The sequence below is a fragment of the Gopherus flavomarginatus genome, chromosome 2, assembly GCF_025201925.1.
Source record: "Gopherus flavomarginatus isolate rGopFla2 chromosome 2, rGopFla2.mat.asm, whole genome shotgun sequence".
NCBI classification, from domain to species: domain Eukaryota; kingdom Metazoa; phylum Chordata; order Testudines; family Testudinidae; genus Gopherus; species Gopherus flavomarginatus.
Genome location: NC_066618.1, coordinates 17,568,653 through 17,640,741, shown reverse-complemented (window position 1 = coordinate 17,640,741; position 72,089 = coordinate 17,568,653). Strand labels below are relative to the sequence as shown.

General features: G+C 43.9%; 1 protein-coding gene across 2 annotated transcripts; it reads left to right on the top strand.

Annotated features, from left to right (window-relative positions):
• Positions 1 to 33,438: 33,438 nt before the first annotated feature.
• On the top strand, positions 33,439 to 62,207 carry XRCC2 (X-ray repair cross complementing 2). Of its 2 annotated transcripts, XM_050940438.1 has the most exons (3): positions 33,439 to 33,538; positions 42,456 to 42,537; positions 60,457 to 62,207. In XM_050940438.1, exons 1-3 carry the CDS (start codon positions 33,500 to 33,502, stop codon positions 61,170 to 61,172), a joined length of 837 nt encoding a protein of 278 aa, XP_050796395.1. In that variant the 5' UTR covers positions 33,439 to 33,499; the 3' UTR covers positions 61,173 to 62,207. The 2 variants fall into 2 exon arrangements, with proteins under 2 accessions (XP_050796395.1, XP_050796396.1); XM_050940439.1 differs by lacking the exons at positions 33,439 to 33,538; positions 42,456 to 42,537 and adding an exon at positions 33,729 to 33,982.
• The last annotated feature ends 9,882 nt before the right edge of the window (positions 62,208 to 72,089 follow it).

Below are 72,089 nucleotides of genomic sequence, written 5' to 3'. Positions count from 1 at the left end.
TGCAACTAAACATATGTCAGTAAATTACCTGTATCAAAAAAAGAAAAAAAAGGCTGTCTTTGTCTAGTAAAACCAAGGATGAGTTCATAATCAGGACCAGCAAACTGCAATATGACTTCATTTTGACTTCAAGATGAAAAGATCACTTGGTTCATTTACGCAACCTATTTTCCTTTTCATCTTGTTCAGAAGGGACATTTCGTTGACATGGTTCAATCGTTATGACCAGGATATACTAAACCTGGCAGAGCAGACGATGCTGTAAGGTTGCTGGATACAGCGTATGAAAAGGAAATTGAACAGTGTGCAAAAAACATTGATAGGAAATTGGTTTACCTGAGTTTTGATGGGTGGTGCAATGTACATTATGATTCAGCAATATGTGATTGTGTGACAACAGAATATGGCATTGTCTATCTTACAGAAACAACTGATACTTCAGGAAATGCCCATACAGCAGAACACTTAAAGAAGTAGCAGTCAAAGCTACAACAAACTGAACAAAAATTCACATGTCAAGTGCATAGCTTTGTCCTGCACAATGCTGCAAATGCAACAAAAACTAGAAGAAATCTAGAAGATAATGAAGAGAATCTGACACTTCTAAAATGTGTGTACAGGGCTTATTTGATGCATCTTTCTGCCAAAAACTGAAATAACTCCCGAAATAAAGGAAAATGTTGCTGAAATTGCAAAATACTTCCATTACAAAACACTTCCTTCAGCTTCACTGAAGAGAGCAAGTGAATCGAAACTAATTCTCCTGCAAGAACTATGATGGAATTCAGTGGCTGACTGTTTTGAGCTACTTATTAAGAACTGGCCTATTCTGACAACAATTTGTAAAGAAAATTGAGAACAACATAAATGAAACTAGCACAGCCAAAGCAGTAAACATTGGACTAAACAGAAATGTAGAAGATATACTGAATATATTGAAACCTATTTCCATGGCCTTGGACAAACTGCAGAAAGATTGCTGCTGTATTGCAATGCTGTTGAAATTTGGAAACAACTTTGAAACATTGGAGAAAGAAATACCCGATAGCACAGTTAAATTGCAGGCAGTAAAAAAGCAGATGGATCTAGCACGTACTCCGCCTCATTTTCTTGTGAATATTATCAATCCAGGATAGATGCCTAACCACTGAAGAAGATGCTGCTCCTTGACATGGGCATCTAATAATCACCCATCAATAATGACAGCCATAATAAATTTCAAGGCTGGAGGTGAACCATTCAAACACTACACATTTGCTGAAGTTTAAAAGAAAGTCATATGACTCTACTGATAGATATTACTAGCAAAGCACCTGGAACCAGAGTTTTCTGAAGACTCAAACAGGCAGTAGCCTCTTCTGCGGGAACAGAAATAATATTTTCTTCATTCATTCAAAGTTGAGAAATAGAACTGGGAATTGAAAAAGCAGGAAAACTTGTCTCATTCTTCCAGTCTATGAATAAAAATGAGGAAGGAGGGGACGAGATCTAGACAAGTGAGAATTTAAGCTCCAGTCACTTTCACTTAGGCACATGTGAAAATTTTCCAGGCTGACCTGAAATAATCTGTTTAATTCACTGACTAAAGTTAATCCCTCTGTTCCTTTAGTAAATCATTTAGTTCTAAATGTGAAACATGTTTTGAAAAAAAGTGTAGTATCCAAAACATTTAAGGTTTTGTTTAATAAAAGTAAGTGTTATATGCTGGTTTGTGTGTTTAATTAAATACCATCTTCATGTAGCTTGACACAAGTCAGAAGCAAAAAGTTAATTATCTAGTAAATAAGTAACGTATCATTCACCATTTTGTAACATACTAAACATGAACAGTTCATAAGAATCTGAAATATTAAGCTATATAATTGCTTAAACAAGTGTATATAGTTAAAATGTATTCCCCCTCATATAGCAAAAAGATGTACTAAATCTAGTGTAAAGGTGCTATTTAGTTATAAATCCACATTTTTAATGGTTATATCAACTAATCAGAATGTGCCTTTCTTTAGCAAATAACTGAAATACAAATGGAAAAAGCTGATTATAATCAATTATTTAAATCAAGGCTTTCCACTTGGCAATTCAAATCACTTCATCCTACTTCTTTACCTCAATTTCCTGCATCTGTGAAATGGTGATATTTACCTACTTCATAGCAGTGACAATTAATGGATAAATTGTCTTGACAACAGAATGGAGAGTATGAAGAAATCATTACAAGTAGGTCGAGAGAGTCAGAAAAATTCCTTTTATATCCGATCAACAGAGAAGAGAAACAGAAGGCCCTGGAAATGGGTGCTCCAATGTGGAACCTAAATCTACTGCATTAGATCACTGGTTGCTATCTAGCTCTGATCAGCAGCGAGCAACAGTAGTTAACATCTGAGACTACAACTGGCTGCCTCATGCACAAGTGTCCACATTACAAAAGTAACAACAACGGGTATCCTGAAGATTGAATTGCCTTCCCCCTGCAAAGGTGCTCTCCCCTCAAGTCAGGATAAAAGCAGACGGAGAGTGTGATGCAGGTAAACTGCACTCTTTCCACACAAAGCTAGGGAGCTGCACTGTCAAGTACTGTCAATGCACAGGCACATTTAAAATCTTACACTCTCCACAGAGCCCACTACAAACAGCTCAAACACTGTTAGGCTACCCTATAATAGCAAGTGTTTTCCTCCTTACCACATAGCAGCTTAAACAATAAATGTCCCTTTATGGAGTATGTACTGTAAAAACTCATTAACCATCAGTCTGTTTAGCTTAAGAAATTAAATCAAATTAGCTGTGACCTTGCCTGTTAGATATTGCCCATTTCAAAATCTTTTCTAAGATCCAGCCCCAATTTTCAATTATACAAAAGGATCGTACTTTTATATTAACTGGTCTCTTTAAAACCTTTTCAAGGCTAACAAGATAGGGATGACATAATTTTACCTGGACATATGCTATAGCTCTAATTCTGAAGTGGATATTTACTAAGGCTTCAGAGAGCCCGACAATTTACTAAGGCTTCAGAAAGGTTTCAGTTACAGTCCCTAAATGGGCTGGTTTATGAACAAAACTGACTCTTTATGATTAGCGCCATAAGAATTCGTTTAATGTTTTATGATGAAGCCTGTAGTGAATACTCAACTAAGTGAGTGACAGAACCATGCTTCTACAGAGTATGAATAGGATCTCAAGAACTCTGATATTTAACTTTGTTTTTTGTTAAGTGGGCTTTGCTCAAATGCCTGCCGCAAGAACAAGCGAGGCTGTAATCTAAAAGATCTCTGTTTCTCTGATTTAGAATTACAGAATCACAGAATATTATGTGTGGTTGGAAGAGACCTCAGGAGGTCTTCTAGTCCAATCCCCTGCTTGAAGCAGGACCAACACCAACTAAATCATCCCAGACAGGGCTTTGTCAAGACAGGCTTTAAAAATCTCTAAGGATGCAGATTCCACCACCTCTCTAGGTAAGCCATTCCAGTGCATTACCACACTCCCAATTAAATAGTGTTTCCTGATATCCAACCTAGACCTCTCCCCCACCTTAATAGACTCATAGACTCTAGGACTGGAAGGGACCTCGAGAGGTCATCGAGTCCAGTCCCCTGCCCTCATGGCAGGACCAAATACTGTCTAGACCATCCCTGATAGACATTTATCTAACCTATTCTTAAATATCTCCAGAGATGGAGATTCCACAACTTCCCTAGGCAATCTATTCCAGTGTTTAACTACCCTGACAGTTAGAAACTTTTTCCTAATGTCCAACCTAAATCTCCCTTGCTGCAGTTTAAGCCCATTGCTTCTTGTTCTATCATTGGAGGCTAAGGTGAACAAGTTTTCTCCCTCCTCCTGATGACACCCTTTTGTCATCTATGTCATCTATGAACTTGCTGAGGGTGCAATTAATCCCATCATCCAGATTATTAATAAAGATTTTGAACAAAAACTGCCCCAGGACCGACCCTGAGGCACGCCACTTGATACCAGCTTCCAACTAGACATCGAGCCATTGATCACTACCTGCTGAGCCCGACAATCTAGCCAGCTTTCTAACCATCTTATAGTCCATTCATCCAATCCATACTTTTTTAAACTTGCTGGAAAGAATACTGTGGGAGACCGTTTCAAAAGCTTTGCTAAAGTCAAGATACATCACATCCACTGCTTTCCCCATATCCACAGTGCCAGTTGTCTCATAGAAGGCAATCAGGTTGGTCAGGCATGACTTGCCTTTGATGAATCCATGCTGACTGTTCCTGATCACCTTGCTCTCCTCTAAATGCGTCAAAATGGATTCCTTGAGGACCTGTTCCAAGATTTTGCCGGGGACTGAAGTAAGGCTGACCCGTCTGTAGTTCCCCGGATTCTCTTTCTTCCCTTTTTTAAATAGGGGCACAATATTTGCCTTTTTCTGATTGTCCGGAACCTCCCCTGATTGCCAAGAGGTTTCAAAAATAATGGCCAATGGCTCTGCAATCACATCAGCCGATTCCTTCAGCACTCTTGGATGCATTAGATCTGTACCCATGGACTTGTGCATGTCCAGCTTTTCTAAATAGTCCTTAACCTGTTCTTTCACCACTGAGGGCCGTTCACCTCCTCTCCATACTGTGTTGTCCAGTGCAGTCTGGGAGCTAACCTTGTCTGTGAAGACGCAGGCAAAAAAAGCATTGAGTACTTCAGCTTTTTCCACATCATCTGTCACTATGTTCCCTTCCCCATTCAGTAAGGGTCCCACACTTTCCCTGGCCGCCTTCTTGTTGCTAACATACCTGTAGAAACCCATGTTACCCTTCACATCCCTTGCTAGATGCAACTCCATTTAATCACAAATGGGACAGGCATCAAGTGGGAACCCCACAAATAATCTCATGGTCCTACTTCAACATACTGAGATCCAATAGTCTGACAGACTGAATGTTAAGAAAAAATATGTATACATTTCCGGAAGCTTTAAATTATTCAGGATCAGTTTCTCTAAAATAAACACTGACCCAAATTCAGAGAGTCTCTAAATTGGTGTATTTACACCTCCTTCACATTCCCAGAGTACATAATTTGGACTCCTCCATACTTACGAGACTCATCTCACTTGCCATTTTACAACTTCATATGAAAAAAAATCATGTTTCAAGAACCTCTTTGGACTGGAGTTTGAAACAGCTTTTTCCCCTAAACGATGCATCAGAGGGGGCCTGTAGGGTAACTTAGAATGCTCAACAAAAATGCACAGCTCACAATCTTGCAGGCTTACTAATGTCCTTGACTGAATTTCTCTGCTAAAAAATATCCTATGGATCTTGAGGCATAGGCTTTACCCAATGGAAAGTAGATTTCTGATTAAGATAATTATCTCAAGACAAGTATCAGAGGGGTAGCCGTGTTAGTCTGGATCTGTAAGCAGCAAAGAATCCTTTTTAATTAATTATCTCAAGACAATAACTTTGGATATTTTATTTCTTCTTCACATAGGACTGAAGACAACAAAGTCATGGTTATTTCCTCAAAACCTCAGTTCTTTTACTCTTATTTTTTCTGAATTTTCAGTTTATGCCTTGCTTTTTTTCTCCTCTATTACAAGATAGTAGAATTATGCTAATGCAATGTCCTGTGATCTGTAAATTGAGGAATAAATCCTGCGATGCTTATAATTACATCTTAATTTCACAAAAATTACAGTATTTATTGCCAATGAGATAGAAGCCTATTGGAAACTCTCTTGAGCATATATGATAGCTGAGAAACCATTTAAGAGGACCAAGATGCTTTTTTAAAAAGGCATTTAAAGGACCACTGTTATTAAAAGTTATACTTTTGCCTGAAAAGTATAACCTGTTGTGACAAGTAACCCTTAAGCTTAATAGAAAAAAAGACATTAGAAAAAGTATATTACATGCAGAGAAATAGATATCTTTTTTCAGTTGTTTAGTTTGGGTATAATCAATGTTACTGATTCTCATATAGGGTTAATCAACTTTCTTGTGTGAGTAGAGAAAAACTTTTTTAAAATAGGAAAGAGTGAATTGTAAAGATGACAGGATGACTCAGAAATGGATACAGCACCCTGAACTACTTTTAACTCATTTTTTTTAAAATGATTATATTTCCGATTCAAATTCCAACCCAGGAATTGACTTTTGGAGCATAACACCTAAAGCTATATAATCTAGAAGTATAAATGCTTAAACTCAGGTGGCTTACTTTATCCACCTCAATACATGGCTCACTGATATTGCTTCTACTTTTATAGTAGCAAAGTCAAAACTCAAAGATAAACCTTGCTATTGAAGCTCTCGAATTAACTCAGTTCTTGCTGCTTTTTGATTCAAGTCTCAGGGATACAACAGTTCTTGTAATTTTAAACAAGTTTTGGAGTCTGTGATAGTTATTAATCTGTTACTTAATGCCAAAAGCCTTCATGAATGCCTTGCTAAAGCACCTCCCACCTACGCTGCTTCAGCAAGGCATTGTAAAGCACCTAAGGCTGCAAGGTAGGGGTGACAGAGCCCACTGGTCTGAATTGTACTCTAGTATGTCACATCCCCCACTGCAGAGGAGTAAGCTAAATATCAGTGAAGGATTTCCATACAAAAGTTTGAGTTCCTTGTATTTTCTGAGACATTATGGTCAACACAGCTCACATATTCCCCAACATTTTGAGAAGTACTAAAAAACAAGAGGGAGTAGAGATCAAATAAATGGTTAAACAGGGTTAACAGAGGGAATAATATAATGTTGGTGGGTTATGGCTGTTCAAAGATTATTATGGAGTGGCAGTAGATACTTCGGTAATTAGAGGTGTATCTGAATTTCCACTTTAAGCCCAATTTTGGACTACCACTTCTTCCCCCAGAAATCCACAAACAATGGAATATCTGCCTCGAAGCTAACAGATGACATTGGGCTAAAGAAGGATATTTTTAACAAATGTGAAATGAATTAAAAAAAGGGGGTCCAGAATTATCACGCATGCAAAAAAGAGGTAAAGTTTTCTAACTTACACACCCACACACACTTTGTAGCAAAACTGTATGATACAGATTAAAAAAAAACAAAAAACACACACGCACACAATTTACAGGGTCTATCTAGTAGCAATCTAATACAAATGACTAAAGATTAGGCAATAAAACTAGTTTTGAAAGCTGACAACAATTTAAATAGTGTCAGAAAGGCAATCAGCTCTAATGGTCTTAAAATAGATAGACCTTTTCCATGTGGAGATTGATGTGAACATGTAAACTGATCACTAAGTAAAATCATCCATGGAGAAAGGATGATTTAGTCCACCAAAATGAAGTTAGTCAGACAAGCTGTTTGCAAACTAAGATATTTTAAAAAGCAGTGGTCACCCCAGATAGAAAATACTTCCTATCACATCTTTGTTTGCAAATGAAGATCAATGGAGAAATAATTCAAATTGTTTTTTAGATTCATCTTTCTGACAAGGGAGATATGCATCCCCGTTCAGCTGCCATGATAAGTTCCCAGCTAGCCCACTATACCCACTTCCTGCACCCCTATAATTCCAAATGTCCACCAGTTAAGCAACTCTCCGAGACACTATGTGTTTCCTATGTACAAACCACCTAGTAGACCTACTTACATGAGAAGAACAAAGGTTAATGAATGGACAAAGCATCAGACTTCAGTGTCAGAGAGATATATGTAGGAGAAAATACAAAATCAATCTGTGTAGTGCACATTTTCAGGATTCAAGATGCAAAAAAGGAAAGCATCTCTCCAGACCAGAATAAAGGTAGTTTGGCTAATTTAATTATGAATGTCCATACCTCTAAATATTTCAGGTTCTTCTAACTTTAACCTTCACTCTGAGTTCCCCAGAGAAGGTTTGGAGGATTGGGGGAAGGGATCGTTTTTAATGTTAATCAACTGTTTTGTTCTAGTAAGGACTTTTATCCTTCAGTTATTGTTATGCACTCCCAAACATCTGCATTTTAAAGTTTTTCCTTGGTAATTTGAATCAAGTATCTGAAGCTTGTATGGGAAATGTATCAAGTTAAATAGCATATCCCAAGGGTGACCAACATGTGGCTCTTTTACCATTAAAGTGCAGCTCATGGAGCCCCCTACTCCTCTGTCCATACTCCATCTACCAGACTGGGGGGGGGGGCAGAGCTTGGGACCTCTGCCTTGCAGCAGAGTGGCGGGATAGGGGCTTCTGCCCAGCAGGGAGGAGGGTCATGGGGCTTTAGAATGAGTGGGGCTGAAGCCCCGAGCCCAGTCAGGCACCTCCCATGAGGCTGAAGCCCCAAGCCCCAGCAGATGTGCCCTGGCTCTCGAACTTCTGAAGATTGTTGTATACTGCTTGGAGGGTCAGTAAGTTTCGCCATCTCTGGCATATCTCTTTGCAATTGGACTAGAACCAGGGGAAGCCCCAGGGCTTTACTATACAGCCCCAGTGCCTTAGCTGAAAGTATCGGCAAATTTGAGAGATACCTATCTCAGAACTGGAAGGGACCCAGAAAGGTCACTGAGTCCAGCCCCCTGCCTTCACTAGCAGGACCAAGTACTGATTTTGCCTCAGATCCCTAAGTGGCCCCCTCAAGGATTGAACTCACAACCTGGGTTTAGCAGGCTAATGCTCAAACCACTCCCCATTGGCCTGGAGCTCACCTATCAGTGTCTCTAGACTAAACAAAAAAAAAAGTCTTAGCTTTTATGATTGAGAACATAATTTTCCAAAAGTTAAACAAACACAACCAACGCAGTGTTGTCTTCCTGACTCTGTTGGGAGACTGATCTCAGAGCACAGCTCGAGTTGCCAAGGTGTTTGCTGAATAGTTCTTTGGGGGACAAGATCTCCTCCCCTCCTCAGAGCACTCTGGCACTGAAGCTACTATATGTTTGCTACTCCAGCCTCAGGTTAAAGTAGTTTCTGTGCCTTCCACTCATGACACAACAGGAATGGTCAATAAATTCTGTGGCCAAAAACAAGTGGTAGGATCTGTTCCTCAGAGAGGCAACCTGCCTCCTTTCACATCTATGGGCTGTGAGCGCTGAAGCTGTTGTGTTCATGTTACTCTCCAATGAAGTGCTTATCTAGAACTTTCCCAAAGTTTCATTCATCTCCCACTCATCATCACAGGCAGCAAGCAAGATAAAGTCCCAGAATGATCTGGAAAAACTGGGAGAAGATGCCCAATACCCAGAAAATGTTTAAATAAAAATGATACAAAGAGTTCAAAGCGTCAGTTGTTGGTCATTGGGGGCAACATACAGAGTATAGGGGGACGCTGGTATGTGGGAATTGGTTAGCACATAACATATACAGTCTGCAAGGTACCCCAATGCGGGGTGTATGGTGGGTGGGATCAAGAAGCAGTAAGGAAGCAGTGAGGGTACATCGCTCATACAGTGGGTTACACGCAGTCATGGGTATAAGTAAGCAGGCCAGGTAATGGGGACAGGATGACCCTCGCATGGTGGGATCTAGTTCGGTGGCTTTAGGGCTTAGGGGATATGGTTCAGTAGGGGGGGTTTATAGGCCTCCTCCCCCCGTGAGTGCATAGAGCCACGTCGGCTCACTCCTGGTATTGGCGGTGGCCGGTGATGTGCTCTATGTAAATGACTATCAGCATAAAAGAGCCAGCTTCCCAACTGTTATCCCTTTGCTAACTTAGCAGCAAAGAGGCCTGTGGCACCGTATAGACTAACAGACGTCAGTTAGTCTCTAAGGTGCCACAGGACTCTTTGCTGCTTTTACAGATCTAGACTAACACAGCTACCACTCTGATATTTTGCTAACTTAGTCATTTGGAGTAATTAATTCACATATTAACCATGATCCATTAAAGATTTTTAACACAAATTAATGAAAGGGTCCTGGTGCCATGGAGATCATCTGCAGGGGGAGGGAGGGAGGGTGTGTGAGAGTCTCCAGACTATGAGACAGGGAGCTAGAAGTGATTTCCCAGGTGAGGGAGGGAGGATGCCTCCCGAGGGTTAGGGGTCGGCTCCCAGCAAGGAAGGGAAGCAGAGGGAGGTGGTTCCCTGGCAGAACGGGCAGGACAGTAGTGGAGATTCCTCAGGGGCAGAGAGAAGATGGTGCCCCTGTGGGGGAATGAGGGGCTGGCTCCCAAAGGGTACAGGGGGGCGAGGCCGGGTTGGGGTGTCATGGGGAGCCTGTTCCCAGGGAAGAGGGGGCTGCGGGGAGGGCCGGGGAAGCCCGTTCCCTGGGCAGGCGAGCTCCGGACAGGCCGGGGGTGCTGCAGGGCAGGCCGGGGGAAGGAGGGAGCTGCGGGGCAGGCTGGGGGAGCCCATTCCCAGGGAGGGGGAGGAAGAGGGGACCTGCGGGGCAGGCCAGGGGAGCCCGTTCCCGGGGGGGGAGGAAGAGGGGAGCTGCGGGGCGGGCTGGGGGAGCCCATTCCCGGGGGAAGGGGGAAACTGCGGGGCGGGCTGGGGGAGCCCATTCCCGGGGGGGGAGAGGAAGAGGGGAGCTGTGGGGCAGGCCGGGGGAGCCCGTTCCCGGGCGGGAGAGGAAGAGGGGAGCTGCGGGGCAGGCCGGGGGAGCCCATTCCTGGGGGGGAGGAAGAGGGGAGCTGCGGGGCAGGCCAGGGGAGCCCATTCCTGGGGGGGAGGAAGAGGGGAGCTGCGGGGCAGGCCAGGGGAGCCCGTTCCCAGGGGAAGGAAGAGGGGAGCTGCGGGGCGGGCCGGGCTGGGGGAGCCCGTTCCCGGGGGCGGGGGAAGAGGGGAGCTGCGGGGCAGGCCGGGGGAGCCCATTCCCGGGGGTGGGGAGGAAGAGGGGAGCCGCGGGGCGGCCTGGGGGAGCCCGTTCCCGGGGGAAGGGGGGAGCTGCGGGGCAGGCCGGAGGAGCCCATTCCCGGGGGTGGGGAGGAAGAGGGGAGCCGCGGGGCGGCCTGGAGGAGCCCGTTCCCGGGGGAAGGGGGGAGCTGCGAGGCGGGCCGGGGGAGCCCGTTCCCGGGGCGGGGGAGCTGCGAGGCGGCCTGGGGGAGCCCGTTCCCGGGGGAAGGGGGGAGCTGCGAGGCGGGCCGGGGGAGCCCGTTCCCGGGGGAAGGGGGGAGCTGCGGGGCGGGCCGGGGGAGCCCGTTCCCGGGGGAAGGGGGGAGCTGCGGGGCGGGCCGGGGGAGCCCGTTCCCGGGGGAAGGGGGGAGCTGCGAGGCGGGCCAGGGGAGCCCGTTCCCGGGGGAAGGGGGGAGCTGCGGGGCGGCCAGGCTGGGGGAGCCCGTTCCCGGGGGAAGGGGGGAGCTGCGGGGCGGCCAGGCTGGGGGAGCCCGTTCCCGGGGGAAGGGGGGAGCTGCGGGGCGGCCAGGCTGGGGGAGCCCGTTCCCGGGGGAAGGGGGGAGCTGCGGGGCGGCCAGGCTGGGGGAGCCCGTTCCCGGGGAAGGGGGGAGCTGCGGGGCGGCCAGGCTGGGGGAGCCCGTTCCCGGGGGAAGGGGGGAGCTGCGGGGCGGCCAGGCTGGGGGAGCCCGTTCCCGGGGGAAGGGGGGAGCTGCGGGGCGGCCAGGCTGGGGGAGCCCGTTCCCGGGGGAAGGGGGGAGCTGCGAGGCGGGGGGAGGGGAGGCCGATCCCGGGAGGAGGAAGGGGGAGCCCGTTCCCGGGGGAAGGGGGAGCTGCGAGGCGGGCGGAGGGGAGCCCGTTCCCGGGGGAAGGGGGAGCTGCGAGGCGGGCCGGTCCTGCCCGCACTTACCCGGTGCCTCCGTCTATCACGCACGGGGGCAGGACGCTCGCCATGCTCGGGAGGCGGCACCACGGACCCTACACAACCATCCAGGCCGCCGGGGCTGAGCCTGCCCCGGCCGCTGCCTGCCACCGCCGGCTCGCCCGGCCCTCACTGCCTCGGCGCGGGCAACCCGCGCACCATGCAGCCGGCTGACAGCAAGGGCTTCAGGACGCATGCGCCGCGCACGCCACGTGACCCGGCTCCCTTTGGGGGTCCTGCCCGCTGGGAGGGCCCGGTCCCTACAGTCCCCGGGAGCGGTCTCACGCGCCAGCCCCGCCCAGTGCCCCGATCCCAGCGGTCTAGGCAGCGCCCTCTGCACCCCAGCGCCGGAAACGCCAGGGAGGGAAAGTCAGAGCCCCCCGCTGCTCTGCACTTTACAGGACGGGAGCCTAGTGCCCGGCCTGCCACCCTACACAGGCCATGTCTCGCACGGACCAAGCTGCAGCTGATCCGATCAAAAACATCTGTTTCAAGCAGTTAGCTCTGCAAAGGATGCAACAGAGATGCGGAGGTTCCTGTGACTGTAACGTTCTGGGTGCCGACCCATTTCGAAATAAACTCTGCCGCCTTTTGCACGTGTCAGTCAATAGGAGGTTTCATAATCAATTTCTGGCGTAGGCACTAACCCTCTATTAAATCATAAAAATCTTGTCCTGTGTTTCTTTAGGTGTAGGTAGGTACCTTACAGTACAACACTCTCCAATTGAACCCACAGTATTTTAATCACGTAGGTGACCAGATGTCCTGATTTTGTAGGGACAGTCCCAATTTTTGGGTCCTTTTCTTATATAGGTTCCTATTACTCCACCACCCTATCCCAATTTTTCACATTTGCTGTCTGATCACCCTAATCACAGGTGGTATTTGGCACACTAAGAAAAGTATAACACTTTCCAAAGCAGTCTCATCTTCCATGCAAAGATCTCAAGCTTGAAACAAAAATGATGAATTAAGTTTCAACACCCTGGTCAGCTAAGGGGTTATTAGCCACCACTTCACAAATGGGGAAATGTCTTCTACCCATGATCATATTGCAAGTCTGGTAGAGCTAGAACCCACATTTTTCTGACTCCTACTCTCAATGCTTAACCACAAGAATCATAGAATATCAGGGATGGAAGGGACCTTGGGAGGTCATCTAGTCCAAATTCAAAACAGGGCTAATCCCCAGACAAATTTTTACCCCAGTTCCCTCAATGATTGAGCTCACAACCCTGGCTTTAGAAGGCCAATGCTCAAACCATTGAGCTATCCTGCCCCACCTTCCTTCTGCTAAGAGTATGTATTTCTATTACTCTTCAACCTCCAACTCTATGCAAAGGCTCACATATTAAGAGGATTGGGATTTATATTAAAAAAAACAAAAAATTGCTCTCCATGTTGTAGGAATTCCATATGTTCAGGCTGATAAAAAATACGCTATGCGTGTGGCTTATTCAGTCACTTAACACAGACTGAGTGTATGTCTACACATAAACAACTGTAGCACTTTGGTTAAGACGCTACCTATATTAACAGAAGGGGTTCTCCCACTAGCATATCCATCTCCCTGACAGGCAGTAGGTACACTGATGGGAGAACTCTCCCATCGACTTAGCACTGTCTATACCAGGGTTTAGGTTGGTTTAACTGCATTGCTCAGGGATGTGGATTTTTCACACCTCAGATGATATAGTTATACCAACCTAATTTCCTCATGAAGACCAGACCTGAGAGTATGCACTTGGTATGCTTGCTCATGACATTTTTCTCACAAATGTTGGAAGATATGCTCATACACCATGACATGATGGAAGCCAGCCAAATTTAGTTTGCTGGGAGGGCTGTCTTAGCAATTTAAGCAGTCAGTATAAAATATCTATACTCCAGAACTACAGATTCAAAGCCTGATCGGGATCACCCAGCCTCCTTTGAAAGTAGTCCAAGGCATTGATTAAAGATCAAATAATATGAGAATAGGGATTTGTCCTACTTCATTGACTAAAATTTTCTCTTCCTCACACTGTTGTGCAATATATAGCGCAGGGCTGAGAAAAAGCGGTTATGCACCCATATGGGCACCTCTGTAGAGATACTATCCTTTTCTCTAGAATCTCAGCATTCTTAGGTTTTTTTAAGACTCTGTTACGGTTGTGGAGAAAAACTTCAAAAATGTGAACCAAATATAACTGATATAGCAATGAGTCAGCAGAAAGTCTGGAACAACTGTGTCATTGATCTGTGACAATTTAAACCTGCTGAGGATCTGCCCCATGAGCTCTGAGCGGTATGAGCTGCCTCATTCATCTCAATGAGGTATTACCCAGTGACAACAATTTAAATGCCAACATTGTTAACTATTTAATTCCTCATGGAAGAATGGAGGGGGAATATCTCTGGTCTGGTCAATTTACTGTAAGTTAAGTCTTCTTTTGGTGTCCCAAGTGGTTGGGATTTGGGAGATACCACTGCTTCCCCTTCGTATCAAAGAGCCAAAACCAAGGCCCTGTAGAGCCCAGGGGCATATGCATAGATACACAGATTTTAAGGCCAGAAGGGACCATTTTGATCATCTAGTCTGACCTCTTGCATAACACAGGACATAAAATTTTACCTAATATTCAAACGGCATCAAGGAGGAGCCAGATTTAAAAGAGTAACCAAGCAGCACAGATGATCATATTTTGAATATCTTCAAATCAACTGTGTGTTGTCTCATGTTTGCAACTCACAGGATGGAGCTATTCTAAATAGGTTCTTATACAATCCTCATCACTGTAGTATCTGAGTGTCTTCCAACAGAGTATTAAATCACATGACTAACATTTCTCATGTATTGTTTCTTCTTTCTTTTATCCTCTTCTCAGAAGAAGAATTGTGTGTGTAGAGTTTTGTACACACTGGTCTGTGTTTATATTAGAGAAGGGCAGGATGAAGAAGTGCGCCTTGCACTTGGAGCAGAAAGTTATGAGGTTACTGATGATCTTTAGTTCCTGTGGGCATTTGTTTCACAATTTTAGACCAGCCCTCAACAAAGCTTTGTCTCCTACACAAACAAGGTTTATCCTTATAGTAGAAAGTTCCACTGTACCTGAGGAGGGAAGTTATCAACAACAATCTTCATCCTGGAGCTTTAGGCAATCTTTTAGAGATGCTGGGACCAGGCCATTTAATACTTTGAAGAGAAGGACCAAAACCTTGAATTTGACTCAATATTCTGTAGGAAGCCAGCGAACAGAACAGGTCTGATGTGTTGCTGAGGCCATGCATTACAGCATTATGTACCAGCTGGAGTCTCCAAAGGGCTGATGGTTTCCTGTCCAGGTATATTGCTGTAACGAGGCAAGACTCACCCCTGCGGTGCCTCCTGCTGGTTGTCTCAGGGAATTAGCATTTTGCAGCTCCAGAGCACCTTCTGCAGGCCAGTATCCCACTTGCCGCTGGCCCCATGTCCCTCCAGGACTCCTGCTGCCCCTTGTCTTTGGGGCATTGCCTGGCAATAGCCCCACAGTCTCAGGGTCTCCCCACCCAGGGGAACCCCCAACTTTCTATCCCCACCTTGCCTCAATCATGGGCTACTGCCAGTCACCATCTAGCCCCCGTTCACTGGGGCAGACTGCAGTGTAAAAGCCACTCATCATAGGCAAGGCGGGTTTGGACCTGTTGTCTCTGCCTACCAGTGGGCTGCCCCCTACAACTCCAGTACCTAATTGGCCTTACCCTAGGCCTGCAGCTTGGAAGGATTCCAGATCAGAGCTCCCCAGCTCCTCTGGCCTTCCCCCAGCCCTGCTCCAATGTCAGTACCCTGCTCAGCTCCCAGCAGCCAGGTAGGTCAGTCGGTCGGTCGGTCAGTCAGTCAGTCAGTCAGTTGGTCAGTCGGTCCGTCCGTCCGCCTCAGAAGGCAAGAGAGAGTCTCTACCAGCTTCTGGCTCACTGGCCTTTTTATACAGGCCAGCTGTGGCCTGATTGGGATGTGGCTACAGCTGTGGTTGTTTCCTCAATCAGCCGAGGCTTGCCGCTTTCCTAGCAGCAGCCGTCTCGCAGTCTCAGCCCTCTCGCAGGGCTGATATCCAGTGCTTCAGGGCAGGAGTGGGTGACCACCCCACTACAATTACATAGCTGTAATCCCATAACGAGGTGATGAAGGCTTTTACAACTGAGGCCAGGTCACCATATGCCAGGAAGAGATGGAGCCTCCTAGCCACTAGAGATGGTAGAAAGCGTTACTTAGGAATGCTGTTATGTGAGAGCTTAGCAGCACCCAATCCAAGAGTACTCCTAAACTAAAGATGGAATGGACTAGTTGTGGGTGTGTACTTTCAAATAAAGAGGACTGTACAGTAGCTGCAAACTCAATGTTTTCCTCTGCCCACAAATACAACCTCTGTCTTGCTTGGGTTCATGCAGCTGTTCTTCATCCATGAGCTGATCTTATCCAAGCATTATGCTATTTTGGTCACAGTGGTGTGGTCAGATGTGGTTAAGGATAGCTCAAATTGTGTGTCATGTCACCTGACCAGTTTAGCTGCATGGAGATGTTGAATAGGACCAGGAAGAGAATTGATCCTTGCGGGACTCCACAAGCAAGGGATCTAGTGGCAAAGGTGCAATTTCCCATCAGAGCTGTTTGGGTGCATCCCTCTAGAAAGGAGTCAAACCACTTTAGTGCATTCCAGTGGACCCCAGACTCCACTCAGGTGGGACAGCAGAATCTGGATGTGATAGGCTGGAAGAGTACCACCACATATCCCTGAGGCTGTGTGCTGGCAGACTGCCACTCTCCAAAAAAACAATTAAAGCAGAGTACTATGAAAAACAGAGAGAAAACTATAATAAAAAAAATCTGGACAAAAGGCATCTTGGCATTGATTATTTACACTTTGTTCTAGTGAGTACAGGGTGACAATCCAATTCTGGTAGACATTATCAGATCCATTACTTTCAAGTCATTTACACCATACCCTCCATTTTCACTGATCTGACCAGCAAAGGACCATATTCTTTTCCTTAGTCACAAAGATTTGATTGCAGCTTTAGCTGGTCCAGACTTTTTGTTTTCTTGGTAGCAAAAAATAAAGATAACAGACAATAAATTCAAGAAGTACATATACAATAGACAAAGTTATTTTCTTGATCAGCTGAAATATGACATGAGTTTGGAGACGTAATTGCAGATATTGTGCAGCTGTCATCATACAATTATTAGGAAAGGTTGTCAATGGTACGGTGTACCACTCTTGCAGGTATGCAGCAGATTCTGGTATTTTCCAGTCAGTGGAAATGCAATTGCTGGGAAAACTGATCTTTCCTCCGAGTTGCTGATTGAAAAAGCAGCAAGACAGCATAAGTAGCAATGCAAGTAGACACCTGTAGAGTACAGATCAAGTTGTTGGAGATTTTCTTTCTTCGTATCTATCCATCTACATATAAATTGCCATAGTGGAGTAGACCAATGCTCCATGTTGTCCATATCCTCTCTCAGACAGTGGCCAGTGTGACGGGTTGTCACACCCAGGGTGCAGTCTGGGAGCTGTGGGAACTGCTGTGGGCTCTCACTTCCCAGATGGGCAGGCCTCTCTCACACTGCTTTGCTGGAGATTCAGCCAACCTCACCAGGCCCTGTTATCACCCAACATGGCAGCAGGTGGCACCACACACCCAGTTGAGTTACCTGAGTGCTTTACCTACGCCACTCAAGGACATAAAGCGAATTTCCCAGCTTCTCAGCCTTGCACTCCTGCTGAAGTATAAACCCAGAATTATACCATTTTACACTTCACAGGGATTTGTACAATGTAAGCTCATTAAAAAAGTTTGCTTTCCCCTCAATGTGTGAAAGATATGCACAACAAACTGGTGTTACCCAAGCTGAGATTTTCCCCAGACATTTCACTTAAAGGCACTCTGGTTTAGATAGAACATAAAACAAGTTTATTAACTACAAAAGATAGATTTTAAATGATTATAAGTGATAGCAAACAGATCAAAGCAGATTACCTAGCAAATAAAAATGCAAACTAAGTCTAACATACTAGATTGATAGGATTTGAATTAGCAATTTTTCACCCTGACTAATGATACAAGCAGTTCACCAAGTTTCCATACACAGGTTAGAAATCCCTTTAGCCTGGGACCAGCACTTACCGCAGTTCAGTCTTTGTTCCTGAGGTGTTTCCAGGATTTCTGTGTGGACAGTGAGGCCCAGTGATGTCACACCCCAATTTATATAGCTTTTCCATATGGTGGGAATCCTTTGTTCCAAGCTCAGTTCCCCAGTTCAGTTTGTGGAAAAGTACAGGTACAAAAATGGAGTTCAGTGTCATGTAGTCTGGTCACATCCCCTTTCATGGCTTGCTAAGTCATAGCACCCATTATCCATAGACTATCTGGACTGAATGGCTCACCAGGAGGGGGATAAGCTTCTCCTAAGGCCTACTGTTTCCCCTAATGGCCCATTACCTTGAATAGGCCCTTCATTACCAGCTGTCTAGACTGGATGCATTTTGCCTAGTGGGTGTCACCCAGGTGTAACCACATTTGAAGTACAGATATATAGTCAATATTTATAACTTCAGATACAAAAATGATACATGCACACAAATAGGATCATCATTTTCAACAAATTATAACTTTTTCAATGACACTTCATAAGACATATCTTGTACCAGATGCATCATAATTATGTTATACTCATATCATAATAATATCACTATGACGAATAAGGCGTGTAGTGTCTCAGCTAGGACTTAGATGCTTAGAGGAAGATCTATAAATCTTCTAAACAGGCAGTTATGGAATAACCAGCCAATATGAGAAGTTTCTTCCTAACTCTATAACTTTGTAGTTCACTTATGCCGTGAATCAAGAAGGGTTACATCCCTTATACTATTTTATGCTATTTAATATAACTGTCTTGTTTTCATTATCCTTATAAATGTCTAATACCTTGCTTCAGTAAGGAACTTATATTGTTTCAATCTTACTTAGCTCTTGGAGTCAGTGTCTTATGGTAGCAAATTCTACAGGTTAAAGATCTATTGTGTAATTGTGTAAAAAAGTACTTCCTTTATCACTTTTAAATGTGTTGCCTTTCAATTGCACTGGATAGTCTTGTGTTATGAGACAGGGTAATAAAAGCACCTAATTTATTTTTTGTATGTCTTTCATGATTTTATATACCACTGTCATTACTCATATTTGTCTCATCAGGAATTCAGGACCCCATTGTGCTAGACACTAGCAAACACTTATTAAAATGACAGAACTACCCCAAAGAACTTTCAGTCTATCTTCATGGACATCTTTCAATGCCTCTACTAATTTTCATTGCCCATTTCTGGATCCCTTCTATTTTTTGAGCTAGAGGCGTAGGTGCTGGAACTAGAGGTGCTGGGGGTGCTGGCACACCCCCCTGGCTTGAAGTGGTTTCCGTTATATACAGGGCTGACAGTTTGGTTCAAGGGTTCTCAGTACCTCACCCCTCTCATAAAAATTGTTCCCGCACCCCTGGCTAGGGGTGACTAAAACTGAATCCTGTATTTTAGGTGGTGGCAGAACATCAATATATATAATAGCATTATAATATTCTTAGAACTATTTCCTATCCCATTCACTGTACAGTCTATCATTTTTGTTTGCTTTTCTGACCACTGCTTGCACATTTAGCAGATGTTTTCCTTGAGCTGTCCACAATGACTTCTCAGTTCTCTTTCCTGAGTGGTTACTGTTAATGTAGAATCCAGCAATGTGTTTGAGTAGTTCTAGCTAATCTATGTTCTATTTATATCACACTCATCACCATGGTAGCTGAACACATTATAATTTTTTAAAAAATGGGAGGGGGACTGACGCGGTTTATATCTTAAGTTGCTTGCATTCCCTCCTACTAAAGAGGCTTTATTTCTTTGCTTTTGGTTTATTATGGGAAAGCTAAGTCAAAACAGTGAATTTTGGAGCTGAGCATCAGCTGGTATAAATTATCATAGGCCCATTGACTTCAGCTCACACCAGCTGAAGAGCTGCCCCTGTGTATGTTGCCCTGAACACCATGAGAACTAAAGGCAGTCTAATGTGATCTAGGAGTTAGTTCCACAGTTGAGAACCATCCGCCAAGGAAGCTCTGGCCCTTTCACTCATGAATCTCATTCATGTAAGTGGCACTCTCCTTGTTCTAGCTGAGGATAGCTGTCATCAACATTTATGGTCATGTAGAGAGGCAATTCCTCATGTAACCTGGGCCAGTCCAGCAGAAAGCTATGAATATGCCTCCCATGCTCACCCTTCCATCTTTTAGCTGTGTAACGCAGAAATGTTTTAACAGCTATGCAAATGTCAGATGCATCTGACATTACTGCATTACAGAAATAAAAGAATGGAGCAAGCAATTTTGGACCATATACTCAGGGCGCAGTGTACTCCATGATTCTGCATCCAAAGAATTTACCACAAAATTAACCTCTTGCTGCTGAATAGTGCTCCACAATCTAATCCCTCATGTTTGTGAAGGAAACCTTGGCAACAAGTGTAAGAAAACCTTGAAAACAGTGTTGTCTTCCTGAATCTGCAGAGAGCCTAAACAATAACTCTAAAGGAGGTGTGAATCGCTCCATTCACCCCCACCTTTCCTTTGATAACATCTGAGCTGTAGTTATGTTTTGTCCATACAAATATTGGCCCATATTGAAAATGGGAAAAACGGGCGTAACATAAAATAAATTGAATTTAATATCAAAATAAATAACAAATGTCTATCTATTTTTGGTACTTATATGGATCCCATTACCACAGTATCTGAGTGCCTCATGATCTTTAGTATATTTATCCTTACAGCACTCCTGTGTGCTAAAAAAGTAGCATTATCCCCATTTTACAGAGGGCAATTGAGGTACAGAGAGGCTAAGGCCTAAATCCACATAATGGATTCAGCATCACAATGCCTAACTTTTAGGTGCATAGAAAATCATAGGAACAACACTACCATCCACAACACCCAAGTCGGGTACTAGAATCCCTATACAGTGAATGGGGAGAAATAGGCACCTTAGAACGGGATTCACATAGCCAGCATGGTAGGCGAGGAGCTGCCTAAACTAGCCCATTGAAGATGCCAACTCGCTCTGGACTCCTGGGGCCTCCACATCCAGAGGGAGCAATGCAATCCTGATCTGTAGACTGCAGTGACTGAGTCACCGTAAAACAGAAGGGTTTATTGAACTTCTGAACGCAGCCTAGGAGGTTCTCAAGGCCCTCGAGCCTAAAAAGTCTCAACACTATCCATCTAGGTCTTTCCCAGTCCAGGTGGCTCAGGCTGCCCTTTGTCCACACTCCAGCATCCCCCTCCTTTCAGCCGATCATCCTATATCACTTTCCCAAAAGCCCCTCCCCCATCCTTTGTCTTCGGTCCTAGACAAAAAGGTTACCTGGGCCCTCTCTCTTCCATCCTTTGTTCCCCCACTGGTTGGAACTGGCTGGTCAGGTCACTGGGGTCCTCTCTCCTCAGCCCTTTGTCCTCCCACCGTCCAGAACTGACTGACTTCCAAGATGGGTTGGGCCTCCAGGTCACCAGTTGCTACAGTATCCAATTTCCAGGCCATTGTCTGGGGTCCAGTGTGGTAAGCAAGGTCACACCTGGTCCTCTGCAACAACAAACACCCTGTCCCACCACCTCATTAAATACACAGCACACAGGGGAAACTGAGACACAAATAGTATTCACACAAAACACTAAGAAAATCCCCCACTTTGTCACAGTGGGTAACCTCCTGTAATGGTGAGCAAGCAATACACTAAACATTTTCCAGCAAGCTCATCTCCTGCTAACAGAATAGGGGGTTTCAGGCAAACACTGCCAGCCTGCTACTACAGTATATTTCCCTTTGGGTCTTTGTGTGTGTCTGATTTTGTCTCCTGGCATTAGACAGATTCTCACTTAAAGCAATATTGCAGTCAGGCATGTCATAGAATACAGATTTCACACAGCCTACAGCACAATCACAGAACCTGAGAACAACTCAGATATATTTAGAATCTACATTGTCATTACTTTCATCCTACAAAAAAAAAAGATTATAAACTTGCAGCTGGAGAATATTAGCAATCTTCTCAATGCAGGCTAGGCCTGATTCACCTGTTGTTTGTTTAACTGGAAGGGATTGGATAACCTATGCGGAAAAAATCAAAGAAATCTATTTTTTGTACTGTGGTCACCATGTGGTTGTTACTGTGAAGGCAGTGTTATAATAATCACCCAGCAAGGGCTTTCTGGGCCAAGTCACTGATGCCATCGAGAGTCCAACATGCCAGTGGGAAAGTGCATCCTACCACAGGAATGAAGTAAAATAATGCTTATAAAGAGGGAAGAATGTAGCAGCCACCTGCCTTGAAGAACACCCACATGCAGAGTGCAGCATGCAAACCTCACTATACAAAGAAGAGAGGCATGTCATCAAATAATGGAGGGGTTGTCACAGCAAGGGGCACATCGATCTTTGCAAAGGCCAAGGCACACACACCCAAGAGTGAATTCTTGAAATCAATGGCTTAGATCAAATTGTTGGCTGAATGACTTAGATTGTGCAATATGAAATCCTATGGTTCATCTTCAGTACTACATGCTGCCAAGAGAGAGTGAGAGAAGAAAATACTGAAGATTCAGATAAATAATCAACAAAAATTTACCTTGAAGGAACACTGTCAATGTTTACTGATTCAAAATTGTTACCATTTCATCCAGTCTGACAGCCTTTTTAAAGACATATGCAGCACTACTTACAATGAAATCAAGCTGCCCTGTTTGTGTTCCTCTGTCCCCTTGTCTGTTTGTCCTTAGAGTATGAGCTCCTCAGAGCAGGGACCAATCCATCTGGAAAGCATTTTAGCACTTTGTAGCCACTCCTGTAAATAAATAAGAAGAAGAAAAATCCTCCAGATTATAAAGCTTGAGTTTTGTGCTATGTTTAAAACTTAAAACTCCTTTCTGGATAATTTTTTTTAAAATAGCTCCTATTTTTGAAGGAGCTAAATAACTCAGAGCTAAATTCTGTAGTCCTTAATTAAGCAAAACTTCCACTGACTTCAGTTGTATGCAGTATTGTTGTTGCCATGTTGATCCAAGGATATTAGAGAGACAAGGTGGGTGAGATAATTAATATATTTTACTGAACCAACTTCTATTGATGAAAGAGACAAGTCCTCAAGCTTAAACGGAGCTCTTCTTCAGGTACACAGGGTGCCACAGCTAAATGCAATGTGGAACAGATTGTTTTAGCATAAGGAGTTAACGTGTTGTAAGAGACAATTCAAGGTGAAGTGGGTAGTGAACACCTCTGCAGTTGTAGGACAAAGGAGGGTTAGTAGGTTATATATTTAAGGCTATGTCTACACTACACAGCTTATAGTGACATGGCTGTGTCGCTACAGCTGTGCCACTAACAGTCACGCAGTGTAGCCCGCTGTTTGTCGGCCCTCCTGCCTACAAAGAACTTCCACCCCCAATGAGCTGGGTTAGCTTTGTCAGCAGGAGAACTCTCCTAGAGTGCTGCTCAGACCGGCATTTGTTCTGGGCAAAACTTGTCCTTCAGGGGGGTGTTTTTTTAACACCTCTGAAAGACAAAAGTTTTATCATTCAGTTACCAGTGTAGACAATGCCATGGTAATGAGCCATAAATCCAGTGTCTTTACTGAATCAATTATTTTAATGCCTAACGAAGTTATGAATTTGAGCTTCCAGGCACACCTTTTGAAGGTGGTGTGCTGGTTTCCTGTGAGGACAAGGACTGGGTGATCAGATATGAAATGATTGTTTTGTAAAAAACGTTCACACACAGATGATATGGTGTTTTTGTCTTTTATCATTTTTCTATGTGAGTTCATCTGAGAGCATAATGATTGTCTCTTTTCACCCACATAGTTGTTATTAGGGCATTTAGTACACTGGATGAGCTGGACCGCACGTTGTAATAGGCATATGTAGGACCCATGGATCTTGAAAGATGTGTTGTGGAGGATGTTGATCATCACAGCAGTAGAGGTATGTCTGCAGCATTTGCATCTTTTGTTATGGCAAGGTCTGGTGCTGCTTTGAGTTGCTGGGTCCTGGTCTGCAGGGAGCTTGCTTCTGATGATGAGCATTGCAAGGTTGGGGGGTTGTTTAAAGGGCAGAAGAGGAAGTTCAGGAATGATTTATTTCACAATGTGGTCCCCTTCGAGTATGGATTGTAATTGTTTAACGCTACTTCATATGAATTCCAATGCAAGGTGGGTAGGTGACAACAAGGAGTGTGACATCAGAGGGCTTTTTGTGCGTGTGTGTATTGAAGCAGGTTCTCTCAGGGGTATTATGGCCCATTCCATGATGCTATCTACTCTGGTGGAGGGTCCTTGTTTGACATAGCCAAGACTTTGTTAAGGCATGTATCAAATGCTTCAGTACAGGCTGATGTATTCTGCCAATCTCATTTCTGGTGCAGCTCCATTGACTTCAATGGACTTACATCAAGGATGAGTTTGCCCACATACCTCCTGCATTTCCTTCATACATTATGGGGCTGAAACTGCCCCAGGTGAAATAATGGTAAAATTCTCAACAATGATCAGAGTAGGAGCAGGCTCAGGCTACGGATTGTAACTATTGAATGGGCATGTCAGATTTATTAATACCTTTCTTCCAGTAGAACTAACCTCTTTTTTAGCACAAATAACTCTTTATTGTTGTTAGGTGAACTTTAAAAGATTAACCAGACTAAATTGACTTTTGTTTCACTGCAGGATACGCAAACATAGAGTCAGATCATAAAGCCTGGTCTACACTAAAAGGTTAGGTTGACTCAGCTACATCTCTCAGGGGTGATGTTGTTAAGCCGACCTAAGCCCCAGCGTAGACAGTGCTAGTTCAAGAATAGAATTCTTCCATTGAGCTGGCTATCACCTCTCAGTAGGTGATTACCTAGACTGACAAGAGAACCTCTTCCATTGGTGTAGGTAGGGTCTACATAGAAGCACTGCAGTAGTGCTGCTGTAGCTTTTCAAGCATAGACAATCCCTAAGAAGGCTGTTTTGTGCTGCTCTACCTTAATAGAATTCTTGGAGAGCTACACCATCTCTTTGCTAAAGTAGGGCAGGAAACAATCTTCCTATCTGTAATGGAGCCCTTGGAGGGCCAGGTGGTCTAGTGGATAATGCACTCAGTAATGTCTCTCAGCGGGAGGCCCTTTCAGTCCAGTTCCTCAGCCAAGGATGGGCTTAGCTTCACCCCAGTAGGCTCTGAGTCGGGGCTCTGTGAGGGTTAACAATGTCTGGTACCTTCGGGTGCCCTCCAAGTTACGTTCCCTGGGTCACTTCCTACCATCTCTCTCTCCCCATGGCTTCAAGTCCAATAAAAGGTAACAAAAGAAAAATAAAACACAACTAAACCTTCAGCCCAAACTAGGATCAGCATGTAGTTCTGTTCCTCACACAAGAAGACTTCTTTGGCACCTGTGTTCAGGAGCCCTCAGGGTAGGTCTGCCTTCCTCCCAAGCCCCATCTTCTGAGCTGAGTTGCTCCCTTTTAAGTTTTCTCTCCAGTTGGAGCATGCACTGCAGGTCTGGAGGCGTGGGGCTATCAACCCAATACTGTCCTTTAACCCCTTCGGTACCAGTGTGGGGTCTGTAAATTCTGTCACACCATCCAAGCTTTACCAGCCTAAAGCAGAGGAAAAGTCAAAATCTCAACAAATTTTTGCAAATTGACAGCACAAATAAGAAATTGGTTTGCATGTTAGAAACCATTAAAAAAGGGATAGAGAATAAGATGGAGAATATTTTATTGCCCTTATATAAATCCATGGTACGCCCAAATCTTGAACACTGCGTACAGATGTGGTTTCCTCATCTCAAAAAAGATATACTGTACTGGCATTAGAAAAGGTTCAGAGAAGAGCAACTAAAATGATTAGGGGTTTGGAATGGGTCCCATATGAGGAGAGATTAAAGAGGCTGGGACTTTTCAGCTTGGAAAAGAGGAGACTATGCGGAGATATGACAGAGGTATATAAAATCATGAGTGGTTTGGGGAAAGTGAATAAGGAGAAGTTATTTACTTGTTCCCATAAGAACTAGGGGCCACCAAATGAAATTAATGGGAAGCAGGTTTAAAACAAATAAAAGGAAGTTCTTCTTCACACAGTGCACAATCAACCTGTGGAACTCCTTGCCTGAGGAGATTGTGAAGGCTAGGACTATAACAGGGTTTAAAAGAAAACTAGATAAATTAATGCAATCCAGAGCGCTATCGCTGGGTTGAAAGTGTGGTCTAGCTTGAATAAAAGTTAATATCCCTCTATAGAAATAGACCTTTTCCTATTTTTACTGGTAGTAGATCTGACAGCTATTATCCTTCTATTATATTTCATGCCTCTTAATTCTAACGTATGGTGACACTTCACTTCCCAATATCCAATTGACATTCTTTTGATGTATCTTTTGGGCTGCTGCCTAAGTACATTTGCAAATAGTTTAGTACTCAGTTTAAGCTGAATATATTCCCAGAATTCCTTCGGCAATCAATTATTTATTACTTACAAATGTTAAGATCAAAAAGAAAAGAAATAGATGTATATTTTATTCTGACAGGAGGTCTATGGGGATTACAAAAAACAGAAACTTTAATGCTAAATTTGTGTAAAAAAGGTAAAAATGGGGATTCCCTAGTCAGTTTCTTCCCTTTAAGGGAGCAAATGGCCTGGATTAATCAGTTCTTCTTGTTTTTATTCAGTGGTTAGATATGAACATTGGACATTATTTCTCAGTATTATCTGACTGTATTTCTCAGTATTTTCAAAGGACAATCAGGGGCAAATTCTGTTCTGCTACATCTATGTAACACCATTAGGCCCAAATCTCACCCTCAGCTACATGGATGCATCTCTGATTATCCTCCTTGTGGAACAATTAAATGTAAATCTGCAGGAGAGCTTGTGCCAATTGCTTGGGAAGATCATGCTGGATGATTAGCTCTTTTGTTACATTTACAAAAGTTGCTTTTTATAAGGGGCCTCGGCTATGACTATGTAGCATACATTCCAGTAGGGTTGTGGGGGGCACAACAGGTGGACTTTAGGAAGATCATTTCTACTTCACTCAATAGCTGGGCAGCCATAGCAGAGGACTGAGGAACACTTTCAGAAGTGCCTTTAATTAAGGCATGATCCTGTGCCATTGACTTTAATGGGTGCAGAATCAGGCCCTTCATGAGTATCCGAACAGCTATGGAGGGATACAGGCCTGCCAGTGGATTCAAAGGGATTTGGATCAGGCCCAAAATGTCCAAAATGAAATTTGACAGAGACCCATCACTGGCTATTAAGCGTTTTTGATAAAGCATTCACTCACTCTTGACCACTGAGAATCTTAAGGATTCTAAATTAAATCCATGAAACCAGATTATGTCCCAAATAAAGGCAACTTCTGTAGAAGTAATGAAAACCATTCTCCCAACATAACCTCATGTAATGTACACAAAACCAGTATGACTCATACTAGTTAATCACTGTGGCAAGGAGCACCTATCTGTTCCACCATGAGGTGGGACAGAGCTGCTCTAAAGGAGGAGAGAAGAGGAGTAAAGGATACAGCCTGGCATGAACAACAAAAAGATCATTCCAATTCAATAATGCAAAATGGTGAAAAGTGTCCTTTAGGAACAGGAAATATTTTCAAGGTATGAATTGGCACATAGGCCTGATTCACCCTAATGTAACTCCATGATCTGCAATATTAAGAATATTATTAGCAAAGAAATAGAACAGTGTAAAGTGTCCAACTATGAATCTTTCACATAGTAAATGACAGAACTCAGTCAAGGCCACAGATCCATTTCACTAGAAGTGGCAAGGCTATCAATGCGCTAAATTTTCTTCTCAGTTGATATTTTCCATTTTATGCAGCGAACTCATCATACTATTGCTAAAATCCATGAGGTTGCACCAATGTAATTCAGTCTGTCATGAATGGAAAAATGTCGGTCTCCTCACAGGTGAAAAGTGTCAGGAAAGATCCTGCTCAGGAAAGATCTAATGAAACCTACTGACAGATCATGTCAGTGATCAACATAATTTTTGGAACACTAGGGCAGAGAATTGCCACATGAGATTGGAAACAGAAGAGGTGCACCAAAAAATGAGTAATAGTTCCCTGTTTGGTCTGCCACAGGTAGATTCAGTGTCTGCCTGAAGGCTTCCTTTTTTATTCATTCGTATTGCATCTTACTTACAGCTCTGAGATAGGTTTTAATTGAAAAGCCTGGTGTTTTCTGATAGATGGGTAGATTACACACACAGAGGAAATTAAACTTTTTTATTGTCTCTCTCAGGGTAGTTCTGCTGCCTAATGAATTTGGGGCTTGTCATGTTTGGAGTAAATGTATTTAATAATCTAGAGGTTAATTAGAAAAATAGCAACTGACTTTATTAAAAGAGTTTAATTCAACAATATAAATGGAGAGAGAATCTTCTCCAAGCAGGAGAATTCAAGCCCAAACCAGTGCCAAACGAATGTCACCCATACAGTTCCATCAAGTGAACATTAAGTGACAATATACATAACAAAACTCCTGTTGGAAGAAACTCATTGGCAGAATGAACATTGAAGACAGGAAGCTCTTACTTAGCTCACTTTAATTCCAGTTTCTAACTCAGCTGTTACCTAACTTCTGAGGGTTGATGTCTTTTATAGACTGAGCCTTTCACAGATGTCTTTATGACATATTATTAGATTCTAGTGTGTTTTTGCTTCCTTAATGCTTTTGTTTCTTGCTTTTAAATACTCAGACTATATCTTTGTTCAAGGAATTTATAGGCAAATGTAAAATTTGGAATAGAACGGTAATAATTCTTCAATGACGAATTGTTGATATAAAATTAAGCTTTATTTTAAGAAAAGAACTTTTGCTGTACTGAAGATTAAATTCTGATGTCTCTAGAGCACTCAGAGAGCTGTGCTGGCTTTTTCCTCCCCAGGATCCATACTAACCACATGACCCACACTAACTAGCCTCCTTCTGTTGGATTAAACTAGTTGTGACTGACATATCATCTTCAGTAGGAAAAGAGCAGAAACCAGCAAACTCATTTTGCCTAGGGCTGCAATTCAACTTTAAACACTTTCTTCTCAAGCACTGATCTAGCACAGTGAGTATCTTAAACATGTGCAATGGGAAACACAGAAACTCACCATGCAGGATGCTCACTCTGTTTTCCAAACCTGTAAAATCCGCATTGAGTGGGAGGGAGATACTCTAACAGACAAGTTCAGAAAGAAAGAGATGCATGCCCATAGCATCTGCTCTCCCTGCAGAAAAGCTATTGCTCTGGCATCTTTCGCAGCTGTAACTGCTATGCAAGCAGTGCTGATGCTGTTACATAGACAGTGCTGATGGCTCAAGGGGCACCCTCAGGCTGCTCACATGCCAAGCAGAAGCAGCCTAATTTCCTACCTCTATTAATGGAACTGCTGGTGCGCAAGGTCCCTGGACACTATATTCTACTGTCTGGCCCTGCTTCACTAAAGGAGGATTCTATTTTGTAAAAAAGAGAGAGCAATGGAAGTGTGAATTACCTCCTGCACTCATGCAGTATACTATCTCTCTGGGCTACTACTTCAGAAATGTGGAGGAATGCAAATAAAACTAAAGAAAAGAGGCAAAGATTGAGGGTGAAACCTTGGCTCCATTGAAGTCAATGTGAGTTCTGCTATTTATTTCGCAGGGCACAAGATTTCACCCTGAGGGAGCAAAGAGAGTTGGCAGAGATGTACTGTACAAGCAGATTTAAGATCAAAGAGGTGAGTCAGTGGATGAAGTCAATGGAGAGCTTTGAAAAACAGCAGAGTGTTGAATTGGATAAGGTTTGACACTTGCATGATGGTCACATCTACAACCAAAGAAAAGATAATGATATTGATAATTAAATGAAAAAAGCATGAATGAGGTTAGAAGCAATGTCAAGGTAACAATGAATTTTGCTAACTGTATAGTACCAAGCACATTGTCTTCCCTACAGAATAAAAAATAACAGCATGCTACGGATGATGAAAGACAGACTGACTTTAAAAAAAAATTATGTGTGTGTGAGAGTGATGGAGTTTACCAATCCCACACTATACCAGACCAAGGCATGGAGCAATACTGGGTTAGGGAAGCTCTGCACCTCAGCAGGTGTGATACAGGCTCCAGGTGGAGGGACAATTTAAAATGGCACTGGCAACCCAAGGGAGATACGGGCTGCCCTAGGAAGTGAAGCTGAGGCCCAGAGCTGTGGGCAGAGGGATCAGGGCCCCGGTAAGACCACTCCAGAAACGGCAATTTGCATTCCCTTCCCCCTTCGATGGCGGGAATCCACAAGAGACCCTGAAGAGCAGGATGTTGCATCCCCCAGGCGGACTAAACAGCTACTACTAAGACAGTGACCATGCCCCAAAAGGAGGAGCTCCAGCCTGGTAGGAAGAGACCCAGGGGCAGTATAACTTGGAGTAGACCAACGGGTGCTCTGGACACTATAGCACCCCTTTAGGGCCCTGGGTTGAGCATTCCCCCCACCCTGTTGTGACAGAGCCCCAAGAGGAAAATAGGAAACACACAGGAGGGGCTGAAGCTTGCTGTATACAACCCGGCAATGCTCCCCCACCCCCTGGACCTCCAGACCAGAGAGACTGAACAGAATTGTGGAGCTACGGCCTGACTACTAGGCCAGCTGGCTTTCAGACTGACCCGCTACAAAAATTCATGGAGAATGCAGACAACAACTTAGTAACCAAAGGGAGCCTGTGTAAGAACCCATGGGCCTAGAACCAGGGTATGAGGGGGGCACTGCTTCCTCATCACCCCTAGGGGTCCAGGCAGAGTTGCCACCAAGACATACTGAGAGGCTGAGGCCTGCAGGAAGTCTCACCCTAAAGGGCATAAGCGATAGCCATCCACAGTTCCCTAGTTAGCTGGCACTCCCCATATAAACCATGAAGCCATTTCTAGGAGCTTGCTGAGGAATACAGACCTCTAGTGGGCTCTTGCCTTGGATCCTGCCTCACTGCAACTTGTCCTCATCTCAGACTGCTGACCCTGATCCTGGTTTACTGTCTTCGGCTTAAGACCATTGCTGCCCTGGTGAAAGATCCTGCTCTGGCACAATCCCAGTTCTTGTTGGTTGCTCTCAATTTGGTAATGGACTCTGACTTTGTTATTTTGACCTGGCTTGGCCCTGATTGATCTCTGACTGTTGATTCTGCTACTGAGCAGCTCGCTCTGTGCCCACGAGTCACCCATGACATGGTTTTGATGGCCTGAGGTGTATTTTTTTTAAAAGAGGGGGGAGGGGAGCCCTGGAGATGGATCTTGACAAATTGCTAAAATGCATTTTGGAGAATCAACAACAGACCCAGTTGCTGTAGCAATTGGCAAAAGAACAACTGCAACAGGTTCTGCAGCAGCAGCAACTTATTAGGCCACTCAACACAGGGAGCAACAGCTGGTGCAACAGGTGGTGCCACTGGTACAGCCCCAAAATATGCCATCTAACTCATTGGTGGGAGCAGTTAACCCCAACTTAGCCTCAAACCTCCCCTTGAAACTGACAAAAAAAGGAACCAGATGATGAGCTTGAAGCATTCCTAGTCACATTTGAGAGGGTCGCCATGGCAGCCTTTTGGCCATTTGATTGCTGGGCCATCCTGGTCACCCCATACCTGACAGGGATGGCCCAGGCCATATACCGAAGCCTCCACATGACAGCTGTGTGGGACTATTCCCTACTCAAAGTAGTTATCTGAGACACTTTGGGCATTTAAAACAAGACCCACCACCAGAGGGTCAGCAAAAGAGATTTTCAGCTGCACTTTGATCTAGGCCGGTAGCCCAGACTCTAAAGGACCACTGCTAACAGTGGCTCCAACCCCAAGAAAGAACAAGAGTATGGGTGGTGGAAAATACTGTGTTGGAGCAGTTCCTCCAAATTCTCCCACTCAGAGTATAGGAGAGGATAGTACAACATCAACTACAGATGTAAAAGGTTAACCAGTTAGCATTAGGCTTACCGGTTAACCAACCATAATCGTTAACCCCAGCAGCCCTGTGCCAGCGGGATGGACCCCAGCCCCAGCCGTACCGTGCCAGTGGGGGGGACCCCAGTTGCATAGAGCAGCCCCAGCCACATCGGGCTGGCCAGCCAGAGGGACCCCTGCCCCAGCTGCAGCAGCTGGACCCCAACCCCAGCCAGGCCAGAGTGGGCCCCAGTCCCGGCCAGCCAGAGCGGGCCCTAGCCCCAGCTACACTATGCTGGCCGTCCAGAGCAACCTCATCCCCAGCCATGCCAGGCCTGCCTGAGCTACTTTGGTTAACGGTTAACCAGTTAAACAATATAATTTTAATCGTTTAACCGGTTAACTTTTTAAACCAATATTTACATCCCTAACACCGACTGGAGTCTCTGTCAGAAATGGGGACGCTGACCTACATGCTGTCCAAAAAACACAAAGGTGAGACCCAGTCCAGTCCTGACCAACTGAGACAACCAGAGGATGGGCGAGGAGGGGAGGTGCGAGAGGAACCTTGCTACCCAACCCAGAGGTGAGGTTGTCAGCCAAGCGGAGGCCACCATCCGGAATTTCTCCTCATGTAGAGATGGGACAACGGGGCCACTTTGGTGGGACTGCCCATCCGTGGTCTGAAATTATGAGTGTGTCTGATGATGGAATCCAGAGCCTGCAAGAAGGCACCAGAAAAACTGGTGGTCCCCGTGCAGGTTAATAATGTCAGAGTCTAAGGCTTAATAGACTAAGGATGTAGTCAGACAATTGTCAGAAAATGTTTGGCAAGGGCCAAGGGAGAGCCCTCAAGTACCATATTTCTACAATGCATCCTGAGGGTGTTCACCCCAACCCCATGAGATGATTGCAGTTAACTAGAAAGTACTATGTGGACACAGCCTGCATGGGGTTAGCCACAAACCTGGCCTATCCCATGTTTATGCCCTAAGGCATGAGTATACCCTATTTTAGCCTACATAATTCCAATAAAATATTATGGCTTGTAAAAATTTCCAGACTCTTTTCAAAATCAGCTATAGAAATTGAATCTGACTTGTTGCGGGAGTGAATTCCACAGGCGAAAGCTGTATGCTGCATGGAGAACTATTTCCTTTGTCATTCAGTGTATGCCATTAATTTTATTAGACAATGCCCCTGTTTCTCAGAATTCACCTGTAATGATAGTCATACTTTTCCAAGATGTTGTCAGGATTAAGACAGTAATGTTTGCAAAGTGCTTTGAGCCCTGCAGATGGAACATGCCAGATAAGTATGGTGTTAGAGTCCCACATTTTAAAATGTTATCCTAAATTCCTGCCTGATGTAATTACCTTCAGTGAGAGTTGCATGCACTTTGAAAGGGCTGATTTTGGCCCAGTGTTTCTATTTCACTCTGGCCACCAGATAATAAACTCAAATCTCATCCCTTAACATTGTTGGCCTCTGACGACCACAGAACATAATTTAAATAGAGCGATGACCATGCAAGGTGCCTAATCAACCCGTCCCCATAACAACCTTAACCCCACCCTGAAGCTCGCGCATGCTGAGCTGCCCAGGGAACCAACTCAGTCACGTAACGCGCAACCGCAAAAGAACAAAATACTGCGACACTGCGCATGTGCAGCATCAGCTCCCCAAGGAGGGCTGGTCGTGCCAGTCTAGGGTGGTGAAGTACGCACGCGCCCTAGGGACGTGCTACACTGCGCATGTGCGACCAGGGGGTGGTGGGGTGGGAGGTGCTGCTGGGCCCGGTCGCCTCGTCAGCGCTATGAGTGACGCGTTCCGGAAGGCGGAGTCGGGCACTCAGGTGAGGCAGCGCCGCGGGCCTGGCCGCTCCTTCAGGGCCGCACGGCCCCCCGGACTGGGGGGCCTCCCCCGCCCCGCACCGCCCCCAGGCGGGGCTCGGAGTAGCGCAGCACGGGCCGGGCGGGGTGGTGTCGCGCCGCCCCTCGCAGCACCCAGGCAGGCGGGGAGGGGTTCCCCTTTGGCGGGGCAGGGAGGACGCGGACACGTTGAAAGCCCCGCCTAGGATGTGGGCGCTGCCCGCGCTGGGGCGGGACCCCAGGAGCTGCCGGCCGCGGTCTCTGCCCGCTGGCACGTCCGCTTCTCCTCGCTGCCGACGGCATCCTGCCCGGACACGGCGGGGCTGCGTCCCGAGGGCCCGTCCAGGAGATGTGCGCCCCTGGCCCGCCCCAGCCACGTCTGGAAGTACAGGATGTGCTTAATTCCCCTGGAAGAAAATGGGACTTAAGTACGTGCCTAGACTTAAGCAACTGTTTAAATAGTTTGCTGAATAGAGTGAACTGCTGAGTCAGGGTCTGTATCCACACACACGCAGGTGCACACGGATACTGAGCATGCATGGGACTTGTCTACACTTGTAGAAGTTCAGTGTAGACAACACTACCTATCCTGCCAAGAGGGGTTCTCCCCTCAGTGTAGGAATCCATCTCCCCTAAAGGTGGTAGGTTGACAGAAAAATTCTTCCATCAACCTAGCACTGTCTACGGCGTGGGGCGGGGAGGTGGGGTTGGCTGTCTTAACTGCATTGCTCAGGGTGTTGGATCATTCACACCTCTGAGTGAGGTAGTTAAACAGACCTATTTTTATAGCGTAGACAAGGCCTCACAATAAACCTTGAGAGACTGTTGTTCACCTTAATGTACGTGAAGGTAGAGATGAATTGTAGTCACTTAAGCACTTTTTAAAAAACTGGGAAGATTTTAAAATTGCCCTGTGAAGTTTTGCTCATAGCAATAAGGCTTATGTTTCTTCATCCAGTTTTTCTCTGCCCTCCCACCACCCACCCTTTTTCTCTGACCTTTTGATCCTGACTGATGCTCTGAAAGTCTTTAAATCTTGCAGCAACACTTCCTTGTAGAATGTTGTGTAACTCATAAGTAAAAAAAAAAAAATTGTGCCAAATAAATAATTCTTCAAAAATCTCATAAAATGAGCTTTGTAAAAACAGTGACAATGGAAGTTGTAAGAGGTGAAGGTAGTAAAAGAGAGTAAGTGAATTTTGATTAAGCAAATAGCTTGTGAAGGGTAAAAATGTCTCGCTTTCATTTTTTTGACCAGTGGGCCTCTTAACACTTTTTTAATATATTGCTTAGAAAATATTGCATATTATTGAATGGCACCCAAAAATGTGCTAAGTACCTCCCAAAAGACATAGAAAAAACTCTTTTTAAGTTCTATTGAAGCACCATTAATTTTCAATTGGACTGAGGCTCCTAAGTGATTTTGACATGTTTTTGAAAATTTTTCCCACTGTCCCTTCCTCAGCAAACTTACCATTTAAGGGCCCTGTCCTGAAACTTATTCAACATGGGCAGATGTCTTTTGTCCACAGGAACCCCTATTTTCTACACACTAATAATCACGTAAAAAGATCCACTGGGATACAATGTAAAGTGCAATTATTCAGAAATGTGTTGAAAACACATCTAGGCTACTCTCTTACTAAGGTAGATACAGAGAAGCACTGGAAGGTAATCATTTTGTGGAAAAAAGATAAAAGTTATGTGAAGGAAGAAGCAGGCACCCATAATTAAATTATGGCATGCTGATCTCAGTAGTGACCAGATGTTGCTGTATCTTTTTCAATTTTTCTGTTCAGTTACTTTCTTTAGCAGTGCTATGTTAACTGGTTATTTAAACCATTCACAACAGCAGGTAGAAACAAGTGATTTCTGTTTTTGCAGACTGATCCTTTGATCACTACAAATATTTTACCCTATACCAGGTATTTTACTCAAACACACGGTGCCCGCGGGGCTATTTCCTGTGGCCCACCAAGCGGCCTTCGCCCACCCCGTGGCCTACCTCCAGGCCAGGGGTGGGCAAACTACAGCTGCAGGATTGCCCCCCTCGAGCACTGCACCGCTCCCTGAAGCGGCTTAGGTCCCTGCAGTCGGGGGTGGGAACAGGGAACTGCGGCCAATGGGAGCTTCGGGGGAGGTACCTGGAGGTGCGGCAAGCAGCATGCGGGCCCTGCATCCCTCTCCCCCAGGGGCCGCAGGACATGGTTCCAGCTACTTCCCAAAGTGGGGCCAGGGCCAGCAGCCTGCCCTGGCCCCGGTATGCACCGCTGCCACCCCAGAGCCCGAAGCCCTCCTGCACCCTGCCCCCCAGCTCCCTGCCCTGAGCCCCCTGCTTGCACCTCAACTCTCTGCCCTGAGCCCCTTGCTGCACCCCACCCCCGTGCCCTGAGCTCCCTGCTCATCCCATGCCCCTTCTGCACCCCAATCCCCTGCCCTGACACCCTGCCTGCATCCCAACCCCCTGCTGCACCCAACTCCCTGCCAAGCCCCCTGCCTGCACCTCAACCCCATGCCCTGAGCCCCCAGTTGCATCCCACATCCCTGCCTGCACCCCAGTCCCCTGCCCTGAGCCCCCTGCCTGCACTCCAACTCTCTGCCCTGAGTGTCCTGCCTGAACCCCAACCCCCTGCTGCACCCCAACCCCCTGCCCTAAGTCCCCTGCCTGAACCTCAACCCCCTGCTGCACCCCAACCCCCTACCCTGAGCCCCCTGCCACATCCCATACCCCTCCTGCACCCCAACTCCATGCCCTGAGCCCCCTGCTGCCCCCCACACGCCTGCCCTGAGCCCCCAGCTGCATCCCACACCCCTTCTGCACCCTGAGCCCCCTGCCTGCACCCCAGCCCCCTGCTGCACTTCAGCTCACTGCCCTGAGCCCCAACCACACCCCTCATGCACCCTCTGGGGGCAGGGAGGGGGTGGAGTTGGGGTGGGGACTTCAGGAATGGGGGCTGGGAAGAGGCGGGGCCTCATGGAATGGGTGGAATGAGGCAGCGCCGGGGGCAGCAAGAGGGGGTGTCAGTGATGCGGCCCTCATTTGAGTTTGAGACCCCTGCCTTATACAGTAGAAATGTTAAGAAGGTAACATGAAATTGCCTATGCCAGAATATGGCCAAGAGGTTAGTTAGTCCCAGCTCTCATGAAAAGTTCAATATATCTTTAACAACCACAAGTGGTAAGGTCTCCTCTCTTGTCCGAACATAGTTTTGCTTCAGTCTCATTAGATGTAGTATGGACAGACCTTTCACAGAGTTTGTTGCAAAGTTGTGTTTTGATCCTGCCAGGAAGTCCCTCGGTGCACAGCAGGATACCAGGAAAGCAAGTGTCTGTGGAGATTCTGCTTCAAAACTAGGAAGAAAACACAAGTTTCATAGAAACACAGGTGTATTATCATCAATAAATTTTGAATAATCTGTTCAGTGCTCAAGATAAGCACCTGTCGTTATTTTCATGGCAATATGTAAATGTTCAGTTCAGATAACTGCAAGTTCATATTTAAGCCATAATGATCAATGTACCAGATATTTTCTGACGACTAATGACTTGATGAAAGGAGCTGGAACAATCAAGAACTACTAACTAATCCCCAGGAAATGCCCTATACAGAAAGTATTTTCTATTCTAAAATGAAAATTGGGGAGGGGAAGAGTATGGATTTAAAAAAAAAAAAAAGTGATGCACATTAGCTGGAACTGAAATGGCACTTCTTTAAAATGAACACTGCATCCAGTAGTCAGACTGCTTATATTACCTTAGCATTCAGCAACTAACTAACTGTGAACAACTGCATGTACACATTTGCAGAGCCTTGTAAAATGGTAGGAACCTGCAAAGCAGAGGGCCGGTTTCCAGCACACTTCATATTCTCTTGAGATTCCAAGGAGCCATTAGTTCTAAGACATGCTTGTTTTTATAGTTTTCATAACGTACGGAGACTTAAAAAAAAATTATGTGATTTCAATTCAAATTAATACAAACTAGGAAATGCATATTAAGGTAATCTTTGATGCAATGATATGGCAGATTTTGAAGTGGCGCCTAGGTTCAGCCATCATAGCAGGGTACCTTATATTTGTAGAGCAGTACAAAGGACTTAGCCTCACATCTTCCATTCCTTTTAAGATGTATGGCTAAATCCTGCACTGGTCTGAAAATCTCAATCATAGTTTCTAAATTGAATTTTCTTGTCCATGCAAAACTGCTGAGTTAGTTGAATGTAATTTTGTCTTAATTTAAATCAGGAGAGTTGTTGAACCATTCGTACTACTAACTTTTCCAATAAAGTGTGTTCTATTTAAAAAGTAGGGAATAATTTCAGTTTTAACACCACCAAATGTCATAGATCATCCTTTTTTAAAAAGAAAGAAAAACTTGAATGCTATACCAGCTAAACATTAAGATTGAGTTATACCCTTTTAATGTTTAGGGGCATTCTAGTAGAAGGAATTTCAGAATCGTGGATGAGCAGTGCTGTGATAAATCATGCAGTATTGCCAACCTCAGAAGATCAAAAATCATGTCAGACTCCAAAAAAATTTTTTTGTAAAAGATATTATAGTGGGTTTTGGTCTGTCTTGGGTTTTTGTTTTTGTTTTCTAACTCCCCTTACCCATCCACAGTGTGTGTGTGTGAGATTTTGTTTCTCACTCTTCCAAAATTATTGGGTAAGAGATTTTGACCTTCTCAGCAGGAGCTCTCATGCCCACATCTGCACATCATTTCCCCAGTAATTAATTCTGCACCCCACTATCCAAATCTATCTTGTCTTGTCTGTCCCTGCATCAGTTCTTCCCCCACATCAGTTCAACTCATCCCTCCACACCTCATCAGTTCAGCCCCCACAGCCTCATCTCTGCTCCTCCTAGACTCTTTACCCCCATCTTCCAGGCCTGGGGAGAGAGGAGCTATAACAGCATCTTCCCAGGCTGGGTGTGAGGGGGGAGGAGCATAGAAACTTTCCCCTTTGCTCAAAAGAGTGGAAGAATAGGGAGCAGAGCGGCTGGGCTCCATCAATCCCCTGTGCTCTCCCCCTGAAAATGGCTTCAGGTTGCTGAAGGGAGGGAGAGAGAGAGAGTGCTCTAGCTATAGCAGCTCTGACTGATTACTTTGCCCTAAAAGGCTGGCCAGTGAGGCATGCAGCAAATCAGAGGGGACTTCCCCAGGCAGGGCTCAAATTTGCATAAAGGGTGGAGCTTCTTGCATCATCTCAGGACAGGCACCAAACCCAGCCAAAATCCTGTCATTCACACACACAAAAAAAATCATGAGATGGCAACACTGTAATGTAATGCAATAATTAATTATATCGTTGTTGTGCTGAGGATGCTGTGGGAGCCCTAAACACACTTTATGTTGTGGATTTAAATGAGTCTTAAACTTTTAATAATGTTTTAATAAACATTAATACAGAAACACATCTATTTGCTGCTCCCTCTTTATGCCTTTTTTTAGGTTGAAGGAGAGTAGCACAATTGGAACTTCGCCTTCAAAGACCATAATTAGCTGAAATCTAATAATTTATCATCCTAGAGGAAAGGCTGTTTGTTCAAAAGTCTTAAATATATTCTTGGTGTCTCAGCTTGACAGCCTGTGTCTCTTGACGGCTGAAGTCTTCTTAAGCATCAAAGTAAAGCATTCCATGATCTTGCAAGGCTTGGATCTCTAAAACAGATATTCATATAATATTACTGTTCCCTGCCACACTGTTATGTAAGATTTTTAGTAAACTTTATTTGACTTGCAGAACAAAGTAGACTGAGTGTTTTGTCTAGTAAGTAGCAGCAAAATAATGTAAGGAGAAAGAGGCTAGATAGTAGGATAACAATCTAAGCTTTTCAATGACTAATGGACATGTGTTATCTTCTGGACATATAAAATGAATAACATTTGTAAATATGAACCATTTGCTATGAAAATGTCTCACAGCTAAGTAAAATGTGTTAAAACACTCTTCAGAGTTCTTGCATATCATGATATTCTGGTAAATTTCACTTGGCTGCCATCATATTAAACACAGTGGAGCAGTAAAAGTCACGGTTCAGAGAAGGTAAGTAAACAAAGACAGAAGGGAACAGGAGACTCACAAAGGGGAAAGAAAGATGCAGTGCAGGATGATGAGAGTGGAGAGAACATAAACGTAGGAGGGAGAATATCAGAGGTGTAGCCGTGTTAGTCTGGATCTGTAAAAGCAGCAGAGAGTCCTGTGGCACCTTATAGACTAACAGACGTTTTGGAGCATGAGCGTCGCATGATGCATCCAACGAAGTAGGTATTCACCCATGAAAGCTTATGCTCCAAAACATCTGTTAGTCTATAAGGTGCCACAGGACTCTTTGCTGCTTTTATAGGAGGGAGAGACTCCATAAGCACAAGGGAACAGCAGCAGCACAATATAACAGAGCAAGTTATATTCAGTCTCTTCCCTGATCCTCATAGACTCATAGACTCTAGGACTGGAAGGGACCTCGAGAGGTCATCGAGTCCAGTCCCCTGCCCTCATGGCAGGACCAAATACTGTCTAGACCATCCCTGATAGACATTTATCTAACCTACTCTTAAATATCTCCAGAGATGGAGCTTCCACAACTTCCCTCGGCAATCTATTCCAGTGTTTAACTACCCTGACAGTTAGGAACTTTTTCCTAATGTCCAACCTAAATCTCCCTTGCTGCAGTTTAAGCCCATTGCTTCTTGTTCTATCATTGGAGGCTAAGGTGAACAAGTTTTCTCCCTCCTCCTGATGACACCCTTTTAGATACCTGAAAACTGCTATCATGTCCCCTCTCAGTCTTCTCTTTTCCAAACTAAACAAACCCAATTCCTTCAGCCTTCCTTCATAGGTCATGTTCTCAAGACCTTTAATCATTCTTGTTGCTCTTCTCTGGACCCTCTCCAATTTCTCCACATCTTTCTTGAAATGCGGTGCCCAGAACTGGACACAATACTCCAGTTGGGGCCTAACCAGCGCAGAGTAAAGCGGAAGAATGACTTCTCGTGTCTTGTTTACAACACACCTGTTAATGCATCCCAGAATCACGTTTGCTTTTTTTGCAACAGTATCACACTGTTGACTCATATTAAGCTTGTGGTCCACTATGACCCCTAGATCTCTTTCTGCCATACTCCTTCCTAGACAGTCGCTTCCCATTCTGTATGTGTGAAACTGATTGTTCCTTCCTAAGTGGAGCACTTTGCATTTATCTTTATTGAACTTCATCCTGTTTACCTCAGACCATTTCTCCAACTTGTCCAGATCATTTTGAATTTTGACCCTGTCCTCCAAAGCAGTTGCAATCCCTCCCAGTTTGGTATCATCTGCAAACTTAATAAGCGTACTTTCTATGCCAACATCTAAATCGTTGATGAAGATATTGAACATCCTGTTTATATGGAATACTACATTTATTGAACATCCTGTTTATATGGAATACTACATTTATATGGAATACTACATGGATATCCTGTTTATATGGAATACTACATTTTTTTTCAGTGAGCATTGGTAACAAGTTGCAGTGTCAAAACTGTAACCATGGATCTAACGTGTATTATACAAGTATTTCATGCATTGAACAAATGCATGAATCATGGATCCAGTATAATGTCTATTAAAGTGTTTTTATTCTACTTTTAATGAGCATCTCACGAGACTCTTATCAACACACCTGAACAGAACAGTTACAAAGGCAAACACATTGACATTTTATTAATGGAAATGAATGGTACAATGTCTGTGAAAGTGTCTTACTTGGACTCACATCATAACCTCTTGAAGCAAATTTAGTGTCATTTAGAGTTTTTATAATACCATTAAAAGAAAACACAGAAAATTGGTTTTTAAATAATTTAAATTGACAATAGCAAGGAGATTTGGAAGAAAAGTTGTCCATCAAATATAGTTTGGAGGAGGGGGAAATACGTGCTGGGAAGTTATGTTTAGAGTTATGTGCTGAGTGCCCAAAGGATATGGCTAGGAGAGAGATTTGATACACTTGTACAGAATTTATTTTATTCTAAAAATCATTACTTTAGAGCTTATGGATGGTTCATGGAAACTGAAGTGCTCTGTCTTCAGGACATATACTCTGGCAGCAGTGCAAGCTTTTTTGCCTGTGTGCTTTAATCCATGTATGGAAGGACGTTTCTAGCAGTGGGTGAAGTATTCATTTCTTGAATTGTTGGCCTCTTTGTTGAGACCGCCAACTATAGTACATTTATGTGGACACCTGTCCATTTAAGAACTGGCCCAAGAACACCCACTTGCCTTACAAAGGCTGTTGAACAGTCATCGTGTAATGACTTTTGATAACTACCTGCTTGTGTTGTATTTGAACAAGTGACGGTGAGGTGATAGGATCTGTAGCCCATCGGAGTTCCACATCTAATGTAAGTTGAAATACGTAAGACGCTTTTACTTATAAATGAGCTGAGGGACTGGATGACTCAGGAGACTGATAATGGGGAATACAGCCTTTCACTTCCAGATCATTACTTTGAAGTCACTATCTGACGGCTGTTACAAAAGGACCTTCTTTCCTTTCATCCTATAAAATGGCAACATTTCCATATTTCAAAGACATCCATTCTTGCAGCAGTTTTATCTACCAGTAGCTCATTCTTGTGTTTTTGTAAATACAGGTTCTTACATGGCACTTATCGCCATGGAATCCTGGTGCTCGTTGCTAGGAGAGATAGAAAGTCAGGGTCTGTTACTGTACTGTCCAATCTCTGAGCTTGCCACATGTCTGCAGAAAGGCATTTTAAAATCAAATTAATCTCTTGACAGAGCTATCATTGAAAACACACTAAGTTCTGTGGTTCTGTTGTGTCTTATAAACTTGATTTCCATGACCTATTTTTTTAGTTAACACAACATCTTTTTATCTTTTGTTTTTAAAGCTACTTGCACGACTTGAGGGCAGAAGTTCTCTGAAAAATCTTGAACCTTGTCTGTTTGCAGATGAAGGATTTCCCATTCATGGTAAAAAAAATTATATATTTTATATAGGTGTGTGTGTGTGTGTGTGTGATATCTTACAAAACTGTACAGTATCAAAGTAAATTTATGTCTGTCAGGTTACCTCGAGCATGCAAATAGGTATAAAATCCTGAATTCAGGGAGAGACTAAATGTTGACATAATAGACTTCTGTAAGGCATTTAACTTGTTATCGGTACTGTAAAACATTTTGATTATGAGTCTGGAATAGTACATCAACATGACATACATTTAATGGATTGAAAACTAGCTAAGTGATAGGTCTGAAAATATAATTGTAAAAGGGGAATCATCTTTGACTGCCTATGCTACTAGTGGGTCCTGCGAGGATCAGTCCTTGGCCTTGTGCAATTTAGCATTTTTATCAGTGACATGAAGGAAAATATAAAATTATAGATGACACAAAGAATGGGGGAATGGCTAATAATGAAGAGGACAGGTCACTGATACAGAGCAATCTGGATCGCTTAGTAAACCAGGTGCAAGTGTAACCCACCCACCTCCTTGGGGTGGTGTTCTATCACATCTAGTGGCACCAAGACCGCTCAGAGAGAGAGAGATTAATGAGTCTGCTCTACAGCCTTAGCTAACAGCCAGTTGGCTTTTAGCTTATGCACTAGAGGCTCATACACTAAGCTCCAGAGGTCCCCGTTTCAGTCCCGCCCGCTGATGACCAGGGTCTGTCGGTGTTACACAAGTAAATAATATACTTCTTGATATGGCCAAATGTAAAGTTATTCATGTAAGATCAAAGGCCATGCTATCCTGGGAAGCAGTGACTCTGAAGAAGACTTAGGGATAACAATGAATAAGCAACTGAACATGAGTTCCAAGGGCGGTGTCAAGGTTCCTTCCCCACTCTGAACTTTAGGGTACAGTTGTAGGGACCTGCATGGACACTTCTAAGCTTAATTACCAGCTTAGATCTGGTATCGCTGCCACCATTTACAAGCACTCCCTTCCTTGGGTAGCCTTGAGAAACTTCCCCAATTCCCTGGTGAACACAGATCCAAACCCCTTGGATCTTAAAACAAGAAGAAATTAACCATCCCTATTCCTTTCTCACACCAACTCCTGGTGGATCCAGATCCAACCCCCTTGGATCTAAAAATAAGGAAAAAATCAATCAGGTATTTAAAAAGAAGGCTTTTAATTAAAGAAAAGAAAGGTAAAAGAAAATCCTCTGGGAAAGATTAGCATGCTAGCTACACTCACAAACAGATTCAAAACACAGAGGATGTTCCCCTGGACAAAAACTTTAATACACACAAGAATACCCAAATTTGATAATTCCCTTAATGGTACCAAGACAAGTTACAAAGAAAATAAACATAAACCTATTTATCCCTTTCTAAAACTTGCTACTCTGATAAGAGGCTGGTTCCTTGATCTTTTTCACCCCAGCTGAAACTGAGACTCTCAACAAAGGAAAACTTCCCTCCTTCCTTTTGAAACATCTTGTTCCCCCATTGGTTCCTCTGGTCAGGTGTCAGCTAGGCTAGGTGAACTTCTTAACCCTTTACAGGTAAAAGAGGCATTAACCCTTAACTATCTGTTTATGACATGCCCCCAAAATCTCAGACAGTGTTGAACCACACTGGCGGTGATTTCTTCCTAGAACTCTAGAATAAACAGATTAATAAAACACATGCACCTTTACATATACTACTAATTATGTAAAACTACAAGATTTTTCACATTTTAAGGACAATTTAACCAGTTAACTCTGGGAAACTTTCATGGGAGAGTGCATCAGCTACTTTGTTAGAAGCTCCTGAAATGTGTTGAATTTCAAAATCAAAATCTTGGAGAGCTAAACTCCATCAAAGAAGTATTTTTGTTGTTTCTCTTGGCAGTATGAAGCCACTTCAGCGCAGCATGGTTGGTTTGTAGCTGGAAACGCCGTCCCCAAACGTATGGGCATAGCTTTTCCAGGGCATATACAATGGTGTAACATTCTTTTTCACTGATTGACCAGTGGCTTTCCCTGTCAGATAGTTTCTTGCTGAGAAACACAACAGGATGGAAGTCCTGATCCGGTCCTTCCTGCATTAAAACTGCTCCGACACAACACTCAGATGCATCTGTGGTTACTAGGAATGGTTTGTCAAAGTCTGGGGCCCTTAGCACAGGATCAGACATGAGTGTCACCTTAAGCTGGTTAAAGGCCTTCTGACACTCATCAGTCCACTTAACTGCATTTGGCTGTGTCTTTCTGGTCAGGTCTGTTAGTGGGACAGCGATTTGGCTGTAGTGTGGTACAAATTGCCTGTAATATCCAGCCAAGCCTAAGAAGGATTGGACCTGTTTCTTTGACTTTGGGACAGGCCGCTTTTGGATAGCATCCACCTTGGCCTGTAGGGGATTTATCATTCCTTAACCCACCTGGTGTCAAAGGTAAGTCACTCTGTTTTGGCCTGTTTGACACTTTTTAGCCTTAACAGTTAGTCCTGCCTGCCTGATGCACTCAAAGACTTTTTCCAGGTGCTCCAGGTGTTCTGTCTATGAATCAGAAAAAATGGCCACATCATCAAGGTAGGCAACTGCAGATTCTCCCAGTCATGCTAGGAGACCATCTACAAGTCGTTAGAAGGTGGCGGGTGCATTTCGCAGCCCAAAAGGAAGCACATTAAATTCATACACCCTTGCATGGGTGATGAAGGCTGACCTTTCCTTGGCGGGTTCATCTAGTGGTACTTGCCAGTACCCCTTGTTTAAGTCTAATGTAGAGATGACCTGGGCATGTTCCAATTTCTCATCCATGCGTGGCATTGGATAGTTGTCGGGACGAGTTACAGCATTTAGCTTACAGTAGTCCACGCAAAAGCGTATTTCTCCATCTGGTTTGGGAACTAGAACCACTGGAGATGCCTATGCACTGTTAGAGGGGCGGATTGTACCCATCTGTAGCATGCTTTGGATCTCCCATTCTATAGCAGCTTGGGCATGAGGAGACACCTGGTAGGGTGGGGTTCTAATTGGGCGAGCATTACCTGTGTCAATGGAGTGGTATGCCCATTCAGTCCGTCCTGGGATGGCTGAGAACATTGGCGCAAAGCTAGTGCACAGCTCCTTGATCTGCTGTCGCTGCAGACGTCCAAGGGTCGCAGAGAGATTCACCTCTTCTACGCCACCGTCACTTTTTCCGTCGTAGTAGACACCTTCAGGCCACTCCACGTCATCTCCGCCCTGGGCTGTAAACTGACAAACCTTTAATTCTCTGGAATAAAAGGGCTTTAGAGAATTAACATGGTACACTTTAGACTTTAGGGTTGAGGTGGGGAATGCTATGAGATAGTTAACAGCTCCTAGGCGCTCTTGGACCGTGAATGGCCCTTCCCATGACGCTTCCATCTTATGGGCCTGTAGCGCCTTTAAGACCATAACCTGGTCCCCTATTTTGAAGGAACGCTCTCTGGTATGTTTATCATACCAGGCCTTTTGCTCTTCCTGAGCATCCTTTAGGTTTTCTTTAGCAAGGGCTAAAGAGTGTCAGAGGGTGCTTTGTAGGTTGCTTACAAAGTCTAGAGTGTTCGTTCCTGGAGAAGGCGTAAACCCCTCCCATTGCTGCTTCACCAACTGTAATGGCCTCTTAACCTCGTGGCCATGCACAAGTTTGAATGATGAAAACCCTAAACTGGGATGTGGTACAGCCCTGTAGGCAAAAAGCAACTGCTGCAACACTAAGTCCCAATCATTGGAGTGTTTATTTACGAATTTATGTATCATGGCCCCCAAAGTTCCATTAAACTTCTCCACCAGGCCATTGGTTTGATGGTGGTAAGGGGTGGCAACCAAGTGATTCACCCCGTGAGCTTCCCACAGGTTTTTCCTGGTCCCTGCCAGGAAATTAGTTCCCGAATCTGTAAGGATGTCAGAGGGCCAACCTACCCTGGCAAAAATGTCTGCCAAGGCCTGGCACACAGTTTTAGCCCTGGTGTTGCTTAGAGCTACTGCTTCCAGCCATCGGATAGCAAAATCCATGAAAGTCAGTATGTACTGCTTTCCTCTGGGTATCTTATTTGGGAAAGGATCCAGAATATCCACAGCTACTCACTGAAATAGGACCTCAATTATGGGGAGTGGCTGGAGAGGGGCTTTGACCTGGTCTTGGGGCTTTCCCACTCGTTGGCACACCTCACAAGACCAGACATAATTAGCAACGTCCTTGCCCATTTCCTCCCAGTGGAAGGACTTCCCCAACCCGTCTCTGGTTCTGTTCACCCCAGAATGGCCACTGGGATGTTCATGGGCTAAGCTTAAGAGCTTTACCTGGTACTTAGTTGGACGCCAGTCTTCCTGGTGTCCACCAGAAAGAGTCTCCTTGTATAAAAGTCCTTGTTCTACAACAAACCAGGATCGGTTAGAAGAGCTGAGAGGCGGTGGGGTGCTCCGTGCCGCCACCCAAGCTTTGTGAAGGCTGTCATCTGCCTCCTGCTCAGCCTGGAACTGTTCCCTTGATGCTGGAGACATCAGTTCCTCCTTAGACTGTAGACTTGGGTTTGGTCCGTCTGGAAGCGATGTAGGTGATGGGATAGTTTTCGTTGATTGTGAACCACTCTCCACTGGTGCACTATGTGATATTTCAGGCTCTGGCTGAGCCTCTTGGTTAGGGTTGTTTGCTGCTTCTGCCAGTTCAGGCCCGCTGGTGCCCTCTGGCGTTGGAGTTGTAGATGGGTTTGCAAGCGCTGGAGTCAGTGCTGGCAATGGATCTGGTGCTGGTTGCTTTGCCAGTTCCGGTTTTGGGACTGGATTCACTACATCTGTAGAATTCATGGGTAGAAGATCTGGTTCCACCACCTCTGTCTGGGTCTCTGGTAACACAGACGGGGTCCTGATGGATGGCTCAGGAACAGGGATGGGTGTGGAAGCTTACTTGACCTGGCTGCGTGTGACCATTCCCACCCTCTTGGCCAGCTTCACATGGTTGGCCAAGTCTTCCCCTAGTAGCATGGGGATGGGATAATTGTCATAGACTGCAAAAGTCCACATTCCTGACCAGCCTTTGTACTGGACAGGCAACTCAGCTGTAGGCATGTTTAAAGATTTTGACATGAATGGATGAATTGTCACTTGGGCCTCTGGGTTGATGAATTGGGGATCCACTAAGGATTGATGGATAGCTGACGCTTGTGCCCCAGTGTCTCTCCACGTGATAACCTTCTTTCTGCCCACTCTCAAGGTTTCCCTTCGCTCCGAGGGTATTTGAGAGGCATCTGGGCCTGGGGATCTTTGGTGTGATTGTGGTGTAATGAGCTGTAATCGGTTGGGGTTCTTGGGGCAGTTGGCCTTTATATGACCCAGTTCATTACATTTAAAGCATCGCCCAGCTGACTGGTCACTGGGCTGAGGTGGGTCGCTGGAGACTGGTGAGGTGGGACAATAAGGTGTCTGGGGCTTTCCTGGGGTTGTAGGTGGGGCCTTGGATTGCCCCCGGTGATAGGGTTTAGTTTCGGGTAGCCCTCTCTGATATTTGCTCCAACTGCTAGTAGTTTTTTTCTTTTCTGCCACTTCCACACATTTGGCTCCAATCTCCCCCGCCTCGGTTACAGTTTTGGGCTTCCCATCTAGGATGTACCTTTCTGTTTCCTCAGGAGCACCCTCTAAGAACTGCTCCATTTGCATTAGGAAGGAGAGAGCTTCCACAGATTCAGCACTTGCTCCTGATATCCAGGCATCCCAATTCTTTCCAATGTGGTGGGCGTGTTGGGTAAATGATACATCTGGTTTCCACCTTAGGGCTCTGAACCGCCGACGGGCATGCTCAGGTGTTAGCCCCATTTTGATTCTGGCTTTAGTTTGAAAAAGTTTATAATCGTTCATGCGTTCCTTAGGCGTTTCAGCCGCCACCTCTGCTAAGGGTCCACTGACCTGTGGTCTCAGCTCTATCATGTACTGGTCTGTAGAGATGCTGTACCCAAGGCAGGCCCTTTTGAAATTTTCTAAGAAGGCCTCAGTATCATCATTTGCCTTGTAGGTGGGGAATTTTCTGGGATGGGAAACAGTACCTGGAGAAGGGTTGTTAGGGTTGGCTGGTACATCCTGCTTAGCCCTTGCTAATTCAAGTTCATGCTTTCTCTCTCTTTCCCTCTCCTCTGTCTCTTTTTCTCTCGCCTTCATCTCTTTTTGTTTCTCCTCCATAGCTCTTTTGTGGGCAGCCTCTTTGGCTTTCTCTTCTCTCTGGTGGGCAGCCTCATTTCTGGCCATCTATCTGTCATGTTCCTTTTGGCTCTCCTCAGTCTGGAGTTTGGCTAATTCCAGCTCCTGTTGTATGGGTTTTTTTTTCCTTGCTTGACATGTTTCCCTGCTCTGCCTGAGCTATCTTGGTTTGCGAGGTAAAAAAAACCAAACCCACAGCTTTTAACTGGACTTCTCAGAATGAAAAGAGACCAGAAAAACTGCTTTGTAATTTGTCTTTTGCAAACTGGTTATTACCCTCCAGCTAAGCCCAGCTGGAATCCTTTCTAACAAAGCCTTGTTAGAAAAACCTTTATCTGTTTGCCTTCAGGGTATCTCTCCTTCACTGCTTCCCCAGCATCTCAAAGGAGGAAAAAAAAATCTGGCTTTTGGTTCCTAAAAAATCCCTCACCGCAGCTCACCATGACAAGGGTCCTTCCCCACTCTGAACTTTAGGGTACAGATCTAGGGACCTGCATGGACACTTCTAAGCTTAATTACCAGCTTAGATCTGGTATCGCTGCCACCATTCACAAGCACTCCCTTCCTTGGGTAGCCTTGAAAAACTTCCCCAATTCCCTGGTGAACACAGATCCAAACCCCTTGGATCTTAAAACAAGGAGAAATTAATCATCCCTCTTCCTTTCTCACACCAACTCCTGGTGGATCCAGATCCAACCCCCTTGGATTTAAAAACAAGGAAAAAATCAATCAGGTATTTAAAAAGAAGGCTTTTAATTAAAGAAAAGAAAGGTAAAAGAAAACCCTCTGGGAGAGATTAGCATACCAGCTACTCTCTCAGACAACAGATTCAAAACACAGAGGATGTTCCCCTGGACAAAAACTTCAATACACACAAGAATACCCAAATTTGATAATTCCCTTAATGGTACCAAGACAAGTTACAAAGAAAATAAACACAAACCTATTTATCCCTTTCTAAAACTTGCTACTCTGATAAGAGGCTGGTTCCTTGATCTTTTTCACTCCAGCTGAAACTGAGACTCTCAACAAAGGAAAACTTCCCTCCTTCCTTTTAAAACATCTTGTTCCCCCATTGGTTCCTCTGGTCAGGTGTTAGCTAGGCTAGGTGAACTTCTTAACCCTTTGCAGGTAAAAGAGGCATTAACCCTTAACTATCTGTTTATGACAGGCGGTATTGTGGCCAAAAGGGCTAATGCAATCTTTAGGTGCAGGACCAAGGGAATCTCTAGTAGGAGTAGGGAACTTATATTGCCTCCATATTTGGCACTGGTGTAACTGCTGCTGAACTGTTGTGTTCTGCTTCAGTGTCCAGTTCAGGAATGATGATAAACTGGAGAGCCACAAGAACAGTGAAAGGACTGAAAGATATGCCTTATGTTGAAAGACTCAGAGCTCAATCTGTTTAGTTTTACAAAAAAGGATTAAGGGGTGACTCAATCACAGTCTGTAAGCATGGGATACAGAAATTTGATGATACAAGGCTATTCAATCTAGCAGACAAAAATATAACAAGATCAAATGGCCGAAAGTTGGCGCTAGACAAACTGAGTCTCAAAATAAGGCACAAACTTTTAACAGTGGGGGTAATTAACCAGTGGAACTGCTTACCTAGGGCTGTAGTGCAATCTCTTATCACTGGCGATTTTTAAATCCAGATTGGAAATTCTTCTAAAAGATATGCTGTAGTTCAAACAGGAATTAATTCAGGGTTTTATGGCCTGAGTTGTACAGAAGGTCAGACTAGATGATCACAATGGTCCTTTCTGACCTTAAAGAATCTATGAAATCTATGAAAATAAACAGCATACATATCTATTTGGGGACCACCATCTGGAAAGCAGCAACTATGATAAACTAAAAGGACCTTGCAGTGAGATGCCAATGCTTTTATGTTTGTCTGAGGGAATTTAATGTAAAATTAGAGAGGCAGTAATGCCACTCTGCGTGACCCTGGTGCAACTGCCTCTGACTCATTGTGTATACGTCTGATTCCTCCAAATCACTATGAGTATAGGAAGAATTAGAACAAATAACAGAATGGCAATAAAAAAGATCATGATGACTGAGAAAAAGGAAGCGTGTACAGTCTTAAAAAAAGATTAATTGTGGAGCATTTGTGTATTTATAGCATTTAGACTACATGTCTAACAATAAATGATCCATGCCCCAAGGTACTTTCAAACTCAATGGAACAAAGGTGGTGGCTAGTTGGGAGAACAAGGCAACATCGGTAAGACTATATGAAGGGTAGAGCACAATATGATGACATGAGAAGATTTTTGTTATTGGTTTTTAAAGATGGAAAAAATAACTAGATGATTTAGATGACTAATTTCTTTTAGTCTTTGCAGAAGAACTGGGAGATCAACAGGAGGGATTTGAATGAGGAAGAGGGTATTGGCCTGGAGTATCAGCTCAGGAAGACTGTTCCATGATAGTGGGTAGCATGAAAGAAAGCATAAACCCAGCTGTAGGAAAAACAGGCCAGTATGATCTTACAGCAGTTGTTGCAGCCATATTGCATGTGTATTTTAAGGCTATCAGACACATGGAGTGGCTGGATCATAATTGGGGAGATATGGCAGCTTAAAATTGAATGAGAGAATTCATGGAAAGCTTTTGAACCAACTGTATTTCAAAAGGTCCTTCTTTGCGGGTAGTGAGGGCACAGATTCTCTCTCTGTATCCGTGGGTCCCCCTCACCTAGATCAGTATTCAGTGTATGAATTCATAATCTAAATTAAAATTTATCCAATGGCTTTTGCAACTCCTATTTGTACTCTATCAGTGTATGGACTTTTACTGAGATATTCATCTTCTCAACATTTACTTTTGTTGAAAGATAGATGCAATTTAATATTTGTTTTAAGAATTTCATTTTGCAGTTGTCATTTTCCAGTGGGAAAGCATTAAACAGATTCACTGTAACAGCTGCTTTTTTGGGTGCCTGTTCCAGCTTCCTGCACCAGGAAACTGTCATACACGTAATACCTTTGGATTCAGAGAAGTTTGAACACTTTCATGATAAGGCTAATTCACATTAGTGAAGTTTTCTCAGCTCAGGACTGCTTTCCCACTCCATAATAGTAATAAAAACCAACTAGTGAAATTGGTAAGTACTCTAAATAATGCTCTGTAGGATTTGCAGAAAGGATAACTTCTCTCTTTTTAAAACAAACACAAAAAAACCCAAAGACTTTTCAGTCTGTTCTTTACTTCTTGGGTGCAAAGTCCCAAAGAGAAATTTAGCTGGGACTTTTTCTTGATGCCCTTCTCTTTTCTCTGGATGCAAACCAAAATAATACCAATCTTAAATTTTAGGTAGGGCCAAATAAAGCCTTCACAGAAGTGGAATTGTACGGGATGTAAACTAGTACAGATTTTGACCTGTATTAATTAATTTTTGTTATGCAGACACTTAATATTACAAGTTAATTTAAAAGAGCCTTGCAAGTCATTTTTACTTACCTGAGCCCATATACTTGTTGTTTTTATCTTTTTTCCTAGCTTTGTTGGTTTTAACTCCTGATGAAAATCTAATTTTCTATTCGTCCTCTCACCTTAATTAGTTTCATTTTTGTTTGTCTTGGCCATGTTACCATACCTTATATGTGAATTATTTTATATACATCTTCACAGAAAATTTTGTTTATTTTTTAGCATTTTATTAAATTAGCTATGCTTTTTCCTGTTTTCATTGAAACAGAACAATATGTACTGTAATGTTTAAATAAATTATACATGATTCCATTATAGGCAACCAAGTATTCATAATGTGTAGTCAGAGCATCATAAAATAGAAGCAACGAACGTTTGGAGCTATAGTGATATTCCAGCCACTGTTCCTAATCATGAGGGAATTGTGCCTTTAAGGATACATCAGCACATTACATGATACTTTACTGTATTCCTAAATAGTGGAAATGGCATGAGCTTTAAAAATAATCTTCCGCTGCTGCCAGTCAAGTCTGTCTCTACCACCTTTGAATATCAAGCTTAGGTGTGGGTGTAAATTTTTAGCTGATTTTCAGCTTTAATATGACACCCAAAATTAATTTGAAGTAAACATTTCCTCCCCCTACCTTCACTTGCAAAAAGTAGAGAATAGTGACAGCCTCTGCCCAATTTCCTAAATGACTAACCTATCATTGTCACAAAGCATCTGATAGTGTGAAAGCTGCAACAGCCTGTAGTTAAGACTGCGATTTAGTCACAAGTATTTTAGTAAAAGTCATGGACAGGTCACAGGCAAGAAAGAAAAAGTCACAGACCCTGACCTCTCCATGGCTTGTACTAAAAATACTCCTAACTAAATCTTAGGTGCTGGAGTGGGGGGCGGGAGCGCTCCAGCGAGCGCTGAGGCTGCTCTGGGAGGGGACGGCCCGGGGCCCTGCCACTGCTGCTCCAGGCAGGGGACAGTCCAGGGCCCCATTGCTGCTGCTCTGGGTGGGAGGTGTCCCAGGGCATCACTTCTCGGGGGCAGCGCCGGGACCAGCTGGTGGCCCCAGGCTGCCTAAGCAGCCGATGCAGCGGGCCCTGGGGTCAGCTGCATTGGCCGCTGCAGAAGTCACAGAGATCCCAGAAAGTCATGGAATCTGTGACGTCCGTGAAAGACTTGTAGCCCTAACTGTAGAATAATACACATCACCACCACTGCCACGGAGTGTGATAATAGCCTGACTTGAATTGTCTACTGGGCTGCAATGCAATGAAATAGTTCTACAAGCATTTGCTTCTGCTATGTGCTTTCTGAGATAGGATGGCTAGAACTAAGCACAGTATTCTAGGTGAGGACATACCATCTATTTATATAATAGCATTTGAGGGTATGTCTATACAGCAGTGTAAGCCCGGGCTTGAGCCTGGGCTCAGCCTAACTTCCTTTGCATGCACACACCAATTGTGCTACGCTAGGACTTAGATCTAGGCTCCCAGGACCCTGCAGGTCCCAGAAGTCCTTTGGATGTATCCCAGAGTTCCCAGCAGCAGAAGAGCAGCGTTGCTGGCCAGTGCAGTGGCCAGAAGAACCATTACTGCCTTCCTGTTCCAGCTCCTCCTTGCTGCTGCGTGGAGCTTGCACGGAGCAGGGAGCAAAGCTGACAGGCAGGAGGTAACTTCTGGCCACCAAGATGTTGGGAGTCATCCCTCTCCCAGCTCTAAAGCTCCCCTTCCCTACAGGGCACCTCTTGGTCCCACTCCGGTCTCTAGCCCTTGCTCCTGGGCTTTTCCCCTGTATGATTACAGCTAAATAGAACCATTTTGTTTGGGAATAGTCCAAGGTATTCTTTACAGTGTGCATCAACTTGAATTCAACAGTACTGAATTTCATGACACCAGGCTGCTCCTTCACCTACCTCTAATAGGGCCTCAGTCTCTAGTCTTGATTAATTTAATTAGCTTTGTGTAATCTGTAAACTTTGCCATGCCATCAGCACATTTTTTCATGTTGCTGTTCATCTACTTTGCAACTATTAGTAAATATTAGGCATTACTAGTCCTAATATGGAAACCTTCCGTTAACCTCCTTCCATATTAAACTAGCCATTTATTCCTGCTCTGTATCTTAGTCTATGACAGTACAGTACTTCTTATCCCATAGTTATTTCCCCTCTTTTAGAGCACTTTGAGATCTACTGACAAAAATATAACAGATGGTATTAGGTAGTGTTAATATTTATTACTTTGTTTCCTTAACAGCCTCTTGTGAGAGACTTTGTCAAAGATTTTTTGAAAGTCCAGTTGTCAGCCAGTTCTCCTTCCTCTGTTGTGTCATGGTTTGCTTGCTCTGATCCGCAAGGGTGAACTTCTTCCTCTTATCTTACGGTAGCAGCCCAGTCACTAACTTCGTGAAAATCTAAATTTATAAATTATGCTATAAAGGGCTCTCATTACATAGTGGTTCTTATTGCGGGCAGCCTCTTTGATAATCACAAAGGCACAGAAGTTCCCTGCTACTTCAAGTTTTTTTTACAGTCCAAAGCGCACTTCTTTTGAGAGAATGAGTGTTAACTTCAAAGTTCAATTCAGACATAAGTCACACCTAACTGTATTCAACAAACTTCAGAGGGAGTTTAAATAAGGTGTCTTGTCCTTAGATTAAATCTAGTAAACCCTCGGAGAAACTTTTAGAATAGATTTTCATGTCATTTACCATTTTTTACGTAATTAAACTTTCTGGAAGCATTTATCATGTCATAATGATCCCCAATGCTTGATGAGAACTCTTCCCCCAGAGACGGTAACTTTATGTGAGTACACACACAAACTCCCAAAGGAAAACATCTTTTAAACTGACAAAACCAAATATTTACTTCATAGAATAACTTACAATTTTCTTAAACTCACCACTGAAAACAGTGAAACAATGCTATCCCCTACTTCACCTAAACCATTGTGTAACATTGTTGTGTGCTTTTTGAACAAGCTGTATTTCATTTCAGAGATGGATGAAACAGCTCTTAATGTTTAATTGACAAATCCAGTAACTGAGCGACATTCAGAATTGCCATTGAAGGCAATGGAAGTCTTGTGCAGAAGCCAATGGCAGGACTGAGCCTATATTTTGTAAAGCACTTTTCAGGAAAAGACAAATTAATTCTAAAATGTTTCAAAGGCTGAGAAGGAGCTGGAGGAAATGACACCACCCAGCATATTTGAGAGGACTTCTTCATGCCAGATTCATATTGTAACAGGGTTCTGTGATTGTTGTCATGTCCTCAGCACAGTATGTGACACAACAGAATAACAGATGCCTGAAAGTAGCAGTGTTAAATATTGCGAACTCTGAATAGGAGAGGAAAGTGAGGATTTATTTAATATACAGAATAGTCCTTGCCCTTAATCTAGCAAGGGGTATTCAGCACAAACAAACCAACCCTGATTGCCTCCCAGGCCCTTCCATGTAATTTTGGACACATCAAAAATTGAGAAAAATTGAACTCCAGTTTGAAAAGACACTGCTGAATTTCACATACTTTGTATTATGGAGAGAGAGTTTACAGGTACGGCTGAAGTGGATAGAACTGTCACATCATGTGTAAATTACCTCTAACACTTCCAGTATGTGAAGCAAAGAGTCTCAATTCACTGCTTCTTCCCTTGTCTCAACTTCTCCATGATAGTCTGTGTACTTGTGAGCAATAACAGCCTATGGAAGTTGAGTAATGACTTGAAAAACCCTATTAACTCAGACAGGCACAAACATATTGGAGCAAAGCTGCAATTAATTCTCTGCTCTTGCATTCCTCTGGAAAGCTCTTACCCCATTTACACTTGCCTTGGTCATGGAAATGCAAAGCTTGCTGCAGTTACAGTTGTGCAATTCTAATTCTGCCAGAGTAGAGCAGTTAAATGTCCAGTTTACTGCACATGCTTTTACCATAATGTATGAAGCCCTACATGGAATTAGCGTACACCATAAAAAGAGAATAGTAGCTTTCTAAAACGAAAAAGAGCAATTAATAAATAGTTAACTTTTATCTTCTTCTGATGTAAGCCTGACTTTTTAGGTGTCCTGCATGTGTATCTGACAAAAGAACCACCTCCCTACTAATGGGTTCTGCTTTCTAGTTTGTCTTTTTAACACTTCCTTGCATTCGGTAGTGTGTTTTTAATTATTATTTCAACTGTGGATGAAGCAGAATTTCCACGTAGGTTGCATCCGCCTGCAAAGAGAAAAATCACCACCTCAGATGGCAGAAGAGTAGCTTCCTAGCTCCCATGCAATCTGCAATTCCATCTTCCCAAAAGATGCAGTTTCATATTGTAAGCACTGTCTGAGAAAATACATAATAAATCATAGAATCATAGACATGAAGGAGTGGAAGGGACCTTGTTAACTTACCTAGTCCAGTTCCCTGCACTGAGGCAAGGTAATCTGCTGACTTTCCCTTTGTCAGTCACAGGTACACATCACTAGCTAGTGAAGGGGAACAAGCACATTCCATATCTGAAACACTACAGGCCTGTCGATGCTACAAAAATAGACATCTAAACATGACAAGTACATCTAACATGTTTTTCCTTCCCTGTGTTATCTCTATTTTTATTTTTTCTTTGTATATTTATCAGAAATAAAAGTACAGTCTTAGTCTATTATGTAGCAGCCTCTTCTTCAAGCCCTAGCCACCTGTAATGACAGAGTTGCTGCTAGTCAGTATCGTCCAGTTGCCAATCTTGCATCAATAGTAATTTCTTTAACACTAAGTCCTTGTCTACATGGGGGGGCACGGTTTAGCTTGCTCACCAACTAGTACGCCATACTAATAGCACGCACTCAGGATAGCTGTATCTTTTTTCAGTTTGCATCACTGTATATACATGATGGGTTTGGTGCATAGAATATCAGGATTGGAAGGGATCTTAAGAGGTCATCTAGTCCAACCCCCCCCCCCCATACTAAGCATATGGCAGTCTAGGATGGTATCCCATGGTCCTTTGCTTCGTTGCTGACCTATGTGCATTCTGGGATTTTTCTCGCTGCACATTGTGGGATGAATAGAGGAAGCCAGTGGAATATTAGGACTTGGGGTGAAATTCAAAGTATCCCATGATTCTGCTGTCGCCACCTCATGCTTCCTCTCTGTCTGGGCAAGCTAGCACCATTTTAAATTGCTGTCTGTTGGTCCGGACGGACCAACAATGCATCTTGCAGGTTTGGTGGCAACCCCAAATATGCAGAGGCTGTTTGGGCTTTTTTTGAGCTGTTGAAGCTGCGGAGCTTTGGCTTTGGACTTCACCCACTGCACCACTGAGCAGATGATGCGTCGGCAGTAGCAGCTCCTCCAGTAGCAACAGCAGTGTTGGCGGAAGGTGGAGGATGAGGAAGATGACAACGATCAGCTACAAGTACATGAGCTTTTTCTGGAGCAGCTTCACGTGGTACAGCATCATTTCTAGACTCAGAAATCCAGTGTTGATTGGTGGGAAAGGATAATTGGTGGGAAAGGATTCATTTTTGACTGGGAATCAGGCTCACTTTCTACACAGCTGCTCTCATGGTCTGGAGTACCAAAGAAATCCTGGCTTCTGTGGACAGCTCTCCACTGCCCTCCTCATTGTTACCCGGGGTTCTTTCAACCCAAAGCTCTTGGTAACTTTTACTCTGTGCGAGGAGGTGTCAGGAAATAAATCAGGGGAGACGCGGCCGTCCGACCAATAGATGGCTGGCATAAACAGGACAACACAAGAGTGCTTTCACTTAAAGCTGAACTTTACTAGTCTCAAGCACTTACACACGTCCACAACAAGATTAGTAAAACACCCCTAACCCTTGATAATTACCAAAGCTGAGTGTGGCTCTCGAGTGACACAGCGGCAGGCTTCTGGTGGCCAAATCTTCCATCGGCCGGTGGGGACCACAAGATGTATCCAGAGGGAGAGTCCAAGAGAGTTCAAAAGAGTCTCCAAATAAGTCCAACTATCTCAAGGTTTTTCCCCTTATTTATACATTAGTAATAGAATGACGTGTCCCTTAAAGAAACCTTGTTAAGTATGCATCCGACGAAGTGGGTATTCACCCATGAAAGCTCATGCTCCAATACATCTGTTAGTCTATAAAGTGCCGCAGGACTCTTTGCTGCTTGTTAAGTAAGCATTTCAATGATCAACAAGAAGTTCCTTCTGATTGATTAACCAGGTGTGAGTTTTTCCAGTGTCTGCAGCCTTGAGACCCCGATAGACATTCCTGGGGCACATCCTGCTCTTCTAAAAAGTATCAGCAACTTCAACACAATTCTTATCAGGAAGGACGCGGGGTCAAGCTGCCCTTGCTGTGGCACCGAAAACCCCCTTCCCTCCTGCCTTTGTCAAGCTGAGATTACTGAATGGCCAATTTACAGCTTGTTGACTAGGCCGCCTTTAACAATAAGCCCTAGTGGTTTTAGGCACTTCACTGGTTTGCCAAAGTCTCCCCATACACTCATGTCCCTCATCTAGTGACTCTTGCTGCTTGTCCTTGGGGGAGAGGTGCAGGGTCCACAACCTCCTTGGGTTCAGTAGTGGTGTAATCACATAATATCTTGTCCAGCTTCTTAAAAAATAGATTATATTTCCATGGCTGGACTGCTTCTTGGCATCCTGCTTTTAAAGTAAGCTTTCTTGAGCTGTTTGATCTTTATCTGGCACTGCTCAGTGTCCCAGTTGTGACCTGTGGATATCTGACTAGCAGTGTCCACAAACATGTCTTTATTGCAGAGGCTGGCCTCAAGAGCTTATTGCCCCAGTTCTGCTCCCCAGATGGCAGTGAGCCTCAGCACAGCTCGAAGCAGATGCTTGAGGCATGTTGTAAAGGCTGTGGGAGTAATATTGGTATAATGCCAATAATATTGGAATCCAGGAGCAAATGGGGCAATCCTGGCACTGTGCCAGCTTTTAAACTGGAATTGGGACATCTGGTCAACTTCACCTCATAGCAGTGGAAAGCACACAGGGGTACAGACAGGTCAGTAATGGGCACTGCAGAGCAATGTGGGATAGCATTTGTATGACTGCCAAAGTAATGTGCAGCAACATTGCATCCACATGAACAATAGATCACACTAATTTGCATCAATCTTAATACACTTTGAAAGAGGACTCCAGAGTTTGTGATAAATACAGAGTTAGTGCACTCTAAGGAATTGCGTCATGTACGAAGGCATTTTCGGGCCACACCAACTTGAGTTAGTGTAGACTAAACTCCTTTGTATAGACAAGCTTTAATTAACAGCAGGTGAAACTTAATTGTGTGTTTGCGGTGGGAGGGGGAATAGAAAAAGGAAATTACTTGTTCGTGTGCAGTCATCAGTAGCATATAGTTGTTAAACTATTAGCCACAAAATGGATTTTTCATGTGAAATGAGACTTTAGTTTCTATTTTATCACTTATTGCATTAACCAGTGTAGTAATCATTGTAGAACATACTGATAAAGCAGCATGAAGAATTGTATTTTGCAGGGTTTAATTAGACACCAAAATTAGGCAAAATAATGCAAATGTACTGGTGGGGATTTGGGGGTAAAAAGTCAAAACTCGGTTCTCTTTAATATCTTTTAGGAGCTCTCTTTATTTTATGTTTTAGTACTGAATACCATTGACATGCATCATCAGTTGCATCTGTGATGTATGTTCCCTGCTTCTTTCAGGGGCCTGACTGGGACAGGAATGGGAAAAAGGGTGTTCTACATTTGTTCTACTTGTCAAAACAACAAGAAGCCACAGAACTCGCTGGGCCAAAAGGAAGAATTGGCTTCTTTTCAGGAGTTCTGATAAGGATGTAGCAATCTGGTTTAACAGTAACAAGTACAGTGATTCTCAAACTTTTTTTTTGCTTCACATAGCAAGCCTCTGAGTGCGACACCCCCCCACCCACCTTATAAATTAAAAACACATTTTTATATATTTAACGCCATTATAAATGCTGGCGGCAAAGTGGGGTTTGGGATAGAGGCCGACCGCTCACAACCCCCCCATGTAGTAGCCTTATGACCCCTTCAGGGGTCCCAACCCCTAGTTTGAGAACCACTGAACTAGTAGATGTAGATCAGGGGGCCCAAAATACTCTTCTGGCCTGATCTTTCTGAAGCAATGAGCATTTGCAGCTGTCAGTGCATACTGGTAGCTCTGAATGAAGTAAATGATTTGTGAGTGCTTGGTGACTTTGAAAAATCAGGTCAGTAAACCTTGAAAATGGAGCACACATTGCTTACAAACTGTCTCATGTGCTTGGTTTTTTAATTTTGTTTTCTTTTTTATTCTCAGGAGATGTCATTGAATTCCATGGTCCAGAAGGAACAGGAAAAACAGAAATGCTTTATCACCTGATAGCCCGCTGTGTCCTTCCAAAATCGGGAGGAGGACTGGAAGTAGAAATCATGTTCATTGATACTGACTACCATTTTGACATGCTTCGCCTAGTTACCATTCTTGAACACAGACTGTCCCAAAGCACAGAAGAAATGATCAAACAGTGCCTTGGAAGGCTTTTCCTGGTTAATTGCAATAGCAGCACCCAGTTGCTTCTCACTCTTTACTCTCTAGAAAACAAGTTTTTTGCTCATCCTTCTCTGTGCATTGTGATTTTAGATAGTATATCAGCTTTTTATTGGATAGATAGAAGCAATGGAGGCGAGAGCTTTAACATTCAGGAGATGAATCTGAAGAGATGTGCTGAATTTCTTGAGAAGCTTGTAAGAGAGCATCATTTGGCCCTGTTTGCAACAACACAAACGATAATGCAGAAACCTTCAAACTCCACTGAAAGCTCCATTCCTTTAAAACTTCACTGTGAAGCTGATGTAGAATATAGGCCTTATCTTTGTAAATCATGGCAACAAATGGTAACACACAGAATATTTTTCTCTAAGCAATGTAATTTTAGCAGTAGCAAAACTTTTTCAATTGTTTCTTGTCACACCAAAAAAAACCATGTCATAAAATGTTCATTCAGTGTTGCAGAATGTGGAGTTCAGTTTTAACTTCAGTCTGTCTCTAAAACTGTAGTAAATCTTGGCACATTACAGTCTAATTAACTTTAAGTAGTTTTAAAAAAATTTTTTAACCTATTTTATTATCTCAGATTGTTAATTAATTTTGTCTCCCACATTTAAACGTCTTAAACTCAGTAAAGGGCAGAGGAGTATAAAGCTTTGAATTTCTGCAGAAGGTCAACTTAAAATAGAGGAGAATGTTGAAACTGCTTGTGTGTGGTTGATGCATAAAGAGATTAAATCAAGAAGACTAAAAGTTTAGGGTATCTTTAACTCCCAATATACTTATGTAATGTAACATAGAGGATATACAGCACTGACTTCAGCTCTGTCATAACCATCTTCCAGCAAATTATGTTAGTGATTGTGTTTAGGCAAATGTTAGCTCTTTGTAAATATTGGTCTTAATTCACTCCTATTAGTGTGGGGCTGTACACTGTGCATACATCCTGTGTCAGCAGGCACTGTTACCTTTCCCTGGAGGAGATGAATCCCTCCCCTTGGGTGTATGTAGTGTTGGTTAATGGTGGTCCTAGCCAGCACTGCCCATTTGTGGAGTGTCACATGCTTGGGGGAATAGAGATTATGGCTGTCACTGTTCTGCCAGCAGTCTTCAAGCATCAGCAGCTCTCCCAAAGTTAAGGGACACAGGTCCATAGTTGACTGATCCTAGGAGGTAGCCCGACCCTGTAAGTTAGTGACAGACCTAGCAAGTAGTTAACATTTGAAAGGAAAGGGGCTAGAAACTTAATTTTTTTTAAATAAAATTTCTATTTGTCCTCCTCCCCCAAATCTGCAATGCCATGTCTCTGGGTTTTATGGGCCAAAAGGCTGTGATTGCTCACAACCACAAGCAACGTGGTTTATGTTACAAGTTTTAGATCCTCAATTATTCTTATCCCAGCCACTGTTTGGAAAATAAGTCTAGCCACAGAAATGCTCACCCAATTGTGTAAATACATAACTTAGGGATCTCTTGCTTTCAAATGTTTATCAGTCCACTACCCTATGTCTCCCTTTAGATGTATCTAAAAGGGAGACATAGGGCTCTACAAAGCCAAGGATTGCATGGACCACCGTAATGCTAAAGTGTATTCTCAAAAACTTCCTCTACATTTCATTTTCTTTGATCTAGGTTTTATATCATGTCCTCTAGTATTTGAGCATTCTTTGTACATGCTATCTCCTGCACGCTGTATTTTAATAAATAAAGACACACAAGTCTAAATCATTTGATTTGAAAAAGGCAGAGGAGAAGACTCCTGGCTAAACAGCATATATTTCTTGGTGCACTTTATGTTCAAAGCCATGTGCATCAGTTAGTTTAGCAATCATACAGTAAGTTCCTTATTGCATAATCTTTTAGAGGTATTGTTAAATGTTACTACCCCTTTACAACTGTTTCGCCTCTGTGAAATGAATTTTCATCCAAATATAATTCCTAGCACTAAGGTGTTACAATTACTAGTCTCAAAAGCCCAGAATTCTAAATAAAAAGCGACTGATGCATTTTCACTCCTAAAGAGGAAGATTGATGATACGGAAAGCTTGCACACCTGCCCCAATGGTGGATAGAGAATGCTTTAGTTTCAATGGCTGTTAATATTGGTTCCTTTCACAGACACTAAAGACTGATTTACAGTGGTGAATGTAATGTACTACCACCACCATCTTATGTTTGTATCTGTTTAAGGGAGAAGGGAGGCACCCTGACACAACTTACTTATTATAAAATTGTGATTTGAAAGGCAGATCAAAGTAAACATAATGAGGAGTGGATGAACAAAAAGATGTATATGCACTGCTACCATGGTAAGAAACAAGGAGTATATGGAGAGGATAAGGAATCCAGAAACACTTCCTAGTAAAATGAAGATCATGTATACAGGAAAAACAAGCAACATAGTATATACACCTCTACCCCAATATAATGCTGTCCTCGGGAGCCAAAAAAATCTTACCATATTATAGGTGAAACCGCGTTATATCGAACTTGCTTTGACCCCCCTCGGAGCACTGCTTTACTGCGTTATATCCGAATTTGTGTTATATCAGGGTAGAGGTGTATATGAAAACTCAAATATGTCCTATAAAATGATCAAAATAACTGAAGAAACAAACTTGAGCTTGCTCCTTCCATGTTTAGTCAGAAACACTAAATATTCAATCCAGTAAATTTACTTCCTCTTTACGATTGTATTTGAGGAGATTGTAACCACTTCTGTATGCATTGGCCTGATGTGCTAGAGCTCTACTCCTTCCAAGAAGCTGTGCCTCTGAATTCAGGTTCCTTTGGAACAGTCCTATCAGAACCCTTCTCACATGGAAAGCAAATAGCTTTTCTACTGTGCCTGATCTCCCTATCCATTTAACCCCTCCCCTCCACACAAAAAAAAAACACAACCTCTGAATAATGATAGGTTCCTGTGTCAATTCTGAAATGTGTGTTTGATAGGTCTGTGAAATTCATTCTGATCATATCGTGCTCAAAAAGTCTAAACTGAAGCTGTTTTAGTGTGCTAATACAGAGGAATTGGCCATCCCGGGAATCACCCATCCTTTACATTGGACAGTCCAGAATTCCACCCTTTATCTGAATTTTGCAAAGCAATGTGATTTCTCACACATGCTGTCTTTGCATTTCTCCAGTGAGTTGGAGCATACCCTCTTGGCTGAATGCCAAATCCCAGCCTGGTTGGGATGCCCTCCTGACTCCAGGCCAAATTTCCATCTGAACCTTTATCCAAGTGAAAAATGCCTCCAATAGTGGCTCTGATAGTTTCCAGAGTGATGTTACCTCCTCTGAGTTCCCCAACACATGGCTAGCAGTAAGAATTCTCCATCACCTAATCTATTTGCTTTCCTCTATGTTTACCCTTTTATTTGGCAGTGTCTTGGTGTAGTCTGGATTTACACATTTTAGCCTTTGGCTTGAGCTGAGATTTCAAATGCTGCAAGATCCTACATGTAACTGCAGAACAATTAAAGCAGCTAGAGGAAGCTCTTCCTGAATGAAGCTAAAGTAGAACACGTGTGTGCAGGATTTGGCGTGTTGCAGGTCTGGCAAACAAGCTCCAGACCATATGGGAAATTCAGTGCAGTTCTGGCAAGGAACAACGTAACATTTATTAATCTAGAGTGCCATTTGAAAGGAGCTTTATAGGAAAAATACTATACATTATTTAATGCAAAAAACATACAGTTGCAAATTGAAACCACTCAAATCAAGATGACAGAATATGGTTCTTGCAGCAATGTTAGTTCAGCCATGTTGCACAACATATGTGTTCACAGTTTAGCACACATCAGTATAATAAACTGCATATTTAAACAAACACCTTATATAATTTGTGCAAGATAAGAGAGAAAATATTGCAGTGAGCATCTTAACATTTTCATCTGACTTCTGAGAACAAAGTTTTCAAATTGGGGTGTATAAAATTAGGCACCTAAATAATTGACTATTTTTTTTACAGGTGTTGAGTACCCATGTCTCACTCACAGCTGTTCTCCATGTACTGCCCTATCACCCCTGTTGTTACTTAAACCAGCCATGAAATCATGCCTGGAAACAAATATGTGGACAACAGTGGTATATCCCAAAACCCTATAAACCTCCATTTTCTAACTTGAGTGGCTCAAAGCCATCAAGAATTATGTCTAGGCATTAGAGCTAGATAGAAAAAAACTTCAGTTGAACCATTGTCCGTCAGCGAACACAGTTCTAGCCAAAGCAAAATGCTTTGCAAATTCATGTCAGTTTTGCAGAAATTTTGTTTTAGAGAAAAACCTTGGGAAAAAGCTCAGTGTTGAAACATACCGTTTTGACATTTTTGGAATGAAACGTTTTTATTTTTAAAATATATTTTAATTGTAAATACTTTATTATAAGAAATCATAGTCTACATGAAATATTTTGATTTTTCAAAACAAAATGTTTCAATTGATCTGAAACAAATTTTTTTTTAGAATTTTAACATTTGGGGAGTTTGTGCCTAACAAACAAAGACAAATTTCAAAATCTCTCAATCCTCCATGAAATGGAATTTCTATCTTCTGTATAGCTCTACTAGGCACCAAACAAAGTGGCCTGGGTTTCAGAGATGCTGAGCACCTGGAGCTCCCTTTGGCATCTATGGGTGCTGCAGCCAATAAGTGATCTGGAAATGCATTAACCTCTGTTAGGAAGATGTCAGCTGGAAGAATGAACCTTAAGCATCCATGAAAGATGCAGTGGTACTGAGACTGGGAGAAATTAATTTGCTTCATACTCTAAATAAATTGTGGGAGACATTCTCACCTGCAGGCTGTTTTGGCAGCTAAGTGAATTGCACTAATGAACTGACAGAGCAACTCCGTCCCTCATAGATTCATGGATCTCTGCGCTCCTTCATGTGATCAAATATGAAGATTCTCCAACATACTAACCAAATGGATATTTACGATTATGACTGGGAGTCATTTCTAGAACTATATTACAAGTCAATATGGGAGGTAAGCCCATGACTGCTACATAAACCTACTTGGATGATACAGAGTTGGAAATGGGTAACAAGCTAATGTAAGGAAGAGAGAGTTCTCTTATTTCTCTGCGTCCTCTTAAGATTTGTTTCTGTGATAAGTAGTCTGAATGTACCAGTCATAGATGATCACACATACTCTTTATTTAGTGCTAATGGTTCTAATGTACAATAGAAGTCATGTACAGTTTTCTTGGCTATTGTATTTTCTTATTTTCTGTCATTCTTGTATATCTACTACTGTTTACTGTCTGAGCATACAGCATCTACTCCTCTTTATTCCAAGCATGAAACTTTTATTTGTAAAAAACACATCAAGGCCAAAATAGTGACTGAGGCATTGTCTACACTACAGAGTTTTGTTGACAAAAGTCAGCTTTCATCTACAAAACAGTAGATGACAAAACTCTCCTGCTTTGCCGAGAAAATAAAACCACCTCAACAAGAGGCATAGAGCTTTTTGCAGCAAGTTACATTGACAAAGTGTCAGTGTAGACACTACACTTGATTATGTCACCGTGAATGACTTCCACGAGGTGTCCGACAATGCCCATCCTGGCTGCTCTGATTAGCAGTTCAAACACTGCTGCCCTGCACCTAGGTATGAAGGCATCCACCCCTCCCCCTGTAAAGACCTGGGAATTTTTGAAGTTCCACTTGTTTGCTTAGCACAGAGAACACACATTGCATCTTCCCACTTGACCATGGCAGCTCCACACAGCAGACAGTGTCCCACTTGGAGCACACCAGCGTTGTTGGATCTGTGGGGAGAGGAGATGTCATAAACAGATAGTCAAGGGTTAATAGAACAGAAGTACTTCATGTCTCTTTTGCCTGTAAAGGATTAAGTTCAGTGAGCCTGGCTGTTACCTGACCAGAGGACAGGATACTTTCAAATCTTGAGGGAGGGAAGTTTGTGTGTGTGCTGTTAGTTTTTGGTGGTTGTTCACTCTGGGGGCTCAGAGGGACCAGACATGCAACCAGGTTTCTCTCCAATCTCTCCGATACAGGCTCTTATAAGTTCAGAATAGTGAGTACTAGGTAGCTAAGGCAAGTTAGGCTTATGTTTATTTTCTTTATTAGCAAATGTGTATTTGGCTGGGAGGAGTTCAAATGTGTATTTGTATACTTAGGCTGGGAGGGTATTCCCAGTGTCTATAGCTGAAAGACCCTGTAAAATATTCCATTTTAAATTTACAAAGATAATTTTTACTGTTTTTTCTTTCTTTAATTAAAAGCTTTTCTTGTTTAAGAACTTGATTGTTTTTTTATTGTGGTGAGACCCCAGGGTATCGGGTCTGGATCCACTAGGGAATTGGTAGGGAGAAAGGAGGAGTGTAACCCAGGATCACTCACCCCCGCAGCACCTCCTACTGGTCGTCCTGGGAATTAGCTCAAATTCCAGCTCAGAGCGCCCTCTGCAGGCCAGTGATTGGCCTTGTTTCCTGCTACAGGCCCTGTGTCCCTCCCTGGACCCCAGTGCCCCTTTTACATGGGGTTCTGCCCCCTGGCAGCAACCCTTTTTCCTTAGGGGTTTCCCCTCCCTGGGAACCCTCCACCCTCTATCCCCACTTTGCCTCAGTGTAGGCTACTACCAGTCATTGTCTAGCCCCACACCCTGGGGCATACTGCTGTTTCAGCCACTCATCATCAGCAAGGGGCTGTACAACCCCAGTACCCCCTGGCCTAATCTTAGGCCACAGCCTGGGGCTTTCCAGGCAGGAGCTCCCCAGCTCCTCTGCTTTTCCCCAGCACTGCTTTACCCTAGGTACCTGCTCTGGTTCTCAGCAGCCAGGCCCTTCTCCCTCTACAGGCAGAGGAAGACTGTCTGCCCTTGGCTTCCCTGGCCCTCTTATTAGGCCTTGTCGCTCAGTTTGGGGCGTGGCCCCCAGCTGCAGCCACTTCCCCAATCAGCCCAGCCTAAAAGGGCTGCTTTCCCCTTCCCCAGCCTCAGCCCCTTTCCCGGGCTGTTTTTAACCCTTTCTGGGCAGGAGCAGAGATCCACTCTACTACAGGGAGAGAAAGGTTAATTTTCTCTCTGTGTTAGGATTACTTTCTCTCTCAGGGAGAGTCTGGGAGGGGGAGAGAGAAGGAGGGGGAAAGGTGCATTTTCCTCTCTGTTTCAAGATTCAAGGAGTTTGAATCTCAGTGATCTTCCAGGGTAACCCAGGGAGGGGAAGCCTGGGAGAGGCAACGGTGAGGGAAAGGGTTTACTTTCCTTGTGTTAAGATCCAGAAGGTCTGGGTCTTGGGGGTCCCTGGGCAAGGTTTTGGGGGGACCAGAGTGTACCAGGCACTGGAATTCCTGGTTGGTGGCAGCGCTACAAGTGCTAAGCTGATAATTGAGCTTAGAGGAATTTATGCTGGTACCCCACCTTTTTGGACGCTAAGGTTCAGAGTGGGGAATTATACCATGACAGGAGGCTGTGCAGTTTCCGCTGCAGCTGTAAGAACTTCGATACCTACAGTCAGATTTCTCGTGGCATGTTGGATAAGGCCTACAAATGGGACATGCATCTAGGCCGTGCAAAGATAAAGAAGCTAAGGGAGGCATACCAGAAGGCAAAGGAATCAAAACATCACTCTGGTGCTGTGCCAAAGATCTGCTGCTTCTATAAGGAGCTGGACACGATCCTTGGCAGCAACCCCACCTCCACCACCAAGAGCCCCTTGGATACTTTGTGGGGGCTGGAGACAGTGGCCAGCAGACTCAACCCCGAGGTCAGAGTGGTAGACAAGGAAGTGGAATTGGAGGATGAGATGGGACATGTGACAGGGTAGTCCAGTACTGTTGCAAGCCAGGACCTCTTCTCAACTCTTGAGGTTTGAGCTAGTCCCAGCACTTCATCTCTAGCATGCATGATGCAGGAGAGGGGAGCTCTGGTAAGGGATCATTTTGAGTTGATACTGCTCGTTACATGAGGTAGAGCTGTCTTTTGCTTTATGCTATAAGTGGGTTAAGGAATAGAAATGTACAAGACTAGCTGTGTTTGCATCTGCTTCACATTCCCCTGTACAGCTACTCAGTGGGGTGGAACAGTGTGTTAATGGACACCGACATATCACATGAATCCTCCAGAGAGATCTCTAGGAAACTTTCCTGGAGATACTCGCCAACCTTCTGCCAAATATTCCTTGACAGAGCAACTTTGTTGTAGGAAACCTTCCCACACCAATTGGCAATCACTTGTGCAGGGACCAAAGCAGCACACAGGTGAGAAGCATAGGGACCCGATCTGAAGACACATACATGCAGGAGATGCACCTTTGCATCCTGACTAGCCCTCAGGAGTAAGATATTGGCTTCAATGACCCCCCACCTATGGAAAATGGTGGCAAAATTTACAGTATTGTCCCTAGTTGCTTGCAGTGATCCCCTAAAAAAAACACCCTTTGCCCCATCTTGAAGGTGTGTCATCATCCTCCTGGCCAAACTCACCATTTTTAGGGCATTTGCCAAGCTTGTGTGCTTGTCAAGGGCCAGTGAGAAAGAGGTGTATTTTACTATTATGATTAGATTGTGTGAGTTCACTAACAAACATGCTTCTGTTTATCGTTTCTTGCACTTTTGCAGATGTGGCCTTCGGGGAACCCCCTACACACCGGCAGAGTGTATCCACTAGATAAGGAAGCAACTGAGGAGGAGCAAGGTATAACAGAAAGAGAGAGTCTGAGACATGAGGCCTGATATGATGCCTGAGGCTGAACTAAAGTAGTAGTCAGGCCCTGCTGATATAAAACAAAGTGAGCAAAAGGCAGACTGTGAGCAGAACATGCCTCTTTCCAAGTTCACAGGTCCTGGCAAGGACATGGCTGGTATTGCAAGAACACATACATGCCTGAGAAATACTAGGCACAGGACCCTCATGCATATACATTCCAGAAGGGTGGTACCAGAACACCCCAAAACCAAGTATGGTACAAACACACTCCTCAAAGATAACAGGAACATGTTAACCTCTCCTAAAGATAAGGTCAGGATGATAGTATGACGGCTAGAGATGTTTTGATCGAACCAACATGTAAGGTAAGGGATGCTTATGAACCATGTCAGAGGAGCAATATGTAACTTGTTTGTATCAGTGTATAAGAGGGGTCTCGGAAGAGTGTCTTTGGCTAGCTGAGGAGGGAATGGAAAGTCCCACCATTCACTAAGCGGAGTTTATTGTTATGAACTTACATGTGCCAATGTAACTGTAGACATTGATCCAGAGAGCTAGGACTGTGCTTTGTTGACTGTGAATGTGGCCAGGTGCCTTTGCTACTAAATCAAGACTTGTGGTCTCATTGGGCAGTTCGACTGGAGCCTGCTATGTGGACTATCTGGCCAGATTCAGCGCTGCACGCAGAGAGAACACACATGCATCCGATGACTAACTACACAAGGAAGGCATGTTTTGTGAGTAGAGTGACCAGATGTCCCAATTTTATAGGGACAGTCCCAATTTTTGGGTCTTTTTCTTATGTGGGCTCCTATCACTCCGTCCCGATTTTTCACATTTGCTGTCTGGTCACCCTATTTGGGAGGTCTCCAATGCTCTGATGCCACAGAACAAGACTGCAGGGCATGGAGGGAGACCGTTAATGAAAATTTAAAAATAAGCAGGGCCAGGAGCAAATGTTTGTTGGCCAGGAATGGGCAATAAAAGTGATGGAGGAGCAAATGGAAATGCTGAACTCCTTAATTTCACTGCAGGCAGAACACATATGTGCTTGACACTCCCTGCGGCCCAAACAGAACTGCTTGCCATGCAGTCCCCACACTCATTGCATACATTTCTTGCATCTTCCAGCCCACTGCAATATCCTGTTCATGCCACCCCTTCGGTCAGCTTTCAAAATGATAGCTGGAGTTGCACACAGGTTTGAGAGCCTCCATTGGGAGGGTGCCCTTCAGTGTTAGCTCCCTTTCAACCAAGCATTTTCTGTCGTGTTTATTGCTATTTAATGAAAAAAATACTCTGAAAGATAATTTTTTATTTCTCTCCTACACAAGGTGGTTCCTTCTGGAATTAATACACAGTGGCAACAGGCACATTTGCACACTACAAATCACGCTCGGGAAGCAATCATCAAAATTTTCATGCAAGGCAGCAAGTTAAAGAATGGCAGAATGCTATATGGAAAGACTTATTACTGGTGCTCATTGTCAAAATGGTGCTTCAAAGCCTCCCTGGTTTGAATAGTTCCCCATTATGCCCCTCAAATAGCCCCAATATCTGGCTGCTCAAAATCAGCTGGCAGGCAATCCATCTTCACTCTCCACCCCTGGGGAAACTTTTTAACCTTAGCTTCACAAATATTATGCAGCACACAGCAGGCTGCTATGACCATGGGAATATTTTACTCATTTAGATCTAAACTGCCATAAAGGCAGCACCAGTGAACTTTCAAGCTGCCAAACACACATTCAATGGTCATTTTGCACCTGCTCAGCCTATTGTTGAAATACTCCTTGCTGCTGTCCAGCTTTCCCATGTAAGGCTTCCTGAGCCCTGGGAGTATGCTGGGTTGCTCAGGATCCCTATGTGCATTTCAATATGCCCTATTGGAATCTTCTGGTCTGGAAAGAAAGCCCCTGGTTGCAGTTTCTGTACAGGCCAGTGTCCCTGAATATGCGTGCATCATATACCATCCCTGACCACCCAGCATATTCAGTGAAATGACCCCAGTGATCCACAAGTACCTGCAATACCATAGAGAAGTACCCCTTTCTATTGATGTACACTATTGCAAGATAGTCTGGGGCCAAAATTGGGATATTTGTGCCATCTCTCGCCCTACCACAGTTAGAAAATCCCATTGCTGCAAAGCCAGCCACTATTTCACACACATTTCCAAGAGTCACGGTCCTTTATAACAGGATACGATTAATGGCCCTGCACACACGCATGCATGCAACCCCAGTGGTGGACTTCCCAATTCCAAATTGATTTGCTACTAACCGGTAGCAGTCTGGCAGTTGCAGCTTTCACACAGTGACCACCACACACTTCTCCACTGAGAGAGCAGCTCTCATTGTGGTGTCCTTGCACTGCAGTGCTGAGGTAAACTCTGCACACTGTTCCAGGAATGTGGCATTGCACATACAGAAGTTCTGCAGCCACTGCTCATCATCCCAGACCTGCATAACAATGCCATCCCACCACTTAGTGCTTGTTTCCTGAACACAATAGTGACAGTCCATGATGAGCAACTGCTCCATGAACGCCAAAAGTAATCTGGTGTTGCTTCTTTTTATGGCACACAGCATGTCAGGCACCATGGAGTCCTATTCAGATGCAGAGCTCATGATATACTGCATGATTAGTTGCGTTGTGTTCATAACACTGACCACAACAGTAGAGCATAGAGCAGGATCCATCCTTTCATGCAGAGATGGTGGG

Bases quoted from the DNA above. Each gene is read 5' to 3' on its own strand.
- XRCC2 (XM_050940438.1), top strand. From the start codon at position 33,500: ATGAGTGACGCGTTCCGGAAGGCGGAGTCGGGCACTCAG. The intron at 33,539-42,455 runs GTGAGGCAGCGC...TTGTTTTTAAAG, and splicing joins AGGCGGAGTCGGGCACTCAG to CTACTTGCACGACTTGAGGG. The intron at 42,538-60,456 runs GTAAAAAAAATT...TTTTATTCTCAG, and splicing joins TGAAGGATTTCCCATTCATG to GAGATGTCATTGAATTCCAT.